This window comes from Scyliorhinus canicula, chromosome 9, assembly GCF_902713615.1.
Source record: "Scyliorhinus canicula chromosome 9, sScyCan1.1, whole genome shotgun sequence".
Classification (NCBI taxonomy): Eukaryota; Metazoa; Chordata; class Chondrichthyes; order Carcharhiniformes; family Scyliorhinidae; genus Scyliorhinus; species Scyliorhinus canicula.
The window spans coordinates 82,756,740-82,828,828 of NC_052154.1; the positions used below are offsets into that span (position 1 = coordinate 82,756,740).

The following is a 72,089-nucleotide window of genomic DNA, read 5'->3' on the forward strand; positions in this document are numbered from 1 at the left end:
CAAGACACACAACGGAGAGGCACCAGCACCTCATGGTATCACAGTTAGAAGTGGTGTAATGCAACACACTGCTCCCCTTATCACCAGCAGTGATTCACTGGCTCCAAGTACTCCAGATCGTAGTGCACTGACTGCTCCAGGGAATTGTCCACCTCCCTGTGACCTCAGTGCTCTCCGACTGCCCCACTGAAAAGCAGCACCATTAGAGACAATGAGTGTTAGAACAGTTCCTGCTCGAGACCTGCGCAAAGGTCAGAACTCGATGAGGGGGTCAGAGTTCGTCACGGACACTGCTGGATTCAACTTGAACCACACTGGCTGAAAGAACAATGCTTCAGAACTGGAAGTGGGGGCAGGGGCACATCCATGTCCGGCCAATCTATCGATGATCACTATGCAAGGAGAGGTCCCACAGGCCGGATGGGGAGAGAGAGCGCGAGAGCTGGGCCGTGGCAACTGTTACCAGGGTGAAGAAAACACATTGTGCACTGGCCACAATTTACCTGCCTGGGGTTTGCAATAACTCCAGGTCACAGGTACGAGCCCAGCTCAGCCAGAATATTATTCAGCCGGGATTCATTCAACTGTCTGGAACACCTGGTTGATGTAGAGTGAGTGAATCCCAGTACGAGGAACAGAGACCTATTGGGTGCATTCCTGCAAACCGGCAGCTTGGGATCTCCTCGCACATCCAAGTAACAGACTCTTGCCGACACTTAACTCCTGCTTCTGAGGGTGCATTTCCCCTTAAGGCAACAACTGTTATTTACAACGTGACTGGGGTTAACACCAAACATTCACTCTCTCCACCACCGACACACAGTGGCAGCTGTGTGTACCATCTACAAGATGCGCTGCAGGATTCACCAAGGCTCCTTTAGACAGCTCCTTCCAAACCCGCAGGACAACAGGACACTTGGGAGCACCACCTCCTGGAAGTTACCCTCCAAACAACACACCACCCGGAGTTGGAAATATATTGGCCTTTGGGTCAAAGTTGTGGAACTCCCTCCCTATTGGCACTGAGTGTACCCACACCACAGGGGCTGCAGTGGTCTGAAAGGCAACTTATTGCCACTCTCTTGGGGCAATTAAGAATGGGCAATAAAACTTGGCCTCACCAGCGATACCCACGTCCTGTGAACGAATAAAAAGTGGTTAACTGCAGGTCGATGAACACTTTCAACAAAACAGCACCTCAAGAAATGGAGGAAAGAAATATGTACAATTTAGGTAACGTGGGAAACAGCATCTTGCAGGCTGGGCAGTGACAAAGCTGTTAAATATCCCACTGTGTAACATTTCAGATACAATCAGCTATCACCCCTCCTCTGAACATGCGACCATCAGAACACGAGGCTCCGTTAAGTGTGCTATCTTTGTGGCGAGACGCATCCTAACAGTGTCAGCCAGTTGGGTTCAAACTGGCTCTCCGGCCACGTCATGAGGTAGGCCCCAAAAGCCTCCACCATCACCACCCCGACCTCCTCTTTTCTTTCTCAAAAAGCTCCTCGTCAGCCCTGATGCAAATCTCCAAGGGGCCACTAGCAACTCTGAGACAAATGCAATGGATCGTTCGGTGAGACATTCATAATATTTCGTTTTTTTTTTAAATGAAGAAAAGTTTGAACTTTAGCATTTGACTTATATGCGCGATGTGGGAAGCCAGTGTTTTATGTTTTAAGAGTCAGTTTGACCGCCACCCCGCCACCCCCTCCCCCCGCCACTTCCCTCACCAACGAGCAAATTGGATGACGTCAACTAGAGAAAGCAGATCATCATGACAACCAATCATGGGTGCAACCCTCGACTCTATGCCCTATCTTGTGCAATACGAGTATGATACAGCTAGAGTCATCCATCAGGAGAAATGACAATTAGCAAAAGGCGAGTGGGGAAGTTAGAAACACTTTAAAAACAGTGCCACAGACACATATTCAAGATGAGAAGAACACTCAAAAGGTCAGGGAAATGTTCTCTCATGGTTTGCAGTGAACTGTGAGAAAGCCTTCAAACAAAAGCAACTAGCAAACGAACTCTGGTGGAGATCGATTTTTACCGAGCGACAGTCAGAGGAAACAAATCACCAAATGGGTACCGGACAGAAGGAGGCCACTCGGCCCATCAGCCGTTCCAGGTTTGAGAGTTATTCTCATCATACTAGCAGTTTTCTACATACTGCTCAGGTGAGCAGAGCAGGATTTGTTTTGAAAATAAATTTAGAGTACCCAATTCATTTCTTCCAAGAAAGGGGCAATTTAACGTGACCAAACCACCTACCCTGCTTTGGGTTGTGGGGGCGAAACCCACACAAACATGTGGAGAATGTGCAAATTCCACACGGAGAGTGACCTGGGGCCAGGGTTGAACCTGGGGCCTCGGCCGCGAGGCAGCAGTGCTAACCACTGTGCCACCGTGCTGCCTAGGATTCGACTTTGAGCTGTTGTATCTACTGTGGGAGCAGTCTCCACAATCAATGTGGAAAGAGGAATGCACCCAGAAATGATCGAAGACGGCTATCAGCTTTTAGGAGGAAATCAGTTTTTAAAATAACCTGTTTGAGAGCAAGTGTTGAAATCTGGATTTTTAAAAGAAATTGAAAGCAGAAAGAAAAACCTCATCTCAACTTTAAAATTGACCAAGTTTCATAATGCCCACTGCCATGAAATGGACTGCTCCATTTGATGAGGTTGTATGTTGAATAGCCAATGGAAGGAGATATCGAGATGCAATTGCTGAGGTCAGTGGCACAATCCATTGAGAGCAGGGCTGGCAGGGGAAGGAACACAAGTCTCGACAACAAACGGAAGGCAGTCTTGGGTTTAAAAAAAAACTTGTGCATGTTAGCTTCTCGGATAAACTGTTCATCCAAAATGGCCGACTCCAACCCAGGCAACTGGAACAGCATCGCGGCGGCTGCCCTCTACCACCTTCAGGGAGTCCATTGAAGAAGATGGGCCCAGAGTTTTGCTTGGCCGGTGATTGAAGAGAACTCCCATCAACTGCTGTGAGCACGTAACGTTTTAAAAGAAAATAAAGAAAACCAATAGCAACTTGGAAACCGCCTGTCCTTCTGATTCCATCCATGGATAACCTTTGGCTCCCATTAGGTCTTCCGCATATCGTGGCCATGTCAAGAGTCCATCTCACTCCAGGGAGATTCATTTAGAAATTTGCAAAAGATGCCATTTCTTTTTTTTTATAATTTTCTTCTTTTGTGTTTTATTAAAAAAAAGTATTTAAAAGTTCTATACACAGCTGCCAGGCGGCAAAGTCCAGTGAGAGGTCAAAGGTTAAGTATTGGCACATCAAACAGATCGCAAACGCCTTCGCTGTCATCGAGGTTGAAGTAATAATCTTGGTCACCTGGTGGTGGAGACAGTCTTAGCAGAGGAGCGAAAACTGCAAGAGAAATAGGATAGAGACGGATGAGTACGGCAGGACATGGCAGCTAGTCTCAGTAATGGCGACCGTGTTTAAAAACCCATCTAGTTCACTGATGCCCTCGAGGTGACACCGAAGGTCAAACCTCACTGGTAATGACACTCAGCCAGGGAGGGGACACGCGTACGGGTCTGTCCAACTGCCTCACAGTGATCAAATCCAACCTTCCCTCCCAGGATTTTCCCCCGCCCCTTCACCCCCACTTCCGCAACAGCCCAAACCAACCTTCCTTCATTGGGTATTCCTCATAAGACGGTCCAATCCAGCTGCCCCTCAGGGTTCGACCTCCAAAGAGGAATCCAGGGAGACAGTGGCGTTGAGGGGTTCAAATCCCACTGTGACAGGAATTTCGATTAAATTACTAAAACTCTGGATTTAGAAGCTAGTCTCAGTAATGGCGACCGTGGTTAAAAACCCATCTAGTTCACTGATGCCGTCGAGGGAAGGAAATCTGCCATCCTTGCCCGGTCTGGCCTCCATGTGAATCCAGATCCCACAAGCAACGGGGGTTGGCTCTTAATTACCCCCTGAAATGGTCAAAGTAAGAAACCCAGGTCAATTAGTGTTGTGCAAAAGCCCCTGTCAGTGACACCCACATTCCCATGAATGATATAGAAAACAAATCTCCCCACCCTTTTCCCACCTCAGTCAGGAACTCTCACCTTCTGAAGACATCAGCTCCTCAATGAGGTCAGAATCCATACATTCTGAAAAACAGAAATAAGGAAAATGTGCAATGGCGTTGCAGGGGCTCCAATTCCATTCATTCCACCCAGCCTAGCAGCACCAAGGCCAATCACCCTCACCCCCATTAACCTCAAGTCTCAGAATGTGCTTATTCCAGAGCGCAAGCTGCTCCTACATCTACAGACCAGTGTGAGGTGGAGCTCATCATCAGGGGGAGACAGAGGCCCAGGCTAATGCGCTGGGAGAGGGTAACACAGCTTAGAAGCCCGCCACAGCAGCATTTAAATTAATTTTAAAAACAGTTGGAATTAAATGTTAGTCTCAGGGACCATGGAACCATTGTCGCAAAGACCCATCTGGTTTACTAGTGTCCTTCAGGAAAGCAAATCTACCATCCTTACCCGGTCTGGCCTACTTGCCACTCCAGACGCACAGCAATGTGGTTGACTCTTAAATGCCCTAGTAAGCCCCTCAGTTCAAGTGTGGGATGGTAAACAAATTTTGGTCTAGCCAGTGACGCCACACCCCACAAATAAAGGATGATTAAGGAGGAAAAGCTTCCAATCATTTCCATATCAAATTCTGGGTGCTGTAATAGCCAAGGCCAGCATCCCTTCCCTTCCCCCTTTGCTATCATATAGAGATTCTTCTCCTCTGCCAAAATACTTTACTGGATCCTTGCTGGAGTCTACTTATGGCATCGTTCCCTTGCTGTTATTTCACCCGTGAAGGGCAGCCTGGCCTTGGTTGCTCGCGCTCACGTCTCTGTGTAAGGAGGTTGTGGGTTCGAGTCCCATTCCAGAGACTTGTGCATATGTTCAGAACTGACACTTGTTGGCAGCATCGCTGGAATGCCACACTGTTGAATGAGGCAGTAAGATAAGGCCCCATTTTAAAGAAGGGCGGCACGGTAGCAGTGGCATCACAGTGGTTAGCACTGTTGCTTCACAGCCTCAGGATCCCAGGTTCGATTCCCGGCTTGGGTCACTGTCTGTGTGGAGTCTGCATATTCTTCCTGTGTCTGTGTGGGTTTTACTCCGGGTGTTCTGGTTTCCTGTCATAAGTCCCGAAAGACGTGTTAGGTAATTTGGACATTCTGAATCCTCCCTCTGTGTACCCGAACAGGTGCCGGAGTGTGGCGACGAGGGGATTTTCACAATTGCAGTGTTAAGGTAAGTCTCCTTGTGGCACTGATAAAGATTATTATTAAGGCCTGGTGAGTTCTCCACGGTATCCTGGCTAATATTATATTCCTGGTTGTGGGATCTTACTGTGCACAAATCGGTCATCAACCCCCCTCCCCCATTGCAACAGTGACTACGCTTCACAAGCCCTTCATTGACTGCAAAATATTTCCAGAGGTCCAAACGAAGACTAAGAGGTGTTTTAGGCGAATAAGGAGAGCTGTGATCCCACAGTGTGACCCCGGGCACCTCAAAAAGGTCTGAAGGTAACAGGCAAAGCCAAGGGAGAGTTGGGCGGAATTACAGATTTGAGAGCAGTGGAAGGGAATGAGGCCAGCTGGATATCGGGGCAGACACAGAGCCCCAGAGACTGAGCAACAGCAGGTTAAAGACAGGAAAGGAAAAGAAAAACACACAAAGTCAGTCTCAGTTTAGCTGCGGGGACTTTCCAGCTTTGACTTGGCAGTTAATAAATCCGGTGCATGCAAAGGCGGGTTATCAGACCAAGAAAGAAAGCCACGAGGCGAAACAGAACAGCTGGAGAGCGCATCTTCAAAAAAAAACAACAGCTAGGCGAACAGCCAAAGCTCTTTTGATTGGGGGTGGGGCTGGTTTATCCACAGAATCCCGACAGTGAGGTAGGCCATTTGGCCCATCGAAGTCTGTACCGACCCTACGTAATAGCACCCTGCCTATGCCCACATCCTCACCTATCCTTGGAACCCCACCCAACCTGCACACCTTTGGACCTTTCTGGTGACCTTTCACCTCTCCTTGCAGCCAACCAAAGCATATTTGGTGAAGGGCTCACTCCCTCCACCTCTTACTGACTGGGGAGTGGCTTTGCAGTTTGTATACAGTTATACATGAATCCCAGGCTATACATGATCCAATACTTCAAGAGACTGTGGAAATGGCTGGCTTAGCAAATAGGAGGGTCACAGTGGTGCAGGAGGCTTCGGCCACCTTCCACTCCAGATTATTATCTGGCATGGTAACACTCAATGGCAGCAAAGGATCCACTCAACCCATTGCTCCGGAAACCCAACACTGTGCCACAAAGTTACCCAACTATGTGGTGGGTACAAACAAAGCCACTCGGCTCAATCTTGAATCTGAGCAAGTTGTATTGTTGCCTTATTCGCCCGCACCTCCCACTCAATATTGTCTTGAAATGGGACTATTCCACTTGATGAGGTCATATATTGACGGCCAATGGAAGGAGATAGAGACTTCATTGGTACAAAACAATGAGTTTTTTGTTTTTGGGGGGGGGGGGGGGGGGGGGGGGGGGGGTTGGAGGAGAAGGAGAGAATGAATACAAGCTTTGACAATAGCCAGAAAGTAGTTGGGCTCTTATAACTTGTGAACAATGCTTCTCGGAAGAACTGTTAACCCAAGATGGCCGACTCCAAGCCAGGGAGCGGCAACCGACGGAGGAGATGGGCTCAGGGTTGTGTTCGACTGTCGATCAACGAGCAATCACATCAATCTCTCTGAGGGCATGTCGACGACAAAAATTTGTTCCCTTGGCTTCGAGGAGGTTTCCTCAAGTGGCAGTGGGGAAGTTCTGTCCTGCAAGCCACGAATTCATCAGGGTAATGGGGAGCTCTACATTGACATTGCATCTTCCACAACCTCAGAGCACCCCAACGCATTTCATCAGCCAATGGAAGTACCCTCGAAGCACAGTCCCTGCTGTAATGCAGGAGGCACAAGAGCCAGTGCACAGCAAGATCCCACAAACAGGGTTAACTGGGCAACCATCGTCAGGAAAGACGACATTGAAGGAACAAAGAGTAAAAGCCCTTGCTGGGAATGAGGTGTGTTCTGAAGTGTCCCAAACACTCCAAAAGGAAGACCAAGAATGTGTGACATGACTGTGCCCAGTTTATTCTTGACTTGGTCGCACCATAATGCACTGCGCCTGGTCACATGATTGCAGACGCACCCCTTCCCCCCCCCCTTGATGAAGCACAGTTCTTCCATGAGCCTTTATTTATATGGGTCATGCAGACACTATCCCTGGAACAGGAATACTGAATGGGATAGAATTCGATCCACAGTCCAGGCTTTCATATAGACATTGTCAGAGGGGCTGGGCCAATTCAGGAGGGGCCGAGGGCCTGGGCTGTTTCAAAATAGTGGCTCAGTAATACTCCTCCACAGAGCAAGAGGGAAGATCAGCTGAAGTGAGCGCGGTAGTACAGTGGTTAACACTGTTGCTTTACAGCTCTAAGGTCCCAGGTTCGATTCCTGGCTTGGGTCACTGTCTGTGCAGAGTCTGCACGTTCTCCCGTGTGTGCGTGGGTTTCTTCCGGGTGCTCCGGTTTCCTCCCACAATCCAAAGATGTGCAGGTTAGGTGGATTGGTCATGATAAATTGCCTTTAGTGTCCAAAAAGGTTAGGTGGGGTTACTGGGATAGGGTGGGCTAAGTAAGGTGCTCTCTCCAAGAGTCGGTGCAGACTCGATGGGCTGAATGGCCTCCTCCTGCACTGTAAATTGTATGATTCTATAACTGGCGTCGCTGAAGAGACAGCTAGGCGCTGGGATGATGGTGTTAATATTGAGGATGTATGACTTCGGAAGGGCTGCAAGATTTTTCCGTCATCAGAGCCAATGCTCAAGTTGCAGTTGTGTAGCTGCGCAGCAGAGGGCGACAACTCATTGCAATCTCTCAAAGCTGAGAGAGAGAGGGAGACACAAGACAGGAGGCAGGACAAAAGGGAGTTTTAAACCAGGGCTGTACAGCGTGGGACGCCCAGAGAACGACAGTGCCCAGTCTGTGTTGTGGTAGCTGTTCTCTGGGATTTAAGTGCCCTCGACATTCCAGGGCATGGGATGTTGGAAGTTAACCAGGGCCCCCACAATGAACCACAGTCCCTGCTGCATGTGACACTCACCAAACATGGTTCAATATTCCATATGCCCACCCAACTGACAATTACTCGGTGACAAACGGGCACTTGGGTGAGGCAGAGGGGGAGAACACCCTGTGCTTAGGAAACATCATCCCAGCCATGCGCGTCAGGAGAGCGAGGGAGGATTCCCGGAAGAGCAGCAAGGGCCCAGGAGCGGAGCGGACTGATTCCCGGTCAATAGCAGATGGAACAGCCTCACTCAGAGTGAAAGCTGGAATTCAGTCACACCTACCTTTAGTGGGGTCAAACATCTCTGTCAGCTCTTTAGGAAACTCCAAATCTGTGAATGAAAACCAGAACTGTTGAGTTTGAGTGAGAGGATAGAGTGAGAGAGCAATGGGGGAAAATATGGAGGGAGCAAAGACAAAGGGTTGGGATGAACGGGATAGAGGGGCCAGTGAGGGAGGACCTGGGGCCTCGGGCGTTTCCCCTGCAGCTTCGCTTGATCTGTGGGTATGATGGGTAGCGCACTTTGGTTGGGGGGGGGGGGGTGAGGAAAAACATCAACAATCAAACCAAACGATACCATTTTTTATTTTTTTCCCCTCCCCATCCTTCAATGTAGCAACTCCTTTTTGAGTGTGGCATGGTGGGCCATGCTGTACAGAGTTTAAGCCCAGCAGGGAGAGAGGGTCAGCACCCTGTGACCCCACTCGCACCAGTCCAGGCCAGGCAAAAGCAGCAGAAAGCTGGCATGGTTCAGGTCAATGCAGCTCGGTAATCTATCGATTCCTGGACAGTAACGTCTATCTCTCCTCCTCGCAGCTCTCGAGTGAGAGGCCCATCGGTGGCAGGTCAGCTGTACAGATGACTGGACATGCAATGTGATTTGAGGGTAAAATAGTTTGGCAACTCCAGTGATGCTCAAATCAGGGACGAATAACACATTCCTGCTTTTAAAACGTCTCCATCTACATTGGGGAGATGGTGACGCAGGGGGTAACATCACTGAAATAGTAACCCAGGCTCTGGGGACACAGGTTTAACTCTCATCACAGAAGCTCTCCTTGGCTCCTAGTAGAATTTAAATTCAATTAATAAAAATAAATTAATAAAAGAATCTGGAACTGTAAGTTAATCTCAGTAACGTTGTAACGATCATGTTTCTAATATTAACTATCATCCATTGTGGTAAAAACCCATCTGGTTCGCTAATGTCCTTTAGGGAAGGGAATCTGCCACCCTTACCTGGTCTGGCCTACATGTGACTCCAGACCCACAGCAATATGGTTGACTCTTAACAGCCCTCTGAAATGGCCTAGCAAGCCTGTCAGTTCAAGGGCAATTAGTGCGACAAATGCTGGCACTGCCAGTGACATCTACATCCTGAGAAGCAGTGATAAATAGTGTTGGTTACAGATCTCCTGGGAGCCCTCGATAATCACCGTTACTGAGAAATGAAGAGGCCTGCTTCCTCAGAAACCCAATCTGGGCCTCACTAAAGACCTGGACTGGCGGATGCTGTCAGGATATGATAAGCCTCAGCATCAAGGCCCGATCCACCCACTTGTAGCCCAGCAAACAGTCCAACTCAGGGATTGAGACAGACTGCATGGAACGCAATTAGCGAACCAACAGTTGCAACACAGTCAGAGGCCATTCAGCCTATCATGTCCACACTAGCCAAAAAGAGAGAAAAAAAACGCTCATTTTAACCCCGTTTTCCAGCACCTGGTCCGTAAGCCTTGTAGGTTACAGTACTTCAGATGCAGATCCAGGCAGCTTTTAAATGAGTTGAGTGTTTCCAACTCAACCACCAATATAGACAGTGAATTCCAAATTCCCACATCCCTCTGGGTGAAATCGATTTTCCTCATATCCCCTCTACCAATCACCTGAAATCTATGTCCCCTGGTAATTGACTCCTCCTCTAGGTGAATCAAGCCTTTTCTGTCTACTCTATCTAGGCCCCATATAACATTGCACATCTCGCTTGGCCTCTGATCTGAGAAAAACAGCCTGAGCCTATCCAGTCTCTCCTCATTGTTGCACTTTTCAAGCCCTGGCAACATTCTTGTAAATCTCCTCTGCACTCTCTCCAGAGCAATTATGTCCTTCCTGTGATGTGGTGGCCAGAACTGTACACAAAATTCCAGCTGTGGCCTCACCAGTGTTTTATACAGTTCCATCATTACTTCACTGCTTTTGTCTTCAATACCTCACCCGATAAAGTATTCCAAGGGGTTTTACTCCTCAACCCCTCTCTACACCTTCCCGTTCATTGCATTTTTCCTTTGTTTACCCTCCCTAAATGCTTTGCTGGATTGAATTCCACTCAACCAACCACACGGGAAACTAAGGACATTTGGCATGTCCATATTGACTGTTACCAATTTTTACTGATGCACCATAGAAAGTATCCTATCTGGCTGCATCACAGCCTGGTATGGCAACTGCTCGGCCCAAGACATCAAGAAACTTCAGAGAGTCGTGAACACAGCCCAGTCCATCACACGAACCGGCCTCCCATCCATTGACTGTCTACACCATTGACTGCTGCCTTGGGAAAGCGGGCAGCATAATCAAAGACCCCTCCCACCCTGGTTATTCTCTCTTCCAACCTCTTCCATTGGTCAGGAGATATAAAAATCTGAGAACACGCACTAAGAGCTTCAAAAACAGCTTCTTCCCCGCGCTTACCAAACTCCTGAATGACCCTCTTATGGACTTCACACATCTTCTCCACTGAGTGGTACTATACTCTGTATGCTTACCGATGTCTGTGACTATATATTTACATTGTGTATTTATCGTATGTCCTATATGGACATGTATGGAACGATCTGCCTGGACTGTACGCAGAACAATAATTTGCACTGTCCCTCTGTACACATGACAATAAATCAAAATCCAATCATTTCTGGATCACGATCAACTAGATGGCAATATTTTGTGACATCTACAAATTTCCCATTCATGCCTCCCACACTGAAGCCTAAATCAGCAATATATTCAACAACAGCAAGGGCCCCAACACTGAACCCCGTGGAACACCACTGCAAAGTCTTTGCAAAAACATCTATCCACCGTTACTCTTTGTTTCCTATCACAGCCAATTTAGTCAACCTGCTACCTTCCCCTCTAACCCATGAGATCTCACTTTTCTAACTAGTTTATCACGTGGGACCTTGTCAAATACCTTATTGAAATCTAGGTAGACAACATCCACTACACTACCCTCATCAATCCTCCTTGTTACTTCCTCAAACAATTCTAGAAAGTTAGGAAGACACCAGCGTCCCCTAACAAAACTATGCTGACTATTCCTGATCTATCCGTGCCTTTCTGAGTGACAGTCTATCCTGTGGGCACCTGGAATTCATGGCCGAAATGGTGGCTGAGGCTGAAACACTCAATTAATTTAAAAGGTATCTGGATCTAAAGTGCTGTAACCTGCAAGGCTACGGACTAGGTGCTGCAAAGTGGGATTGAATGAGCGGCTAATCTCTTTTTCAGTTTTTGGCCGGTGCGGGCATGATGGGCTGAATGGTCTCTTTCGGCACCGTCACTTTTCTACGGCTCATCACCTAGACATGCCCAGAACAAAAACAAACTCACCAACTGAAGGTTCGGATTTGATTGGTACAAAGGAGGTAGTGGGGTTGGACAAAGATGTGCTGCTATCCAATGAGGCCGAGGATTCCAGTGGCTGCGTTTCCATGGTTACCGACTGGCTGGCGGGTGTTGGCACAAGGTTGAGGGGCTCCAGGCTTAAGACATTGCTGGTGTTGCTGTGGGAGTCTTGCACTGGTGCACTTGGCACTGAGGGAAGAGGAAAGAGCAGAAATCAGCAGCGTTAGAAGGTGTGTCAAAACAATCTTGCCAAGCACAGCCAAAGAGTTAGCAGATCCTGCTAACTTAGCGTTTGCTGCCCTCCAGCAAGGCCTTCTGTACATGCAACCTCCCAAAGGAGGACAACTACCAGACAACCAAGTCAAAGCGAGGTCAAAGTGCACCCATCTGCATTTGACACACAACATTGACAGCTTGGCCTCCTATTTAGTTTATATCTTAATTATCTCCTCAAAACTTGCAGGAGTCAGTTTATGCCCTCTGCAGATGTTCGTGTGGGGGGTGGGGGAGAAGAGAGAGAGAGAGAGAGACAAGTGCATGAAAGCAAGCATGTGTGAGTGAGAGATAAGGAGGTCACAAATTAGATCAAGGACAACCCAGATTTCAACAGATTGAGGATAAGGAAGAACCGACTTTGGATAGTTTGCATGACAAGGAGGAAGCAAAGAGGGAAAACTGAATTCTTAAAGACAAATCCTCGGGGCTTGGGTGGAGGGAAGGATCCTTAATGGCGGTACAGGTCGGCACTAACAATATAGGTAGGACTAATAGTGAGGTCCTGTTGAGTATGAGCAACTGGGGGTTAAATTACAAAACAAAACCACAAAGGTTATAATCTGTGGATTACTACCCGAGCTAGGATGAAATTGGCATAGAGCAAATAGGATCCGAGCAGAATGCGCGGCTAAGATTGGTGATGGAGAAATTGGTATTGAATCATGAGGCACTGACACAAGGACAAGGGAAAGGAGTTATACTGGTGGGCTGTCCTCACTTGAACCATACCAGAACTTAAGTCTTTGCAAACTGTATAACTGGAGCTGTAGATAGGGGTTTAAACTAAATAAGGGGGGAGTGGGGAGGGGAGGGGGGTGTGTAGGTTTCACCGCAGCAGAGATTGAGAAAATTAACAAGTTAAGGCAAGAGGGCACAGTAATGATATAGGAAGTGATGTCAAATACAGCAGGTCTGACAATGTCAGCGGAGAGAGAAGGGAGCTAACATTTTGGGTCAAAGCTAGAGAGAACTGGAAATAGGGTCAGATTGACACTGTTATGGGCAGGGGTAGAGCAGTCGGGCTGGATAGAGGGCCAGCTATAGGCGGAGGCTAGGGAGAGATTGACAAAGCTGTCATGTACAAAAAGTAAGTCTTACAACACCAGGTTAAAGTTCAACAGGGGGCAGCAGGGTAGCATGGTGGTTAGCTTAAATGCTTCACAGCTCCAGGGTCCCAGGTTCGATTCCCGGCTGGGTCACTGTCTGTGTGGAGTCTGCACGTCCTCCCCGTGTGTGCGTGGGTTTCCTCCGGGTGCTCCGGTTTCCTCCCACAGTCCAAAGATGTGCGGGTTAGGTGGATTGGCCATGCTAAATTGCCCGTAGTGTCCTAATAAAAGTAAGGTTGGGGGGGGGGGGGGGGGTTGTTGGGTTACGGGTATAGGGTGGATACGTGGGTTTGAGTAGGGTGATCATGGCTCGGCACAACATTGAGGACCGAAGGGCCTGTTCTGTGCTGTTCTATGTTCTACTGTTCTATGTTTATTTGGAATCACTAGCTTTCGGAGCACAACTCCTTTATTAGGGACTCACCTGATGAAGGAGCTGTGCTCCAAAAGCTCGTGATTCCAAATAAACCTGTTGAACTTTAACCTGGTGTTGTAAGACTTCCTACGGTGCCCGCCCCTGTCCAACGCCTGCATCTCCACATCATGTACAAAAAGACAACGGGAATGTAAATGGTGGTGATCATGGCTAAGAAGTGTGCTGATGGTGGCACATTAAGAGATCAGAATGTGTTAATGGCAGAACAATGGCAAGCAGCGTGTCACAGGGCAACCTGGAACAGATAGCCTTAGCGGGGTAGGGTGGCGAGACACAGGTAAGGGAAAGTAAGGTGGAAAGAGGGTGATGGAAAAATGGATCGATGGAAGAAATGAAAATAAATTGACAGAAATAAAGATGGACATGAGAGGGGACAGTGAGTTGAAATGGTAAGTGACAGGAAGGTCTGGCTTCTGCTTGACGGACCAAAGGTGTTCTGCAAATCGGTCACCCAGTCTGCGGTTACCTTCTCCCAGGGCCTAAACACTTTTTCAAGTCAGGCAGCACTTCACATGCACCTCATTCAACTGGTCTATTGCATTCGCTGCTCCCAATTATACTGGAGAGATTTTAAAAACAAATGAATTTACAGGATGCAGGCGTCGCTGGTTAGGCCAGCAGTTATTGTCCACCCTAGTTGCCCTTCAGGAGGCGGTGTTGAGCTGCCATCTTGAACTGCTGCTGTCCCTGAAGTGTAGGTACACCCACGGTGCTGTTAGGGAGGGTGTTCCAGGATTTTGCCCCAACAACAGTGAAGGAACGGAAATATATTTCCAAGTCAGGGTGGTGAGTGACTTGGAGGGGAACCTCCAGGTGGTGGTGTTCCCAGGTATCTGCTGCTCGTCCTTCTAGAGCAGGGGTGGGCAAACTACGGCCCGCGGGCCGCATGCGGCCCGCCAAAGGTATTTCTGCGGCCCACCAAGTCATTAAAAAAAAAAATAAAAAATTTTTAAAAAAAATTTTTTTTTTTTTTTTTTAATTTTTTTTAAGGTTAATGGGGGGGGCTATTGGGTTACTTACTGGTATAGGGTGGATACGTTGACTTGAGTAGGGTGATCATTGCTCGGCACAACGTCGAGGGCCGAAGGGCCTGTTCTGTGCTGTACTGTTCTATGTTCTATATGAGGCGCCCAGAATCATAACCGGGTGAAGTAATTATTTTACTTAATATACTATGCGGCCCTTTGTGAATTGTGAATTTCTGAATGTGGCCCTTGCACGGAAAAGTTTGCCCACCCCTGTTCTAGAGGGTAGCGGTCATGGGTTTGGAAGATGCTGTATAAGGAAACTTGGCGAGTTACTATAGTGCATCTTGCAGATGGTACACACGGCTGCTACTGTTCATTGGTGGTGGTCACAAATATACACAAGGACTCAGGTGCCCCACAGCTCTCTATGGTACGGAGTTCCAAAGTCTCCCAAGCCTAAGAAATTCCTCCTCATCCCAGTCTTAAATTAGCACCCCTTTATTCTGAGACTATGCCCTCTGGTCCTACACTCTGTCATGAGGGGAAAGATTCTCTCAGCATTACCCTGTCAAGCTCCTTTCAATGAGATCACCTCTCATTTTTTCGAAATTGCAATGAGTAGAGTCCCAATCTGTTTAACCTTTGTTCATTAGGACAATGCCCCACCCCGAGGATCATCCAAGTGAACCTTCTCTGAACCGCCTCCAATGAAATAATATCTTTCATTAAATAAAAGGAGCGAAACTGCTCAGTAGTCCAGAATTTTAAAAACTGGCAAAGAATGACTAAGTTAAATATAAAGAGGCAGAAATTTGAATAAGAGAGTAAAGTAGCAAGAAAATAAAAGCAGACAGCAAGATCTTTTACAAGTATAGAAGGAAGACAGCAGCTGAAGTGAGTTTTGGCCCCAAGGGGATATGAATGCGGAATTCATAACGGGAAACAAGGAAACGGCAGAGGATTTGAACCAATTATTTTGCATCTGTCTTCACAACAGATGACACAAAGAGCATCCCAAGAATAGCAGAAATGGGGACTTGTAAGAATGGGATTGCAATAACCGTGGGAGATTTTAATCTTGAAAATGAAAATCGCTTATTGCCACGGGTAGGCTTCAATGAAGTTACTGTGAAAAGCCCCTAGTTGCTACATTCCGGCGCCTGTCCGGGAAGGCTGGTACGGGAATCGAACCGTGCTGCTGGCCTGCTTTCAAAGCCAGCGATTTAGCCCTGTGCTCAACAGCCCCGTGATTGGATGAATTAAATTATTATTTTTTTTAAAATTTAGAGTACCCAATTCATTTTTTCCAATTAAGGGGCAATTTAGTGTGGCCAATCCACCTACACTGCACATCTTTTGGTTGTGGGGGTGAAACCCACACAAACACGGGGAGAATGTGTAAACTCCACATGGACAGTGACCCAGAGCCGGGATCGAGCCTGGAACCTCGGCGCCGTGAGGCAGCAATGCTAACCACTGCGCCGCCGTGTTGCCCTGGATGAATGAAATTCAAGAGGTAGCCTTGAGAGCGAGTTCACAAAGCGTAGCTGAAACACATTCTGGAACCAAGCAGGGAACACATTATTTCATACCTGGTAGCGTGTAATAAAACAGGACTAATTAAAGATCTTGTAGTAAAGGATCCTGCAAAAGGGAAGGAGGAATTTAAGGGGGCAGGGTGTGGTGACGTAGTGGTATTGTCACTGGGCTATTTAGAGGCCCAGGGTAATGCTCTGGTTCCAATCCCACCATAGCAGATGGGAAATTTGAATTAAATAAAAATCTGGAATTAAAAGTCTAGTGATGACCACAAAACCATTGTCCATTGTCATAAAGACCCATCTGGTTCACTAATGTTCTTTAGGGAAGGAAATCTTTTGTTCTTGCCCGGTCTGGCCTACATGCGACTCCAGACCCACAGAAATGTGGTCAGCCCCTAGCTGCCACTCTGTTCAGGGCAATTAGGAATGGGCAACTAATACTGGCTTTTGCCTGCGACACATACATCCCATGAAAGAAAAAAAACCTTTCAACAATGAGTATCACGAGAGAAAGCGAATGGGAGTAGAGGCCGACAAGTCCCCTGGACCCTGATGAACTGCACCCTCGGGCCGGAGAAGTGGCTGCAGAAATGGTGGATGCATTTGTTGTGAAATGGGAACGGTGTTTGACAAGTTTACTGCAGCTTTCTTTAAGGATGTAACTAGCAGGGTAGATAAAGGGGAACCGGTAGATGTTGTCTATTTGAATTGCAAGACATTTACTGCAAGACATTTACTGCAGCTACTGTGAATTGTAAATTGCAAGACATTTACTACTGTGCCATCGTGCCGCCCAATTAAAACAGAGTGCACAAAATTTAAGGTCACTCGTGAGGCAGAAGAGGTTCCGAGGCAGAATTATTAAAAGTAGGTCAGAGGCTAGGATAAAAGGAAAATACTGTGGGTGCTGGAAACTGGAAATAAAAACAAGAAAATGCTGGCTGAACTCAGCAGGTCTGGCAGCAGCATCTGTGGAAAGAGAAACAGGGTTGACGTTTCGAGTCCCTCTGACTCTCCTTCAGGAGCGTCACCCGCCTCCTGACTTCCCCAAAGCCTGCCCGCCATCCACAAGGCACAATCTGGAGTGCGTCAGTACGAGCGCGGCTCCGACAACACTCGGGAAGCTCGACACCATCCAGGACAAACAGCCAGTTTGATCAGAGCCTCCGATGAAAAATCATTGATCAGATCAGTGATCAGAAACATTATCTCAGTTTGAAGAGCTGCCAGACCCGCTGCGGTTGTCTGTTCCTCCTTCAGATTTCCAGCATCCACTATATTTTGCGGCTGTTCACCAGCGAGACGCTCCTTTTCTTCCATTCAGAATAACTTTAAAACGTGCACTAAATGGGAACGTACATTTGCGACACACAAACGGACACAGCTCACACGATTCCCTGTCAGTCGTTTGATCTCTGACCCTGAAGTTGAAAGTTCACCGTTGAGCAGTGGGCAGCGCTCACCTGTGGGTGTTGCGGCTCTGGGCTGGGGCGGAGGTGTCTGTGAGGCAGTGGACGGAGAGGCACACCGGGCAGGTAACGTTGGCTCAGCCTCCGGGTGACTCGCCAACGCCGGCCGCTGTGGGGTAGTGGGCAATGCGGGTGGGCACTGGATCAGATCTTCGGGTGGGGGCACAGGCACCACCACCGGGGAGGAGGATGACGTGTCCTTGTTTACCAGTAAAACGTTGATGGGACCGGTTGTGCTTTTCAGGTGAATCTGATATTTCTTCTGTCCATTCAGTCCCTAGAACACAAAGAGTATCTGAGCAAACAGCCAGGAAAGGAGAGAGCGCAGAGATAGGACTTCATCCACAGTGGAGTGGGGAGCAACGGCGGGGGAACGTAGGATTTAGGAGCAGAAGAAGTCAATTCAGCCCTTTGGCCTGCTCTGCCATTCAATCAGATCATGGCTGATCTCTTCTTGATCTCAAATCCACCTCCCCACCTGTACCCAAAATCCCTTTAACCTTTTTCGTTAAAAATCAGAAATACATCTACCTCCTTCTTGAAACCATTTAATGACTCAGACTCCATCGTACAATGGGGCAGCAAGTTCTGCACATTCACCACCCTCGGCGAGAAGTAGTTCCTCCTCATTGCAGTTCTAAATCTACTGCCCCTCAACCTCTTTCTGTGACCTCTTGTTCTAGATTGCCCCAGGGGAACATTTGGTCAACATTTACTTTATCAATCCCATTTAGTATTTTATACACCTTGATCAGGGGTCTCATCCTTCTAAATTCCAGCGAGTTTAGCCCAAACTGTTTAATCTCTCCTCATACATCAATCCTTTCATCACTGGAACCAATCTGGTGAACCTCCTCTGAACTGCCTCCAATACCACCACATCCGTCCTCAAATAAGGAGACCCTAAATTGGATACAATACTCCAGATGTGGTCTCACCGACACCCCATACAATTGCAACAATGCTTCTTTACTTTTGAACTCCAGTCCTTTTGCTATAAACGCTAACATTCCATTTGCGTTTAAAAAAAAAAATTTAGAGTACCCAATTAATTTTTTCCAATTAAGGGGCAATTTAGCATGGGCAATCCACCTACCCTGCACATCTTTGTGTTGTGGGGACAAAACCCACGCAAACACGGGGAGAATGTGCAAACTCCGCACGGACAGTGATCCAACAGCTGGGATCGAACTTGGGACCTCGGCGCCATGAGGCAGCAGTGCTATCCACTGCGCCACCGTGCTGCCCCATTTGCCTTTTTAATTACATGCTGGACGTGCATACCGACTTCCTGCAATTCATGGACAAAGACACCCAGATCCCTCTGCCCAGACACATCTTGAATCCGCTTTCCATTTAGATAATAATTTGCCTTTCTATTTTTCCGGCCAAAATGGACAACCTCACACTTAATTAAACTCCATCTGCCAAATTTTGGCCCAATTTCATAGCCTAACTACATCTGTCTTTAAAATCTTTAACTCATCTTCACTGCCTGCGTTCCCACCTACTTTAGTATCAACCGCAGATTTTACTATATTACTCTCTGTCCCTACTTGCAGATCATTTATAAAAATTGTTAACAGTTGAGGTCGGAGAACTGATCCCTGCGGCACTCCGCTAGCTACAATTCACCAGCCAGAGAAAGACCCATTGCTTTCTGCCTGTCAGCCAATCCCCAATCCAATCTGGTACTTTACCCCCAATCCTCTGAGATCTCACCTTCTGAATCAGCCTTTTATGAGGCACCTTATGAAACTCCTTCTGGAAGTCTAGATGTACCACATCCACAGGTTCCCCATTATCCACCTTGCTGGTTATGTCCTCAATGAACTCAAGCAAGTTTGTCAAGAGTGACTTATCCTTCATGCACCATGCTGACAATGGTGGATTGAGCTTTTGTCTTTCCAAATGTTCAGTCATCTCCTCCTTAATGATCGATTCCGGCAACGTCCTCAGTACAGAGGTCAAGCTAACTGGTCTGTAGTTTCCTACTTTTTGCCCCTCTCCTTTTTTTGAATAGGGGCGTCACTTTAGCATGTTTCCAATCCACCAGGACACTTCCAGAATCCAGGGAATTCTGAAATATCAGAATCATGCATCCACTATCTTCACTGCTATCTCCCTTAATAGGCCATCAGGTCCCGGAGATTTATCTGCCCTTGATCCTATCAGTTTATTCAATACCGTCTCCCTAGTGACGGCTATTGCACCAAGTTCCTCTGCATTAACTTTAGCTTTTGGAAAATTTCTATTACCTCCATTGTGAAGACAGAGGCATAATATTGGTTCAGTGCCTCCGCCATCTCGGTGTTCCCCATTATTACCTCACCAGAATCGTCCTCTAAAGGGCCAACATTTACTTTCGCTACACTCTTCTTCTTGTATACTTAGAAGCTTTTGGCATTTGTGTTTATGTTTTCTGCTAGTTTCCTTTCATAGTTCATCTTAGCTCTTTTGATTTTATTTTAGTAGCCTTTTGCTGAACCTGGAAGTTCTCCCAATCCTTTTGCAGTGTGCTTTGCCTAGTTTTTTGCCGTTATATTTTCCTTGATTTCCTTGTTTAGCCATGGAACTTTTTCGCACTTTTACTATTCTTCTTCCGCTCAGGAATATACTTTAATTGGGAGGTATTTAATATATCCCTGAATATCTGCCATTGTTCCTCAACTGTCCTATCCTTAATTATCAGTGCCCAGTCTACTTGGGCCAAATCTTTCCTCAGGCCTGTATAATTACCTCTGCCCAACGCTAAAACTCTAGTATGGCACTGCGTCTTCTCTCGCTTAATCTGAATTTGAAATTCTAGCATGCTGTGATCACTCCTTTCAAGAGGATCCTTAACGAGAAGACTATTTATCAACCCTTCTTCATTATATAATACTAAATCTAAAATAGCCTGCTCCCTGGCCGGGCAGAGTGGGGGTGGGGGCGACGACGGTGGCCGGGCAGAGTGGGGGAAACGAGGAGGGTTGTGAAAATAGATTAAGTGAATTACTCACCCCTTCTGGAATGGGGACCTCCAACTGGGTGCCAGAGGGTGCCTGGATTGCTAACAACGTATCACCTGCAGATAAGGACAGAAGACAATACTGAGATAGAGAAAAGGAAGTTATTATTGAAAGAGAAAGAGAAAGAGAGGGCGAGAGAGAAAGGTACAAGGATCAACCAGCTGACACTGTGTTGAACATCAGGAGGACCCAGTGTCGAGGGGACACAACTATGGCATCCCTGTGAAGTGTGAAGCTGCAGATATAAACTGCAGGCACCACAGACCCCAGCTCCTCACATCACAATACAGAAAGGCAGCCCCCTGGGCAGTTTGGGGGGTGGGGGGGGTCTGACTTACTGGTGACACTGCAATTGGTCACCATTTGATCAGTCATGCCCCCCCTATTCATCCTCTCCCAAACCTTGTATCTGGTTATTACCCAGTTCCCTCCGTCTCCCAGGATTAACGTAATCCCCACCCCCGAAATCAGATCGTGGGAACTATTCCCCTTGGGACCTGGACAAGGATTTCTCACCTTTAAAACATCGACACATATCCTCGTGCGTCACATACGCTAACGTGAAGAACAGTTAAGGAGAGGCAACGCCAAGAGCTCATTCCCGGCTGGTCAGTGAAGCATGATGGGGAGGGGGCGCCACAGACATGGGGTTGGGGAGGGGGGCACGCGACGAGGCAGTGTGGCCACTCAGCGGCAATAGTCCAGCTGGGTGAACTTTATGAACGGATGGAATCTGCCCATACAACTAAACTAGACGTAACCAATAAACTTAGTCTCTCAGTCAATGAGTAACTCTGCTGACTGAAGGTCAACATGGTCAGTGCTTCCGGGTTAAAACTAAAAGCAAAGGTGGACTGGGAGGAGGAAGGCAGTGCCAAAGGATATCTGCTGTTCTCAATATCGTCTGTCACGTTCTGAATGCTCTGTTGTACCCAGACTCTCTGCTGGTCCAGCTCCTGCTCCCGCCGGTCCAGGTCCTCAATCTCCGCCTTTAGGTCAATCAGCTTGTCAGCAATCTCCCGCGTGTTGCATCCCGGCCCCACTCCTCTGTCACCCAAAAACAAAGACAAGAGAAAAAATGGTGTGAATTATTCCCTGTGCAAGGCTGCAAAGAGACCGGAACTCGCTCGCTCGCACACACGGATCAATGGAGGACCCCCCTCTTTGCTTGGCTTAACGGGAGATGGCACCATTGGCAGAGCCACAGCATTTCAACCTGGCAAGAGTTAGCCACTATCGGGGCATCTCGTCAGTCACCAGAGCTCAGGCATGTCAGATTTAGGACTGGGCAGAATCCAACTCGGTGGTGATGTCCGCTGAGGGCGAATAGTCAGCCAGCAACCATCTAATGGCACCAGAGGAGTGCAGTGACCAGGGCTAAGGTAGCAGCACCCTCTGGAGTGATGGGGATGGAGGGAAGACTGGGAATGTAGTATGTTGCAGCCAACAAAGAAACCATCTTAGAATGGGCCAATAGGGAGATTAGGGAGAGTGACCCCCCCCCCCCCTTCCTCACTGACCCATTAACTAGGGCAGCACGGCGGTCAGCACTGCTGCCTCACAGCGCGAGGGACCCGGGTTTAATTCCAACCTTGGGTGACTGTCCGTGCCGAGTTTGCACATTCGCCCTATGTTTGCGTGGATTTCCTCCGGATGCTCCGGTTTCCTCCCACAGTCCAAAGATGTGCAGGTTAGGTGGATTGGCCTTGATAAATTGCCCTTTGTGTCCAAAGGTGAGGTGGCGTTATGAGGTTACAGGGATCGGGTGGGGGGATTAGGCCTAGTTACAGTGCTCTCCCAGAGGGTTTGTGCAGATTCGATGAGCCGAGTGGCCTCCTTCTGCACCATAGAGATTCTATGAACAACCCCCCACCCCACCGCTCACTAAAACACCCCCTCCGCCGCCCGTCAATACCTCCAAAGGCAGCGTCGGCCATTGCTCCCTCGGGATAATGAATAGTCACTTTCCTTTGGAGAAGTAGTAAACTGGGCAGAATATTAAATAAATTCCGCCATTTTGAGAAACCTCACTTGGTATCAGAGCTGCACAAGAGTAAAACTATCTAAATAAAAATGTTTCGAAGGTCACGGTGACCCCGTTTATCTCCTGATTAAGCCCACCGTGGGGGAGCGGGAAAGTGTGAGAAACGGTTCATTCAACAATCGTGTCACACACTAGGATAGAGTGATTAATAGAGGGAGGTGCAGCCTACATCAAGCCGAACACTAACTGGACAGAAAGAGGAAGGTATGAGGTGGGATTAGTGCTTGGTATTCCCCCGATATTAACAAGCTTAACAAGCGGTTTGATTGAACTTTTCACAAACGATAAATGGAGAGTAATTATTTCCACTGGTTGGTGAGTCTACGACTATGGGACATGGTGTAAAATATTAGAAGCAGACCTGCTAGGAGTGAATTTCGGAGGTCGAATTTTGAAATTCTCTTCAGCAAATCATAATTAATGCTAGACTAGCTAATTTGAGATTGACAGATTGTTATTCATCTAAAATATCGAAGAATATTGGGGGAAGATGGTGGCATAACAGCAATTCCTCTGGACTAGTAATCCAGAGGCCCAAGCTCAGGAGACACGGGTTCAAATCCCACCCCAGCAGCTCTCATAGAAATTTAAATTCAATTAATAAAATCTGGAATTATAAAGCTAGTCATCAGTTATGGGGACCATGAAACTATTGTCGATTGACGTAGAAGCCCACCTGGTTCACTAATGTCCTTTAGGGAAGGAAATCTGCCGTCCTTACCTGGTCTGGCCTACACGTTACTCCTGACCCACGGCAATGTGGTTGACTCGTAATTGCCCTTTGAAAGGTTGACCAAGCCATTCAATTCAAGGGTAATTAGGGATGGGTAACAAATGCTGGTCTGGCCAGGGACCCTACATGCCACGAAAGGGCAAGTTTTTTTTAAAAAAGGGGGCAAAGCTGGTTATTTGGAGTTAGCGCACAGATTGGCCACGATCTCACGGAATGGTGCAACAGCCTCAGGGGACACAATAGCCTTCTCCTGTTCCGGTAACGGGATTATCCCTCCTATTTTCATATCCTGTTTAGTGACAAACTGGCAATTAAAATGGTGGCAGGCCAGCAAGACAAAATGGATGGTCATCTTTGACAGGGTCCCCGGGTCTCTCCCCCCCCCCCCCCCCCCCCCCCCCCCCCCCCCCCCGAGCGCGCCTGTCACTGCCTGAACAGCTGGAGGAATCAGCCAGCTGCTGGTGGGGGCGTCCTCCCCTGCTTCCCGGTCGACAACCAACGGAGCTGCGCGTTAAAGCACAGCGCCGGCCTCGGGGGGGGGGGGGGGGGGGGGGAGGAGGAGCGAGAGAGAGAGAGAGAGAGAGAGAAGGAATCACGTTCCAAATTCAGCAAGACACCCCAGGGAGCAGCAAGGCTGAGGATCAAAGGGAGGGGAGGCGATGCTGTCCCATAAAACCCAACATTCCACAGCTAATCCCGGAGGAAATCCACACTGAGCTGGCAAATTATTCTGAAGATTCGGATGTTGCCAGGAAGCGGTGCTCGGAAAGCCTGAAATTCCGGCTTGGTGAGGAAACTAGCCAATTGCGGGGATGTCACAGGGAAGAGGAGACGGGGGTGGTCTCAGAACCCACACCCGCGTGGGTGGCAGAGTCAGAGGTCAGGGATGAATGTGGAATCACCGTCCTGGGAAGACCCACTTATATGCTCGAACCCGGCAGCAGAGGCACCAGGCCAAGGGGTAAGTCGGATAGATCGAACAGAGGAATCATCACAGCAAATCTTGACAATCACAGCTCAATCCCAACGCCTTTGCCATCCCACTAATCTCAGCGCAACTTTTAAACTGCAAGATGTTAACTCATTGTTTATTTTACACAAGAACAAAGTCTACACATGCACTGCTGTAAACAGGACCTACACCAATGGCGGGTAATCTGGGTTCTGAGTGTGGCCCAAGAGACATTTTGATGACCGCCGCCCACGCGCAGGGTTGCCACATTTCCTTTGATTTCCATCCGTGTAGTTTTTTTCCCCTAGCAGTATGACTGAAGTGATAGGGATGTAAAACGAGGGTAAGTGAAGTGCGGTGCATGCTGAATGGTCACAACATTGACTGTGCTATCTGGGTGCTCCCTCTATTCAAAGTGTAAATATTTATTTTGTTTTTACCATTTGAAGTTGATGACAGTTCTCTATTAATACAAAAATGATGAAGCATTTTCTGTGACTCATTATGTACTATTTGACATGTATTAACTGTATTTAATCTTATTCATGGGGTCATGGTGAGTGAATTCAATCTTGCGGCCCACTGAGATGAAGGAGGACCACCCTTGCAGCCCACTCACTAGTCTAGATTGCCCATCACTAATATCAACTACTGCCCTCACTGCACCATCCCACTGTCTTCATTGCACTCACCCCACTGCCCACCATCCGCCACTACATGCCCCCCGCTTCCACTCCCCTCGGCGTGACCCCCACTTCCACTCCCTGCGCCCCCCCATTCCCACTCCCCTCGCCGTGCCCCCCGTTCCCACTCCTCTCAGTGCCCCCTCCGCTGCCACACCCCTCGCCGTGCCCCCCGCTCTCACTTCCCTTGCCATGGCCCCCCCGGCCATACCCTCCCCCACTCCCATTCACCTCGCTGTGTCCCCCCCACCTCCCACTGCTCCCCCCACACCCCTCGCCGTGCCTCCCCCGCCCCCACTCCCCTCGCTGTGTCCCCCCACCTCCCTCGCTCCCACTCCCAGTGCCCCCCCCGCCGTGCCTCCCCCGCCCCCACTCCCACCCCCCACACCTCTCGCCGTGCCTCCCCCGCCCCCACTCCGCTCGCTGTGTCCCCCCACCTCCCTCGCTCCCACTCCCAGTGCCCCCCCCCCCCCCCCCCCCCCACGCCGTGCCCCCTGCTTCCCTCGCCGTGCTCCTCCCTTGGCCATGCGCCTCCCCCCTCCCAGGATGACAGAAGGGCATTCAGAGGTCAGAGCGGGTGATTATCCTGCCTTTCCATCAATTGCCCCAGACCCAACAACTGCTCCGAGCCATCGGCCACAGCAGAAACAGCAAAGTTTTGACAGTGATAGTACCCCGAGGGCGGAGGGGGGAAGAGAGAGAGAAAGGGAGAGAGAGGAAAAGGGAGGAGGGGGAAAGCAGAGAGGGCCCCGAGGGCGGAGGGGCGCAGGTGAGAAGGAGAGCAAAAGGTTTGGGAGGGAGAGGGAGACTCGGAAATGGTCTGTTGTTAAACGCTTGCCCCGCCGCTCGGTTTTGCAGACGCACTCACTTCCACTGAATGCTGTTTTTCGATTTCTTCTCAATGAGCCCGATTCCCTCCAGAACGTTGGTGATGTCATAAATCCGTCGCTTCTGCCGCACAGCCAGAGTATCTGCTGCCTGAACAGAAAACAGAATTTACATTGAAAATGTAAGATAAAACATTTGGCCCAACTGCCCCATAATGGTGTTTAACTCCTTCCACCCACCTTTCCCTCTATTAACCTACCCTTCCATTCCTCTCTCCCTGGTGCACTGAGCTTCCCCACAAACCCTTCCAAACTATTTTCTTCAACAACATGTGGTAGCAGTTCCACAATCCAACCACTCTTTAAGCAAGGAAGTTTTTTTTTTCTCCAAATTCCCTAATGGCTTCTTCTTTCTCATTTCATGCGATGTGGGTGTCACTAGCAAGGGATACCCATCCCCAATTGCCCTTGAACTGAGTGGTTTGCTCGGCCATTTCAGAGGGCATTTAAGAGTCAAGCAAATCACTGTGGGGCTGGAGTAACATGTAGGCCAGATCAGGCAAGGACAGATTTCCTTCCCTAAAGGACATTTAATGAACCAGATAGGTTTTGACGACAGTGATGGTCATCATAGCCATCATTACTGGGACTAACGTAATATCCCAGATTTATTTATCAAATTTAAATTCCAACATGGCTGAGGTAGGATTTGAACCTATGTCCCCTGGGCCTCTGGATTATTGATCCAGTGACATTGCCACAAGTCCAGAATCTCCTCCTTATTAGAACATAGAATACTCTACAGTGCAGAAGGAGGCCTTTCGGCTTATGGATCTTCACCAACCCTCTGAAAGAGCACCCTAACTAGGTCCACCCTACTCCCGTCCTATCCCCGTAACCCCACCAAACCTACACATCTTTGGACATTAACGGGCAATTTATCATGGCCAATCCACCTAACCTGCACATCTTTGGACTGAGAGCGGAAACCGGAGCATCCGGAGGAAACCCACGCAGACACGGGGAGAAAGTGCGAACTCCACACAGACACCGGAGGTTGGGATTGAACCCGGGTCGCTGGCGCTGTGAGGCAGCAGTGCTAACCATTTACTATGACTATCTTATAGCTGTGGCACTTTACTCTGGTCTTCCCAGAATGCAAACATCTCCATATCCACCTTATCAAAGCTTTTCACTGCCTCTAAAAAGAGTTCAAATAGGCTCAGCCCTCAGTCTTCTCTATTCTAGAGAAGAGAGCCGGAAGTCAGTTCAATGTCTCCTGATCAGTATAACCTCTCCGAGCTGATGTTGTTCTGGTAAATCATTTTTTATACTTTCTTCTGTGCCTATGTATTTTCACAATGTTTAAGAAGTATTTAAATGAGCATTTGAAATGCCATAGCAAACAAGGCTACGGACCAAGTGCTGGGAAATGGGATTAGAACAGATAAGTGCTTGATGGCTAGTGCAGACATGAAGGCCGAAGGGCCTCTATCTGTGAATCCATTGAATCCCTACAGTGCAGGAGGCCATTTGGCCCATCGAGTCTGCACCGACTCTCTGAATGAATACCCTACCTAGCCCCACTCCCATTTTGTATTCCCGTAATTCCACCTAACCTTCTGTAAAACTCTATGACTCTAATCTGAAAACATCTTTCATAATAATGTCAGGTCACGTTAGAGTGTCCTGAACTGAACCATATGCTGGGGGATGGACAAAGAGCGAACAGGCAGTGAGTTCAGACAGAACAAAGTCACTCGAGTGAATTGGGGAACCTTTACCCGTCTCGATCTGCTTCATAGGGAGGTTTAACTGTGGACGGGGAATATCTGTCGTGTATTACCCCTCCGCACCTTCACTACAAGGCTCAAAGAAGGTGTCAAAAACTGATTAAAAAAACAAAACACTGAAATATAAAAAGGAGAAAGTCAACTCAGTTCAGTCAGCCCTGCCCCCGGACTGGGGAACTCCCACGCAGACACATCCGGGTCGCTGAAGGGTTGAAATGACTGCGAGGCGACTCACTGTCCAATGGGGTGCTGACACATTCACCGACTTCATCTGCCCATGAGCTCCTGCTGACTGGCAGACTGGCACCAAAGGGCAACATGTGGCAAAATGGCAGCAGACTGGCACAGCCAGCAGGCAGAGGGTGATGTATGCCAGTTCTATCAGCGTTCCCAGGTAGGCCTGACAATGAAGGTGGAAACACAGAGCAGGCTGGCCTCGATTGTTTGCATCCAACTGTCCTTCCCCCTCCCTCAAAACCCCAATGCCACCATGTTTTTAAAAAATTATTTCACAGAACGCGGTTATAGCCATAATTACCCTTGAACTGAGTGGCTGACTCAGCCATTTCAGAGGACAGCTAAAAATCAACCACATTCCTGTGGGTCTGGAGTCCCATGTAGGCCAGACCAGGTAAGGATGACAGATTTCCTTCCCTAACAAGCATTAGGGAATGAGGCGGTTTTTATGACAATTGACAACAGTTTCATGGTCACCGTTACTGTGACGAGTGTTCAATTCCAGATTTAATTAATTAATTGAATTTAAATTCCACCAGATGCCCTGACACATGGCCCCAGAGCACGAGAATACTAGTCCAGTAACATAACCACTCTGCCACCATCTCCCCTTTCTTCCTGACGTCATCAATTCTGTCTGCCATATGGTCCCACAGGCACCAGAGCCAGTTTTGAGTTTCAAGACCCCCAAACTATTTGGCCGCAGAGGGCGTCACAACTGCAGTCCAGATGGCAGCTAACAGTGCAGATCCTGGCTGCATCTCCTACAGCCAAGCCCCACCTGCCAGCTCACTGGGAACTTGCTGCCTCGCACAAAAGGGTGGCGCAAGCCTCTGACTTTAGATAGGCCGCCAGGAAGGAGTTCACAGAATTACTGCCACAGGATCAGGCCATTCAACCAGTCAAGGTAGATCCCACTTCCCCCACAGCCCTGCAAATATTTCCCTCTGGAAATATTGGAACGCATCCGACTCTGGCAGGACTGTACATATTTTCAGGTCAAGTTTGCAACGTATGACAAAGAGCACGATGACATGCCTTCACCACACTCCAACCACACTGTGTAAACAAGCTATTCCTCATGTCACCTTTACCAATCATCTTCCAGCTGTGCCCGCTGGTTCTTGACCTCGGCCAATGGAAAGTTTCCCTCCGTCTACTCTGTCCAGACCCCTCAAGATTGTGAATACCTCATATACAATCTCCTTCAACTTTCCCTGTGTGAACTTTGTACTGCACAGTACTGGGGAGGGCTCTACGCTGTCGGAGGAAGCAGCTTCTGGCGGAGGCTCGAAATGGAGACCACGCAGCCCCCTCAGTTTGGTAGGGAAGATCCTAAAGGGTTATTTTGAAGAGCGCAGGAGCTTTCCCCGATGTCCTCGCCAATATCAATCCCTCACCTAACACCTCAATTTCACCTGCTGTCTGTGGGAGCTTGCTGTGCACTAACTGGCTTTTCCTGCATTACACCTGCGACCACACCTAGTGTTAAATCGGTTGTAAAGTGCGCCGGGATATGCCCGAGATCGCAAAAGGACGCAATATAAATGTGAGGGGATTACAACCCCCCTTTTTAAAAATATTTTTTTTTCTTTTTTAAAATAAATTTAGAGTACCCAATTATTATTTTTTTTCCAATTAAGGGGCAATTTAGCGTGGTCAATCCACCTACCCTGCACATCTTTGTGTTGTGGGGGTGAAACCCACGCAGACACTTGGAGAATGTGCAAACTCCACACAGACAGTGACCCAGAGCCCGGATTTGAACCCGGGTTCTCAGTGCTGTAGTCCCAGTGCTAACCACTGCGCCACCCTGCTGCCCTGAAGTCCCTTTCTGAAAATTATGACTGAGACTGCCCCCGCCATATTGCCAGTCCGGACTCTCCTGCCAGTGGGAACAGTCTCTACATTAAAACCCCTGCTCATCTTCAGCATCGCCCTTAACTTTCCCGCCTCAAAGGGGAACAGCCTCGGTGCCTCGAGTCTCTCCATGGGACTAAAGTTTCTCTCTCTCCGGATATCATTCCTGTAAATCTCCTCCTCTGTACCCTTTCCAAGGCCCTGACATCCTTCCAAACATGTGGCACCCAGAACTGGCCACAATTCTCCAGCTGCAAAGATTGGGGGGGGGGGGGGGGGGTTCTCTTACCAATGTTCTATAAAGAGTTTGTTTAGCATCATTCCTTTTAAAATCCATTCTTTAATTTTTTTTTTTTAAATAATTTTATTGAAAGAGTTTTTCCATACAGACATTTACCCCTACTAAGTTTTAAATTATTTACAACACAATCCCTCTAGGCAAATGTCCCTCCCTCGCCCGCCCTCTCGCGCGCAACCAGTCCTCCCCCCCCCCCCCCCCCCCCCCAGGCAACCTTAACAAACAAGGCAGCCTACAGTTTCAGACATGAGCAGCGAGCAGACTTGCCCGCGTTACAGTCGTGCATGTCCCCCCACGATCCTTGCTGCCCCCCCTCCCCTCCCCCCCACCCCCCCTCCCCTCCCCCCCTCCCCCCCTCCCTCCCCCTCCCCCCCACCCCCCCTCCCCCCCCCCCTCCCCTCCCCCCCCCCCCTCCCCTCCCCCCACCCCCCCCTCCCCCCCCCCTCCCCCCCACCCCCCCCTCCCCCCCACCCCCCCTCCCCCCCCCCCTCCCCCCACCCCCCCTCCCCCCCACCCCCCTCCCTCCCCCCCCACCCCCCTCCCCCCCCCCTCCACCCCCCTCTCCCCCCCCCCCCCCCCACACCCCCCTCCCCCCCCTCCCCTCCACCCTCCCTCCACCCCCCTCCCCCCCCACCCACCCCACACCCCCCCACACCCCCCTCCCCCCCACACCCCCCTCCCCCCCCCTCCCCCCCCCCACCCCCCTCCCCCCCCACCCCCCTCCCCCCCACACCCCCCTCCCCCCTTCGTCGAGCCACTAGGGACGCAAAGGCCAGTATTCCGGCCTCCCTAGCCTCCTGTACCCCCGGTTCTACCCCGACCCCAAAGATCGCAAGCCCCCATCCTGGTTTGACCCTGGACCCCACCACCTTCGACAACCGTCCTTGCCACCCCCTTCCAGAACCCTTCCAGCACCGGACATGCCCAGAACATATGCACATGGTTCGCTGGGCTTCCCAGACATCTGACACACCTGTCCTCACCCCAAAGAACCGGCTCATCCTTGTCCCCGTCATGTGAGCTCTATGCAGCACCTTAAATTGAATGAGGCTCAGTCTCGCACACGAGGAGGAAGAGTTGACCTTCTCCAGTGCATCCGCCCACGTCCCGTCTTCTATCTGCTCTCCCAGCTCCCCTTCCCACTTGGCTTTCAGCTCCTCCCCTGATGCTGCTTCCGCCTCCTGCATTATCTTGTAGATGTCTGATATCTTCCCCCCTCCGACCCAGACCCCCGAGAGCACCCTATCACTCGCCCCCTTACTGGGGAGCAGGGGAAACCCCTCCACCTGCCGCCTAGCAAATGCCTTCACTTGTAAATATCTGAACATGTTTCCCGGGGGGAGCTCAAACTTCTCCTCCAGCCCTCCCAGGCTCGCAAACCTCCCCTCTATAAACAGGTCCTTCAGCTGCCGTATGCCCACCCTGTACCAGCTCTGAAATCCCCCGTCGATGTTCCCCGGGATGAATCTATGGTTCCCTCTTATTGGCGCCGCCAACAGACCTCCCATTTCCCCCCTATGTCGCCTCCACTGCCCCCATATCTTGAGGGTGGCCGCCACCACCGGGCTCGTGGTGTACCTCGTGGGGGGGAGCAGCCATGGTGCCGTTACTAGGGCCCCCAGGCTTGTGTTGCCACAGGACGCCCTCTCCATTCGTTTCCAAGCTGCCCCCTCCCCTTCCATCATCCACTTGCGCACCATTGACACATTTGCCGCCCAGTAGTACCCCGAGAGATTGGGCAGTGCCAGCCCTCCACTGTCCCTACTCCGCTCCAAAAAGACTCTCCTCACCCTTGGGGTGCCATGCGCCCACACGTAGCTCATGATGCTACTCGTCACCTTTTTGAAGAAGGCCCTAGGGAGGAAGATGGGCAAGCACTGAAATAAAAACAAGAACCTTGGGAGGACCGTCATTTTGATTGACTGCACCCTCCCCGCCAGCGACAACGGTACCATGTCCCACCTCTTAAATTCCTCCTCCATCTGTTCCACCAGCCTGGAAAAGTTCAACTTGTGGAGGGTCCCCCAGTTCCTTGCCACCTGCACCCCTAAGTACCTAAAGCTCTTTCCTGCTCGCTTGAAGGGGAGTCTCCCAATACCCTCTCCCTGGTCCCCCGGGTGTATCACAAAAACCTCGCTTTTGCCCAAATTTAGTTTGTACCCCGAAAAGTCCCCAAACTCTGCTAATAGTTCCATTATCTCCGGCATTCCCCCTTCTGGGTCTGCCACGTACAGCAGTAGATCATCCGCATACAGCGATACTCGATGTTCCTCCCCTCCCCTAGTCAGTCCTCTCCACCCCCCTGAACCCCTCAGTGCCATCGCCAACGGTTCAATCGCCAGTGCGAAAAGTAGGGGGATAGGGGACATCCCTGCCTGGTCCCTCGGTGGAGCCCGAAATACTCCGACCTCCTCCCGTTTGTCACTACACTCGCCGTCGGGGCCGAGTAGAGCAACTTCACCCACTTAATAAACCCTTCCCCAAACCCAAACCGTTCCAACGTCTCCCACAGGTACTCCCACTCCACCCTATCGAATGCCTTCTCCGCGTCCAGCGCTACCACTATCTCAGCCTCCCCCTCCACTGCCGGCATCATAATTACATTCAGCAATCTCCGCACGTTCGTGTTGAGCTGCCGCCCCTTCACGAACCCCGTCTGGTCCTCATGATTACCCCTGGCACACAATCCTCTATTCTAGCTGCCAGGATCTTTGCCAGCAACTTGGCATCCACGTTCAGAAGCGAGATAGGCCTGTAGGACCCGCACTGCACGGGGTCTTTATCCCGCTTCAATATTAGGGAGATCAGAGCCTGCGACATTGTCGGGGGCAGAACCCCCCCCTCTCGCGCCTCATTAAAGGCTCGTACCAGTACCGGTCCCACCAAGTCCACATTTTTCTTATAGAATTCCACCGGGAACCCATCTGGCCCCGGCGCCTTCCCCGCTTGCATCTGACCTATTCCCTTGACTAGCTCCTCTAGCCCTATTGGCGCCCCCAGCCCTTCTACCAGCCCCTCCTGGACCCTTGGGAACCTCAATTTGTTTAGGAAGTCCTCCATTCCCCCTCTCCTCGTCGGCGGCTCAGACCGATACAACTCCTTGTAAAAATCCCTGAAGACCCCGTTCACTTCTTGCCCCTTCTGCACTACCTTCCCGCCCCTCTCCTTCACTCCCCCAATCTCCCTAGCCGCATCTCGTTTGCGAAGCTGGTGTGCCAGCATCCTGCTCGCCTTTTCCCCATACTCATAGACCGCGCCCTGTGCCCTTCTCCACTGCGTCTCTGCCTTCCTGGTGGTCAGCAGGTCGAACTTGACCTGCAGGCTGCGCCGTTCTCCCAGCAGCCCCTCCTCTGGTGCCTCCGCATATCTCCTATCCACTTCCAATAGCTCCCCCACCAGCCTCTCCCTCTCCTGCCTCTCCTTTCTTTCTCTGTGCGCCCTTATGGAGATCAGCTCTCCCCTGATCACTGCCTTCAGGGCCTCCCAGACCATCCCCACCTGCACCTCACCCGTGTCATTCAAGTCCAGATAGCTCTCAATGCTCTTCCGGACCCTTTTACACACCTCGTCGTCTGCTAACAGCCCCACATCCAGCCGCCACAGCGGGCGCTGGTCCCGCGCCTCCCCCATTTCCACATCCACCCAATGCGGTGCATGATCAGAGATCGCAATGGCCGAGTACTCAGCTTCCCGTACCCTCGGGATCAGCCCCCTGCTCAACACGAAGAAATCGATTCTGGAGTACACTCTATGGACGTGGGAGAAAAATGAATACTCCCTCGCCCTCGGCCTACCAAACCTCCATGGGTCTACTCCTCCCATCTGCTCCATGTACCCCCTCAGCACTTCTGCCGCTGCCGGCCTCCTATTGGTCCTTGAGCTCGATCTGTCTAGCCCGGGGTCCAGCACTGTGTTAAAGTCCCCCCCCATGATCAAGCCCCCTGCCTCCAGTCCCGGAATGAGGCCCAATAGGCGCCTCATAAAACCCGCGTCATCCCAGTTCGGGGCATATACGTTGACCATCACCACTTTCTCCCCCTGCAGCTTACCCTTCACCATCACATACCTACCCTCCTTATCCGCCACCACCTCCTCCGCCACGAACGACACCCTCTTTCCCACCAGAATCGCCACCCCCCCGGTATCTTTGCGTCCAATCCAGAGTGGAACACCTGTCCCACCCACCCCCTTCTCAGGCGAACCTGGTCCACTACCTTCAAATGGGTCTCCTGTAACATTGCTACATCAGCCTTCAGTCCCTTCAGGTGTGAGAATACCCTTGATCTCTTGACCGGCCCATTCAACCCCCTCACGTTCCAAGTGATCAGCCGGGTCGCAGGACGACCCGCCCCCTTCCCCTGCCGATTAGCCATGTCCTGTTCCCTGCTCGCCCCGGGTCGACCCTCCCCTTCTGACCCGCTCCCCATGACGATGTCCCCCTCCCCCCACCTCTCCAGTCCTCCACTTCCCGTTTCTGGTCTTTTCAGCAGCAACCCGGTGTCCCTCCCTAACCCCCCTCCCCCCCCCCCCCCCCCCCCCCCCAGGCTAGGACCCCTCCTAGCCGCGATGTACCCTCCATCGTACTCCCGTAAGTCAGCTGGTTCACGCTGACCCGGCTGCTCCTGCCACACTCCGACTCCCCCCGGCTCGGGGGGGGGGGGGGGCCTCCCCCCCCTTGCCACTCCTCCCTGGCCCCGCTCCAGCGCGGGAAAGGTCGCCATTGCTAGCCACGCCCCGCACTCCTCCCCTCCCCCCTCCTCTGCCCCGCGCGCGGGAAAACAGAGGAAAGCCCGCGCTTTCGCCCTGCCACACCCCCCCCCGCCATCTTCAGTTCCACCCCCGTCCCCGTCCATGCCTGTAAAAGAACCCCCCCTAGGGGCCCATATCCCCGATCTGCTCTCCCCCCCCGTCCCACCTCCCCAACTTAACATCATAAATAACAGATAGACCACAAATAACAATGTACTTAACAGTCGCCCTCTACCAAACAGCATAAATAACCATAAATAACCATGAATAACCACAATAACAATAACTAAGGGAAGTTGGCCAAGGGGGAAAAAACATCAGAAGAAAAACCACAGCAAGAGTTCAAAATCCAAACAAAGAATTCAGCTGAAAGTACCCGAGCGGCTACGGCCGCCAAGTATCCCCTGGGTCTAATTCGAGTCCAGTTTCTCTTCCTGTACAAAGGCCCACGCCTCCTCTGGGGACTCAAAATAGTGGTGTTGGTTCCTGTAGGTGACCCACAAGCGCGCTGGCTGCAGCATTCCGAACCTGATCCGTTTTGCATGTAGCACCGCCTTCGTCCGGTTGTACCGGGCCCGCCGCTTTGCCACCTCCGCACTCCAGTCCTGGTAGACCCTCACCGTCGAATTCTCCCACTTGCTGCTCCTTTCCCTCTTGGCCCACTCCAGCACTCTCTCACGGTCGCTGAGTCGCTGGAACCGCACCAGCACCGCCCTCGGGGGCTCATTTGCTCTTGGCCTCCTAGCCATGACCCTGTAGGCCTCTTCCAGCTCCAGGGGCGAAGGGACGGCCCCTGCCCCCATCAGGGAGCTCAGCATTTCTGCTACATATCCCGGGAGGTCTGACCCCTCCAGGCCTTCTGCCAGGCCCAAGATCCTCAGATTCTTCCGCCTCATTCGGGTATCCAGCTCCTCAAAACGGCTCTGCCATTTCAGGTGGAGTGCCTCGTGCACCTCTACCTTTCCCACGAGGACCGTGGCCTCCTCCTCCCTCACAGTCATCTCCTGTTGCAGCTCCCGAATCGACGCCTCTTGGGTCGCCTGGGCTCCCATCAGCCTGGTGGTCATCGCATTCATTGACTCCAAGAGCTCCATTTTCAGCTCCGTAAAGAAGCGCAGGAGAGCGGCCTGCTGCTCCTCCGCCCATTTCCTCCATTCCTCGGGTGCGCCACCGGCCGCCATTTTGGTCTTCTTCCCCCGCTTTTTTTTGGGAGCTGCTGTTGCTTTCTTTACCACCCCACTCCGGGTACCGACCATAAAGTTGGTCTGGTTCTCTTCAGGGAGCCTTCCCCCACCGGGATTTGTCCTTACAGCGCCGTTGGGGCCCTCCAATCGGCCCGAAAACACCTTTGTAGCAGGAGCAGCCAAACGTGCGACTTAGCTGGTCATAGCCGCAACCGGAAGTCAAAATCCATTCTTTAATAAGACCTTTTATTCCATAATGTGTTTTTGCAAGTCTGTAACAGTGAGGCATATAGCTAAGCGCCAGAGACCCTGGTTCAATTCCGGCCTCGGGTGACGTGGAGTCTGCACTTTCTCCCCGTGTCTGCGTGGGTTTCCTCCAGGCGCTCCGGTTTCCTCCCACAAGTCCAAAGATGTGCAAATTAGATGGGGTTACAGGGTCTAGATAGGATACGCTTTCAGAAGGTCAGGGCAGACCCAATGGGCCAAATAGCCTCATTCTCCATGCTAGGGATTCTATGGATATGTTCCGTATAGCTGGGGTAGCAGGTACAGGTCAACGCTCAGGCTGGCATAGTGAAGGGTTGTGATGCCACCAGAAATGGATCTCTGGTGGCAGATGTTGAGTACGTGGGTGATGGTGCTATTTGAATGGTCCCAGTCACAATGCCAGCTGTTCCCTATTGGCCACATCTTCCCTGACCTGTCATTAAACGGTTGAGTGTGGCGCAGATTTTCTGTGGAAGGCCAAAGCCTGGGACTCTGGTGTATTATCAGGTTGCAGTCATACCACTGGAGCTGTGTTGGTCTCAACATTCTCGTTCAGTCAGCTGACTGCAACTCGAGGGAGTAGCGAGATCCTACCATTGACCTCAGTGCCAACAGCTCAATGCACTTCCTCAGCCAGGATCCCAGTCCTCACTGGATGCCTGGCAATGCCCACTGTAAATTCATGGATTTCAGGTGGGCAAATGTTTTATTTTGCTAGAACCAAGGTACAATCCTCAAACTGGCACACCTGCTTCTCCCACCCACAGCCCACAAAACAGCGCCAGGTCTACGGATGGTTCACATTGTGTGTGGGTGGGTGGGGGGGGGGGGGGGGGGGAAAGAGAGAAAGTCCACCCTCCAACTGTAACACAAGTGTCCGAACGGAGTGACACTCAAGGGACCTGCCCTGCACCATCCAAGCAAGTTGTCTGTGTCACCTCGTGTGTGGGAAACATTTCTACAAAACCCAGCACTGTGGGTGTTGGCCCTGCTTTCCCCGTCTCTACTCCTCAGCACTGGCTCCTGCCAGGGTAAATCTCTACCATGGGCCTAACGGCAATTCATGTGCGAACAAAGAGCAGCCAGGCTATGCAACCGCACAAGGCATCACCACCGTCTCAAATCCTCATGCAGGGCCGGGGAGGTGTCACTGATTGGCTAGTGCAAATGGGAATATCAAAATATTTTAAACCACCCTCGCCGGTCTTGGTGGGTGGGGGGGGGGGGGGGGGGGGGGGGGGGGGGGTACTGAGTTCAATGAAAGGGTCAGAATGGGGAATGGCCATCTTCTACGTCCTCAGTATCCCGCCCCATGACACACCTTCCACAAACTAGCTGCAACGTGTTTATCCAGCATCCATCAAGGATGGGCCGCGTGATTGTCCTGACCACTATCCCACCCACCCCCTCCTTGCGTGGTGGGCATTTGGCCAGAGTTGTCAAGGGGGATGCTCCAGATTGGAATACTGGGTGCCCGTGACTCACAGCAGGTCTCTGCCAGCAGTAATTAGCCAGTGGGCCCTGGGACTCGGTGCCACCTCCAGCGCTCATCTGGATAGCTGAGCCATGCAGACAGCCCTGTCCCTTGGGAAAGAAACAGAGATTCTGACAGGTATTCAATAATCACCGTGACGTGAAGTGGCTGGGGGGGGGGAGAGCTGGAGGGACAACATCACTCCACTCCTCCAACCCCCCCACCCCCGTGAACAACAGTCTGATAACAACACCCCCATCCCAGACAGAACCTGTAGTCGAAGCAGAGCAGAACAGAACCTGTCATTAGGGTATTGTGGTACTGGTTACCGCGGTGAATCGCTCTCATTCAGGTGAGGCATGATGGGATATTAGAAGACACTCCTCAGATATGCAATTCTATCGGCTCACTCACCCGACAGTTTTAGCTGAATAGAGTTGCTTCAATGTGGTCAACAGCACTCACCATTACTGGAAATCTAATATATGCCCACCACACACCCCCTCCTCCCCCATCCAAAATCAGAGACCCACCCCAAGCACACCCCTCCATCCAGGACACTGTCCTTTTACACGCTCCAAATAAGGCTCAGTCCACTCAAACTCGAATAAGCCCCAGTCCACTGAATTATCTCTCCCTTGGGCCAAGCCCCAATCCCTCCAGTCTGGGCCTGGCCATCAAGCCCCCCCCCCCCCCAAACCCCTTTCCCAGGACCGTACCCCTCCCCACGAGTCCTGTCTAACCACAGCCCGCCCCTCCCAGGAGTCCTGCCTATCAGACCAATTCCCCCACCCTACTTCCCAGGGGACCAGCCCATTAGACCGCCCCCCTCCCTCGGGGACCTGCCTATCAGATCTCCCCCTCCACTAGTCTCCACCACTCCCAGGCGACCTGCCTATCAGACCTGCCCCTCCACTAATCTCCACGCTCCCGAGGGGATCTGCCTATCAGACCCTCTCCCCTCCCTCCCCTCTGGTCTCAGCACATCGCTGTCACATTTCCCAAAGCACTGAGCAAGGCCCGTGTTTGTCCCATCATACCTAGCCCCTGGCACACAGTCATCGGGGTTTTGCATATTTGACAGTGGGCTGGCCACAGGCACTCTGCTGCTGATTCCCTGAGGCCCTGTTAGAACACGGTTTGCCAGAACACGGAGCTCGGTATAATGTGGGGTCACCTTCGACCCCCAAAAATAATTTCTACAAATGCCTAGGACAGAGACACCCGCTTTAAAATAAAAATAATGAACAACAGCCATTGAATTATTTGCTTGACTTTACACAGCACCTGCTTTATTCATTTATTTTGGAGGGCTGCACAAACTGTCTGGAAACGTACGCAGTATTTGATCTGGTGGGATTATGCCCAGACACCGGGGGCCAGCTATGAACAAACCTGGTTTCACCTATAATGCTGTCCCGAGGCAAGGACCCTCTTCACTGGGCTGTGTTATAGCGGGGGGACCTGATCTCAACACACAAAAACACAGTTAACTCCTTTGGATGGATTATTTTAGGTGTACAGTCAGAAGAAGCCGTTTTGAAGCCGTTTTGAAGTGATACCTGATGTCTGACGGTTCGACAGTGTGTTTTGGGCATATTGTTTGGGATGTGTGCGCAACAGCCATAATGTCTTAGCACTGCCTGTCCTGGACCCTGCCAGCAAGGTGCCCTTCAGCAGCGCACCGCTCTGCACCCCCTGCCTCAGTGGCACCCCGGCATTTGGTTCCTCGTCGGCTCCGTTGAGTCCCCTACACCCAGGGAATTCGAAAAGTTACTCCCTGACTGGTTTAAATGCACCAATCAGGGAGCTGCAAGATCCCACCAATCAGGGAGCTGCTTTCAGGAGCAGGCAGCCGAAAAGAGGCGGGCAGCACAGGGTTCCATCGACCACCTCAGTCATTCCTGGCAGTGGGAACAACATTGATCTGAAGCGCATTAAAACTGGACAGAGGCCTTGAAGGCCTTAGTTCAGACAGGAGCCCAAATATTACCAACAGGACCACCAAATTAGCACTCGGCTGGACCTGAATGCAGTTCCCCAAGCAGGCCCAAGGTCCCTAAGCTTGCTTTCGTCATGTGAATCTTTTGATAATTTTGCAGAACACAACACTAGGTAAATGGTTGCACAGGTCACCCCAGAACAGCCCCACCGTGGAGCATTGTTCAGGATAACTCCAAGCTCCTATGTCCTCTGCCATGCTTCCCTCTATCTGCTGAATCAGAAGGAATGCACATCCTATTTCAGATGACAGCAGTGGTTGTCTGGGCCAGACTCTTTCCAGGGGCGCCACGGTCACTATTTCTCAGAGCCAGAACAAGCCCCGTTGCTAACCACCGCAATCTAGCCAGCAAGCACATTGCCACCTGCCAACCGCGCCCATTAACCTGCAGTAGCTTCACCCAACCAGCGGCAGGAGGGCTTCACATCCGGGCTGAGGGCCCCAATTCTCCCCCTCCGCCATTTAAAAAGACATTTATATTAAACAGCAACTTGGAAAGTCTCTAGGGATAATCCTGAAGCGCGACACTCACACAAAATGGATTTTTGAGTGTAATGACTCGGAGAGGCACATATTGCTCAGTCAAGAACAGGAGGCAAGTGAGTTGTTGGGTTAATTTTTGGTGGGTCAGTATTTGTTGGTCAGGAGGAAAGCCAGGCAGGAAAGTCCACCTCTGAACTGTAAGCCGAGATCTCTCACTAAACGACAAGGACACGAGGCCTTGGGTTCAGTGCTTCATCCCAAAGTATGGCATTGCTGGTAATGTAGCAGTTCTCAGTACGGCACCAGAGTGTCTGGCAGCGTGCAGCGCAAACCTCTGGGATGCAGATTCAATAAAGCCGAAAAAAACCAGGACCATCGCCCCCACCCACTCCGAAGATCGTGCATAACAACTGTCCACTGCTCATTTGCAATAGGGCATGAATCAACGGGACAGGCAGAAACAATGATTCCCCCGGGCAGCAAGGTGGTGCAGTGGTTAGCACTGCTGTCTCACGGCGCCCAGGACCTGGGTTTGAACCCGGCCCCGTGTGCAGTTTGCACATGCTCCCCGTGTCTGTGTGGGTCTCACCCACACAACCCAAAACGATGTGCAAGATAGGTGGACTGGCCACGCTAAATTGCCTCATAATTGGAAAAAAAGAATTGGGCACTCCACAAGATGGTGGCTGTGCTTCACGCTCTCCCTCCAAATCCAATCCAGGGACCGACAGAAACAGTAACATGGTTTTTTGCTCAGCGGCCTGCCTGGGTGAAGTGTGACCAACAAGAGTGGGGGCTGGTGCAGAGCAGAAAGGCTGGCAGGACAGCGCCAACCACAACCCGAGGTTCACAATTCTGACGGCGGGCGAGGGGGAACATTGACCTGCAAGATGGCGAAACGCAGAAACAGCTGACGGCTCCTGAACCGCTCCCACAATGCCGTCTTACACTTTGCCTTTACCATGAGCTGGCTGCCCAATGCCAACATAGGCTGGACAATGTGCCACAGGCAATGACATGGCCCGGCAGAAACCAAATATTCCCTTGCCAACTGCTCGTCAATCCCTGGCTCATTCCTAGTTAAAGTAGGAGCCCAGAAATGCAGGGAAGGCTTATTCGGCCTGGGGGAGAGGCCAATTACCAGGGGGCACAGACTTAAGGTGATTGGTTGAAGGATTAGAGGGGACAGGAGAAACCTTTCCACCCGGGGAAGCTGGGCATCAGGGATTGGCTCCCTGTACCGGCAAGCAGCACAGTGGTTAGCACTGCTGCCTCACAGTGCCAGGGACCTGGTTCGATTCCGGCCCTGGGTGATTGTCTGTGTCGAGTTTGCATTTTCTCCCATCGTGTCTGCAAGGATTTCCTCCGGATGCTCCGATTTCCTCCCACAGTCCAAAGATGTGCAGATTAGGTTTGGGAGCTACAGGGATAGGGAGGGGGTTTGGGCCTAGGCGGGGTGCGCTTTCGGAGGGTCAGTGCAGACTCGATGGGCCGAATGGCATCCTTCTGCACTGTAGGGATTCTATGGCAGAAACCCTCAATTCACTTCAAAGATATCTGGATCGGCACCTGAAGTGCTGTAACCGGCAAGGGTATGGACCAGGTGCTGGAAGGTGGGAATAGAATGGGCAATTCATTTTTTCCCAGCCGGTGCAGACACGATGGGTTCAATGGCCTCTTTCTATTTCGTAACCATTCTACGGTTCATTTTCAGGGTGTGGTGTCATGGACAGGGTTAGCAATTATTGGCTGCCCAGCAGGTAGGGTGCTAAGCCACCATCATGAACTCATAGAATCATACAATTTATAGTGCAGAAGGAGGCCATTTGGCCCAATGAGTCTCCACTGTCCCTTGGAAAGAGCAACCTACTTAAGCCCACACATCACCCTATCCCAGTAACCCCACCTAACCTTTTTTTTGGACACTAAGGGGCAATTTAGCATGGTTAGAGAACTTAACCTGCACAAAGGGCAGCACGGTAGCATTGTGGATAGCACAATGGCTTCACAGCTCCAGGGTCCCAGGTTCGATTCCGGATTGGGTCACTGTCTGTGCGGAGTCTGCACATCCTCTCCGTGTGAGCGTGGGTTTCCTCCGGGTGCTCTGGTTTCCTCCCACAGTCCAAAGATGTGCAGGTTAGGTGGATTGGCCATGCTAAATTGCCCTTAGTGTCCAAAATTGCCCTTAGTGTTGGGTGGGGTTACTGGGATAGGGTGGAGGTGTTGAACTTGGGTAGGGTGCTCTTTCCAAGAGCCGGTGCAGACTCGATGGGGTGAATGGCCTCCTTCTACACTGCAAATTCTATGATCTATGATCTTTGGACTGTGGGAGGAAACCGGAACACCCGGAGGAAACCCACGCAGACACTGGGAGAACATGCAGACTCCACACAGACAGTGACCCAAGCTGGGAATCGAACCTGGAACCCTGAAGCCGTGAAGCAACAGTGCTAACTACTGTGCTACCGTGTTTCAGTCCTTTGACTCGGGGCTTTTCACAGTAACTTCATATGAAGCCTACCTGTGACAATAAGCGATTTTCATTTCATTCCCAGTGCCCTTAATCAGCCGTGGGGGGGGGGGGGTGGGGGCCTTACATCGCAAGGTTGTGCGGCTTTGTGGACCACTTCAGAGGGTAATTTGGCATGGGACTGCAGTCACATGCAGGCAAGAGGAGGAAAGCATGGCAGGTTTTCTTCCCTCGAGGGCATCAGTTAGCTTCATGGCATTTTTAAGTGACAAACAGCTTCACTGATCAGGAATGGGAAGGTGCCGCAGATGTAGTTGTGACCCTGGGCTGGGGAGTGGGAAGGCTGATCACATCAGCCCAGGCCCCTTCCCAGTGTCCAGCCACACTCACTCACCCAGTTGTTAGCATCCTCAACAAGGCCAGGAGCCTCACCTCCGGTCGAGTACATAACAAAGAGTCTGCACGAGACTCGTCGACAATTTGAGGTGGGAGGGATTCTGGAAGAATTGGACCGAATATCCCCAAGCAATCAACGCGCATTGTTCACATCAAGGAGCGGCTGCAAAATAGTGGCGGCTGGGGTGGAGGTTACCCCTGACCGTTGAACCTTAACCCAAGCATCAGTCGGAGCAGAACGGCCAATTCAGAAAAACACTGAAGGAAACATCAATCGCAGAACGGGCTGCCCTGGTATATGTCTGCGAAACAGGCCAGACCTCTGCTCCTGCACCCAGAGCATGGCCCAAGGCACAGAGAGCCACACAGGAGGGAAGTGATTATCGCAAGGGAGTTCGGCCATCAGTAAGCAGCTTACTCAAATAAATTCCACCCCTGAAAGGAGAAAATAAAAGCTGTGCTGAAGCAATTACGGAAATTCGAAACGGCAGATAATTCACCTTTAATTACGGGTGTTCACAACATTACCAGGAGTTACAATGGGTTCCGAGGGTCAAAGGTGAAGGAATGCTCCGGATGGCATGAATGGAGTTTGCTATTCCACTCCCCAGGAACCCATGACACCCCCTTAATACTTTGTCACCTTTGACCCGCCAGGGCCATTTTCACTTCCTGACGGAAGATCATGAATGGAACAGGGCCCCCTCGCTGGTGACAGTGAGGCAGGACTGCAGAGGGCTGGGGATGTGTCGCTGTGAATGTCCCTCTGCTCAGCAGAAAGCACGCAGAGAGGGGGAGCACGGTGGCACAGTGGTTAGCACTGCAGTCTCACGGCGCTGAGGCCCCAGGTTCGATCCTGGCTCTGGGTCACTGTCTGTGTGGAGTTTGCACATCCTCCCAGTGTTTGTGTGGGTTTTGCCCCCACAACCCAAAGATGTGCAGGGTAGGTGGACTGGCCATACTAAATTGCCCCAAAATTGGAAAAATGAATCGGGCACTGTAAATTTAAAAAAAAGACACAGGCACATCCAAAGGCACTGCCCCCGACAACCCCCCCCCCCCCCACTTCAAAGGTTGGCACACTGACAAAACACCCTCAAATAACAGCTAGAATCTCAGCAGTCTTAGTGTGGCTGGCCAAGTCTAAAACATTGAGATGCTGCGAGCAACTTGAGCTTCATCCCGGAAGGTCGAGAAGAGACCCCCATTGTTTCAGAGTTACTGCTGCCACCATCGTGTGAGCCAGTGGTAGGGAGGCAGGCGTGAGACTTGTGGCTTCAAATTTAGAGTCTCCGGACTCAACACTAAAACCGCAGCAAAGTCCCCCCCACCAAAAGTATAACAGGTATAGCCTTGTGTAACATCAATGCCAGTCACTGACAGTAGTGTGAGCTCCAAGAGTGATTGACGGACTCACTCAATCAGCTCCATTCCGGCTGTAAATTGCAGTCTCCCTCGATGTCACTCCGGCACGTAAAGAAACCCACCGCGATCCGCACCGACTTTCCCTTGGTTCTAACCACCGCGGGTTATTCACCCCAATGGGCAGGGAGCGCCGGCAGGCCATCAAACTGTGAAGAGAATCAGGGCATAGCTCAAAGCCGATACTGGAGCAGGGGAAAGCCTGGGTGATTCCAAATACTTCTCTCCCCCCCCCCCCCTGCTTTCAGCACCCTCGCCGCTGCCTCAGCTGGGGTCAGCAAGGTGCGGACTGAAGCTCTTCAAGTACCGCAGCACAGAGTGGTAATGCCTTGGAACAAGCAGAATAACCTACAAATTCCAGGCCCAAGGAGAGAACGACAGTTTCTACAGGTCATTGGACAGGCTCGGTCACAGTTTCTTAAACTGTGCAAGGGTGGAGATCAGAATGTCAATCTCAAAGATTAAATCAATTAAGGAACCTTAATGGGTTAACATCCCCCAGAATACAGCAAGAGTGTGTTGCGGGGTCGCTGACTGGTCCTCCCAGGATACAATTTCCACCTTCCTCCTGAACTCCGGCCAAGGGCCACTCTCTGAAACATTACACAAGGGAGCTGTCCTCACCTGCAGGCTATTGAACTGTATGAGCAGCGCTTCATGCATGAATGTCTTAACTGGACCCCCCCCCCACCCAACGTCCGCCCCCCCCACCCCACGTCCGCCCCCCCCACCCCACCCCACGTCCGCCCCCCCCACCCCACCCCACGTCCGCCCCCCCCCCCACCCCACCCCACGTCCGCCCCCCCCCACCCCACGTCCGCCCCCCCCACCCCACCCCACGTCCGCCCCCCCCTCCCCACCCCACGTCCGCCCCCCCACCCCACCCCACGTCCGCCCCCCCCAACCCCCCCCCCCCACGTCCGCCCCCCCCAAGTCCACCCCCCCACCCCACCACCCACCCCACATGTCTCCTTTCTCACAGGACACCCGGAATGGTGATGGAAGCGGAGACTGCACTGCTGTCTTGTCTGAGATGCAGTAGTTCAGCAGAGCTCGAGGACTGAACCGCTTGACCTCTGGGAAACTGTGTGTGGCACTGAACAATGCAACAAGCGGCCACACCGCCAGAGAAACAGTGTGTGCGAGAGTGTGTGTTTTGTTGAACAGACTCCAGCATTGTTTCAGGCTCCGCCAAACCATGCAGCAAAGCGAAGATCTACCTGCCTAGCCCGAGTTCAGTAACGGTTCTGACCTCGTGGATTTCAGCAATGTCTCCGTCAGACAGAACACAGCACCGGAGCCAGCAACAAGCACTATGTCCTGACTGACACGGACAGGTCGGGTTCCTCTCTCCTTCAGTTTACAAGCACGTACAAGATAACATGCACTCGTGCCCCTCCCTGCAAATAAGTAGAGAGAAAGACACCACTGCAAATAGACATTTCAACTTTCCCCAATTCCCTCGCCTGATAATTCGACCTCCAGAATTCTCCTTCCCCGCGATGCCTTAAAAATCAACAGATGCCACAAACGTTTATCAAATGCTGAATGAAACACCAAGAGGAGGGAGGAGGTGGATATTTAATTTGGGCTCTTTTGGGAGAGATGGGGTATAGAAGAGAACAAGGGACCCTTAAAGCTTGAGAAAGCAAACGTAATAACTCGTATTTGTTAAACATACAAATTTGGAGTGAGCCACACGAAACTGTGCTTCCATTCAATAGGATTGTGGCTAATCTGACTAACCTCAACTCCACATTCCTGCCTACCCCCAATATCTTTCACCCACCCACAGATAATCAATAATCTATCTGCCTCAAAAAAGTATTCAAAGACTCTGCTTCCACCCCCTTTTGGAGAAATAGCTCATCTCTATCCTAAATGGGCGGCCCCTTATTTTTAAACAGTGACCCCGAGGTCCAGATTCTCCCACAAGAGGATACATCCTCTCCACATCCACGCTGTTAATACCCTTATACGGGTGACTAAATGCTCAAATGGACTGGTATGGGTCCTGCTGATTGGGGGGGGGGGGGGGTTACGGGAAACAAGCTGCACCCCCTCCCAAACATTGGGCTGTCACAGCCACTCCATCAGCTAGATCATATAGAGCAGGCAGAAAATAAATGGAGGTCGCTCGAATGCATGTGCGTCCCTCAAAACACAGGCAGGACACATGCTGACTGCTGGGGGTGGGGGGAAATCAGAAGGCCAGCTCATCTGGGTCAACTAAGGGCTGTATTTTATTTTTTTGCGGGGGGGTATGGGCAGCAGGAGGTGCAGCACGTGTTCACCCCCCCCCCCCCCCCCCCCGGGCTGGCGTTTGGAACGCGAAGACACTTTGGAACGCGGCGACTGTATCTTTTTGTGTCTCCGCGTTCCATCGCCTCCCTCGTGTTTCCTGTAACTCCGCGCCGGCCTGTGTCACTCTCCCTCCAGCCACCTTTCCGCTTCCTCTTGCCTCCCGGCTTCATTACACGCATATCCCCTTTCCCAATTCCGATCGGATCTCTCTCCTCCATCCTCTGACACCCCCTACCCTCTCCCCCCCCTCCTCTGACACCCCCTACCCTCTCCCCCCCCTCCTCTGACACCCCCTACCCTCTCCCCCCCCTCCTCTGACACCCCCTACCCTCTCCCTTCCTTTGCCTCTCATCTTCCCCCTTACCCTCTTCCCTCCCTCCTTTGCCCCTCACCCACCTCTCCCTTTGCCCCTCGCCCACCTCTCCCTTTGCCCCTCGCCCACCTCTCCCTTTGCCCCTCGCCCACCTCTCCCTTTGCCCCCACTCTCTCCCCCTCTATTTCTCACCACTTTCAGGTCGAGCACGCCGTCCTTGGCCTCCTGCAGCAGGGACACGAACTTGGTGGTGAGGAGCCCCAGGCTTTTCTCGTGTCTGCTTGGAGTCTGCGGTAGAGACTCTGCCATCTTTTCCTGCTCCTCTCTCTCTCTTTCGGGGTATTTTCTCTCTCTATCTGTATATATTTTCTCTCTCTCTGTCTGTAGCCGTTAGCAGCGCGCAGCACGCCGGGACTGATTTGAAACTGGGAGCAAACAGCAGCCCCGGCTCCGGCCAAGGGGGTGTCTGCAAAGGGCAGCGCTCCGCACAAGACGCAAAATGTAAATCTTGTATGTGCAGCTGCTCGCTGCGGCCTTAGGGAGCGTCTGCAAAAGGAAGAGGAAAAAACCCAAATCACCCCGCAGCCAACCGGAAACTTGCCTGGCCGATTTAGGGAGCATCTGTTAAAACTTGCCTGCAGAAGCGCAAGGGAGCGTCTCCAAGAGGCAACTCTGTAAAAGAGGGTGAGAGGTGGAAATTATGTTCCTGGTAAGGCTCACCAAACCCACCACAAATAATGGGACAGAAATGATGGGTTGGGATGCCGAAGTGCCCCAAACCTCATGTAGCAGATTTCTAGTCCCACAGGTGGTTATGGTTCAGGGAGCGTCCACAAACAGGAAAGCTCCAGGAACTGCAGCATGTGTTAGGGAGCGTTTGCAAAAGTTGGCATTCAGAGCAAACCGTTGGAAGCATTTGTAAGTGAGGACACATACATGGAGTACTGAGCATGGGCAGGAACATAGGTTAGGAACCATCCAGAAAGGACAGGACTTTTTTTGGTGGGGGTGACCGGGAGGGTATACAACAAAAATTGTACTTATATAACACCTTTTAAAATAGTGAAACACCCTTCACATGAGCGTTACCAGACAACAGTACACAAGATTACAAATGGAGGGGACCTGACAAACAGCCTGGAATCCAATCGATATCTTGAGAGATGAAAGCAAATTACTGTGGATGCTGGAATCTGAAACAAAAGAAAAGACTGGACAATCTCAGCAGGTCTGACAGCATCTGTGGAGAGAGAAGGGAGCTAACATTTTGAGTCAGGATGACTCTTTGTCAAAGCTGGTGCGATGCCTTGAGAGCTGGCAGGGTAATTCGCAAATAATGGCATCAAGGTTATAGTCACCACACAGGAGTTCATGGTGGACTGGCTTTCTCCACTCTGCCCCATCATGCTGCCTCCTCAGAGGCTAATTAGAGCCATGAGAATTCAGTCAACGTTTCATTGGAATTTAAGGGCACAGGTTGTGAAAACATGCTGATTCATTTTCACACTGACATCTGACACAGCCTGTGTCTGTGTGAGTGAAGTATGGCGCTTGGGGTCATGGAAGGTCAGCACGAGACAGCCAGCATTTGAAAGTTGCCAAAGCCACCTCCAGGTCTTTTTCAGAGCATCACTGAATATTTTGCACATTCTCTGTTTGCCCAGGGACTCTCTCCAACTTCTTCAATATGACCCATGGGTCTTTCTTTTGGAGAACTATGCAGGATCAATGGAGGGCCATTCACCATAGCCCTGCAAATTTGTTCTTCTCAAGTATTTATCCAATTCGCTTTTGATAGTCATTACTAAATCTGCTTCCATCCCAACTTTCAGTCAGCACTTTCCAGATCCCAACAACTCACCGTGTATAAGGAAATATCTGCAGATCTTCTCCACCTTCCATCTTCTGCCAAACACCTTAAATCTGTCCCCTCTGCTTCCCAACCCTCCTGCTATTGCAAACAGTTTCTCCTTATTTCTTCTATTGAAACACTTTACCATTTTGAATGCCTCTATTAAGTCTCCGCTTAACCTTTTCCGTACTAACAGTAAAATGCCTCCCCCCGACCCCAGTTCTCCACCTTCTCCCCTCTTTTTGAACCATTTTACAAATTTGCCCCTGCTTGTTCCTCCCACAGCCACTGACACTTGTTGGGGAATGAGCTCCAACCTCTTGAACAACTGACTGCTGCTCAGGTGTGGGACCCACCAAGTGCCTTACATTTTATGAAGTACCTTTGGAGGCATAGCTGGTGTTGCAATTCCGAAGATGCGGCAGTCAGTTTTCAAAGCAACCTTCGACAAACAGCAAGGTGACAATGAATGGATAATCTGTTCTTAAATTATAACTGACGGATATACATTGAGGAGCGTGCCCCTGTTCACCATCGATAGTACTTTCAGCTATGTTATTACCACCTGAGAGGGGAGACGGCCTGAGTTTGATATCTCCTGTAACAATGCAGCACCCTCTCACTGAAGATTAGTGAATTGGGTGTCTCATTGTCTCTCTTGGTCTGTTTCACAATGAGCCAAATGAATCTTCAGGAAAGTCCAAAACAGTCGAGTATCTACTGCCGATTGCTCATCAAGGTGAAGGATATCAGTATCAATTGGGTCTATCCTCTATGTTTAACACACAATGTCTGCAAGTGCCATTATAGAATGAGTTGTATGTTGGGTAAACCTCTTGGCTATTGCAGCATTCTTTCCTGCTACCTCTCTTCTGTGGTGTAACTCGTTGGCACTTGGCCTCTCACGGGCCACGAGTTCTGCTCATCCTGACTTAGCCAACGTATTTCCTGCAATGGCATGCTAGCTTCACCCTCGGATGATCAAAATGCTCCAGGGTTCCATCTTATTCCTCATCTAGATGCTGTCTCTTGTCCACATTATTCATCATCATATCTAAGCTGATGAAACCTGCTCCGTTGCCACTCTTGGTTCCACCTCTTGTTGCCCTTGATGTCCAAATATCTGTCCACCATCAAATCATGGTTGAGTCTGAAATTCTGGAGGTTAGTATTGGAAAATCAAGAACCATCATCTTCTACCACCACCTCCAAATCCTTGATCCTATTTTCTATGAGATTGTTGGTTTAAGCTCAACCCAATGATATTCTTGGTGTCCTTGGCTGATCCCAACTGAGCTACGAATTCCACATCTTATCTAAACTTGCTTACTTCCACTTTCAAAATATTGTTCTTTTCTGGCCCTGACTCAGCTCCAAAACTTTAGAATCATAGAATCCCTACAGTGCAAAAGGAGGCCATTCGGCCCATCAAATCTTCACCAAGCTGCCGAAAGAGTACCCTACCTAAGCCCACTGCCGTACCCTATCCCCGTAACCACCCCATCTAACCTGAACATTTTTGGACCCTAAGAGGTAATTTAACATAGCCAAACCACCCAATCCGCACATCTTTGGACATTTTCATATCTTTCTCACCTCCATCTCCAATGTCTCCGGGACCCTCTCTTCACACTTTCCAAAGTTCCTAGCTCCATAAACACTTAACTCATCCACAATCTGCCACCAGCAACTTAACTTGCAAAAGGAAAACCTCACTCACCTACCTTCCTTTTCCCACCTCTTGGTTTCCCAACTCTCAGTTTATCAACTATAAATGTTTTATTTCCAACTTTATATCCCACCATGACTTTGTTCCTCGCTACCTCTGCAATCCCCTCTAACCCAACATCACCCACTGCCCCTGTGCTGGTCAACTGTGAGTTCATCTCCCCCTCTCGCCCCTTCCACAATAAGCTTTTTGGACATGGAAATGACTGGTACTAGTCCAAACTGGAATTCCATTTTAAGGTATATTAAACCAGTTTGGACTAGTATCAGTCATTTCCCCATTTTCTATCGGATTTTCCATCTCCATAATCCCTTCTGCCTCATTGAACCTCTTCCCCATCTTCAAAGTCTCCTTGAAACTTGACTCCTCAAAACAATTTTCAGCTATATTTCCCAAGCCATCTTTCCTCTTTGGAATTTTTTCACACGAGTTATTCGGGTCTGGAATGCACTGCTTGACAGTGTGGCGGAGGCGGGTTCAATCGTGGCGTTCAAGAGGGCATTGTATGATAGGTTAGGTGGATTGACCATGGTCAATGCACATGGTTACGGGAATAGAGCGTGGGATTGGGACTGGCAGGAGTGCTCTTTCGGAGGCAGGAGGTTTAGGAGGGATGTAGAGAAAAACCTTTTATCCAGAAGGTGGGACGGTGTGGAATGCACTACCTGAGAGGGTGGTAGAGGTGGGTTGCCTAACATCCTTTAAAAAGTACCTGGATGAGAACTTGGCACGTCATTTGGGCAGCACGGTAGAATGTGGATAGCACAATTGCTTCACAGCGCCAGGGTCCCAGGTTCGATTCCCGGCTTGGGTCACTGTCTGTGCGGAGTCTGCACATCTTCCCCGTGTGTGCGTGGGTTTCCTCCGGGTGCTCCGGTTTCCTCCCACAGTCCAAAGATGTGCAGGTTAGGTGGATTGGCCATGATAAATTGCCCTTCGTGTCCAAAATTGCCCTTAGTGTTGGTTGGGTTACTGGGTTATGGAGATAGGGAGGAGGTGTTGACCTCGGGTAGGGTGCGCTTTCAAAGAGCCGGAGCAGACTCGATGGGCCGAATGGCCTCCTTCTGCACCGTAAATTCTATGATAATGATAACAATCAAGGGTATGAGCCAAGTGCTCTAAATGGGATCGGATACGTCCGGTGTTTTTCACGTGCTGGTGCAGGCAGGATGGGCCGAAGGGCCTCTTCTCCATTGTGCGATTCTGTGATGGGCCAAATAGTCTCCTTCTGCACTGTAGCAATTCAATGATTACTTGAATAGAAACAATATGCAGGGATATGGGTAAAAGGCAAGGGATTGGCACTGAGTCATGATGCTTGTTTGAGGAGCCTATGTTAACACAATGGGCTGAATGGTGTCCTTCGGCGCCAGAACAGTTCTGTGATTCAGGAACTGACCCACCAATGTTGAAGAACCTGCCACATTAATGCTGACGTACAATGTAACTGTTAAACTCTGTCCTGACCATTTGAGCCGATTGAGCCCATGTGCCACTTCTCCAATTGCCCACCACCTTTGCCGGATTGTCAGGTTGTGCCAAGCAAGTACTGTAGTAAATTGAGGATGGATCAGTGGAACTACACTCAATGGGAAGTCGATGGAAGGGGGCAATATATTTGCCTATCTCATCAATGATCGTTGCAGCACTCATTCCGGACTCAAATGGGGAGTGCAAATGTGAAATCCAGAAAAGCCAGTTTGCCCAGGATTTATCAGCATGGTCTGTGGTTTCTGTAAACTGCTTAGGAACATCCACCAAAGTCAACATTTACTCCGAGCCTCACTCCGGGCCTCTCTCAACCATAGATCAAAGGGATTTACTGCATTTCCATGTGCAGATAACCAACACCCCCAAATTCCAGCCAAATGTAGCACCCCCCCCTCCTCCTAGGAAAATCCACGACTCATTGCCAGGAGAAGAAATAAAACGTTAAAAAAGCTATTCAATGGGTCAAGTTCTCATGCTGATACGTGTAAATGATCAAGCCAGACTTGTCACTCCACTGATTTATCAACTGATCAGGAATGGCACAGGGCTACAATTGCTTGATGGCACAGACTTCCATGTCCCAGTTGGGCAGAACTGGCAGCCTACAATGTGCCCACCCCACACACAATGGCAATCACGCATGACTTTAATGTATCATGGCTAATCGACACCTCAAGTGATGCGACCATGAAACTACTGGAGTGTTGTTAAGAAAAATCTGGTTCACTAATGTCCTTCAGGGAAGGAAATCGGCCCCTTTCCCTGTCTGGCCTACATGTGACTCCAGACCCACAATAATGTGGTTGACTCTGAACTGCCCTCTGAAATGGAATAACAAGGCAAGGAATATCAAAACTATTCTGAAAAAGTGGGATAAGTAATAAAACTAGAGTGACCACCTGGTGTTGATCTGAGCACCAGACGTAAAGCACACCCTGTCCGGTTTGTTCATCTCAAATGTTCGTATATAGTGGCGGAATAATACAGCAGCTTGTCTTTACCTTCAGCAAGTTTGTTTTACATACAACTCAGGAGAGATATTAACTCCTCATGGGCCCCCCACAGCAACTGTTCTGACTGTGTCCATTTATACACTTTGAGGTTGAGCCAATAACCATTACCTGTCTTTAATAAAGCTTAACAATGTAATCATCAAAGCATGAACTGCTGATACATTGACACCGTTAATCCCGCAACGTCCTCCTTCCGAACATCTGGATTGGATTGGATTTGGTTATTTTGTCACGTGAGCTGAGTGAAAAGTATTGTTCTGTGTACAGTCCTGATGTTTCGTTCCATACATTAAAAAAAACATAGGGCATACAGTAAATACATATACATTGGGTGAAGCATAAGGAGTGTAGTGCTACACAGTAGAGAAGGTGTGTGGAGAGTTCAGTTCAGCCTATAATAGGGTCATTCAGGAGCCTGGTAACAGCAGGGAAGAAGCTGTTTTTGAATCTGTTAGTGCGTGTTCTCAGACATTTGGCGTGCTCTCAGACATCAGGTGAATGAGGCTCCGGGAATTCTTCCACAGACCCCAAGAGGCCGACAGCGAATCCAAGGAGACGACCAATGAACCGGAACAGCAGACCGCGAGATCTGCGGTGCAGCAAACGAAAAGGAAAGTGTTGAATTGGACCCCTCCGGAAGGCCGCTGCCCTAGACTCAACATGTATGCTGAAGCCGTCAGAAGTCGTGTCAATGCCAGATTCATCAGTCGCATTCACAAGGCAGCCCCGAACGTCACCCAAGCACAACGCAACGCCATCCGCGCTCTTAAACCCAACCGCAACATCGTCATCAAACCAGCAGACAAAGGAGGGGCCACCGTCATACTGAATAGAATGGACTACGCAAAGAAGTATGCCGACAACTCAACAACCAGGAACACTACAGACAGTTACCCACAGACCCAACCAAGGAACACATCCGCCAACTCAACAGACTGATCAGGACCTTGGATCCAGACCTTCAGAGCACCCTACGTGCTCTCATCCCACGTAATCCCCGCATTGGAGATCTCTACTGCCTCCTGAAAATACACAAGGCCAACACACCAGGCCGTCCTATCGTTTCAGGCAATGGGACCCTGTGTGAGAACCTCTCTGGCTACATCGAGGGCATCTTGAAACCCATCGTACAAGGAACATCCAGCTTCTATCGCGACACGACGGACATCCTACAGAAACTCAGCACCCATGGACCAGTTGAACCAGGAACATTCCTCGTAACAATGGATGTCTCGGCACTCTATACCAGCATCCCCCATGACGACGGCATTGCTGCAACAGCCTCAGTACTCAATACCGACAACTGCCAGTCTCCAGACGCAATTCTGCAACTCATCTGCTTCATTCTAGATCACAACGTCTTCACCTTTGACAACAAATTCTTCACCCAGATGCATGGAACAGCCATGGGGACCAAATGCGCACCTCAATATGCCAACATCTTCATGCACAAGTTTGAACAAGACCTCCTCACCACACAGGACCTGCAACTGATGTTATACACCAGATACATCGATGACATTTTTTTCCTTTGGACCCACAGCGAAGAATCACTGAAACGACTACACGATGAGATCAATAAATTCCATCCCACCATCAGACTCACCATGGACTATTCTCCAAATTCTGTTGCATTCTTGGACACACTCGTCTCCATCAAGGACGGTCACCTCAGCACTTCGCTTTACCGCAAGCCCACAGACAACCTCACGATGCTCCACTTCTCCAGCTTCCACCCTAAACACATTAAGAAGCCATCCCCTATGGCAAGCCCTCCGTATACACAGGACCTGCTCAGACAAGGAGGAGCGTAACAGACACCTACAGATGCTGAAAGATGCTCTCGTATGAACGGGATATGGCGCTCGACTCATCGATCGACAGTTCCAACGCGCCACAGCAAAAAACCGCACCGACCTCCTCAGAAGACACACACGGGACACCACTGACAGAGTACCCTTCGTCGTCCAGTACTTTCCTGGGGCGGAGAAACTACGACATCTTCTTCGCAGCCTTCAACGCATCATCAATGAAGATGAACATCTTGCCAAGGTCATCCCCACACCCCCACTACTGGCCTTCAAACAACCGCGCAACCTCAAACAAACCATTGTTTGCAGCAAATTACCCAGCCTTCAGAACAGCAACCACGACACCACACAACCCTGCCAGGGCAATCTCTGCAAGACATGCCAGATCATCGACATGGATACCACCATTACACATGGTAACACCACCCACCAGGTACGCGGCACATACTCGTGCAACTCGACCAATGTAGTCTACCTCTTACGCTGCAGAAATGGATGTCCCGAAGCGTGGTACATTGGCGAGACCATGCAGACACTGCGACAACGAATGAACGGGCATCGTGCAACAATCACCAGGCAGGAATGTTCCCTTCCAGTCGGGGAACACTTCAGCAGTCAAGGGCATTCAGCCTCTAATCTCCGGGTAAGCGTTCTCCAAGGCGGTCTTCAGGACACGCGACAACGCAGAATTGCCGAGCAAAAACTTATAGCTATGTTCCGCACGCATGAGTGCGGCCTCAACAGGGATCTTGGATTCATGTTGCATTACATTCACCCCCCACCATCAGGCCTGGACTTGCAAAATCCCACCAACTGTTCGGGCTTGAGACAATTTACACCTCTTCAACCTGTGATTATCCCTCTCCCTGGATCTGTAATGATTTGATTACCTGCAAATGCCTGCATTCCAAGCATTGTCCGGCATCTCTGACTTTCTCTATATAAATGTTTCTGGAATATACCTCGCCATTCACCTGAGGAAGGAGCTGCGCTCCGAAAGCTCGTGTTTGAAACAAACCTGTTGGACTTTAACCTGGTGTTGTAAGACTTCTTACTGTGCTCAGACATTTGTATCACCTGCCCGATGGAAGCGGTTGGAAGAGAGAATAACCCGGGTGGGAGGGCTCTTTGATTATGCTGCCCGCTTTCCCAAAGCAGTGGGAGGTGTAGACAGAGTCATGGATGGGAGGCGGGTTTACATGATGGACTGGGCTGTGTTCATAAATCTCTGTAATTTCCTACGGTCTTGGGCCGAGCAGTTGCCATACCTGGCTATGATGCAGCCAGATAGGATGCTTTCTATGGTTGTGAAAATTTCTAAAATTGGAAAGAATCAACATGGACCTCCTGAATTTCCTTAGTTTCCTTAGGACGTGTAGGCACTGTCGTGCTTCCTTGGTCGTAGCTTAAACGTAGGTGGACCAATACAGATTGTTGGTGATGTGCACACTGAAGAATTTGAAGCTGTCAGCCATCTTACTCTTAATTAATAGGGGGATCAGGTGTTATGGGGCGAAGGCAGGAGAATGGGGATGAGAAAAATATCAGCCATTATTGAGTGGCGGAGCAGACTCGATGAGTGGTCCATGTCCTATGGTCTTATCTCCACTTCGGCACCATTAATGCAGACAGGGATGTGTAGGATGCTTCACTGCCTGAAGTCAATGGCCAGCTCCTTAGTTTTGCTGACATTGAGGGAGAGATTATTGTTGTTAGATCACACCACTAGGTTCTCTATCTCCCTCCTGTACTCGAGATTCGACCCACCACTGTCGTGTCATCAGCAAACTTGTAGATGGAGTTGGAGCTAAATTTTGCCACACAGTCATGTGTGTGTTGGGAGTAGAGTAGGGGGCTAAGTATACAGCATTGCGGGGCCCCGGTATTGAGGACTATCGTGGAGATGGTGTTGTTTATCCTTATTGATTGTAGTCTTAGGATCAGGAAGTCGAGGTTCCAGATGCAGAGGGAGGAGCCAAGTCCTAGGTTTTGGAGTTTTAATATGAGCCTGGCTGGGATTATGATGTTGAAGGCGGAGCTGTAGTCAATGAATAGGAGTCTGATGTAGGAACCCTTATTGCTGAGATGCTCCAGGGATGAATGTAGGGCCTGGGAGATGGCGTCTGCTGTAGACCAGTTATGACAGTATGCGAATTGCAGTGAACCAAGGCATTTTGGGTGTATGGAGTTGATACGCTTCATGACCAACCTCTCGAAGCACTTCATTATGGTCAACATCAAGGCCACCGGACGGTAGTATTTGAGACATGTTGCCTGGTTCTTCTTTGGCACTGGTATGATGGTAGTCTTCTTGAAGCAGGTAGGTACATTAGAACAGAGTAGGGAGAGGTTGAAGATATCTGCGAACACACCCGCCATTTGTCCCGTACAGGATCTGAGTGTAGGACCAGGGACTCCGTCAGGACCCATTGCAATCTGAGGGTTCGCTGCCCATCCTTCCCCTCTCCTGTATCCTCCTTGTCGGATGAGAACTGGCATTCCTCCTCCTCCTCCAGCACATCGCCCCCTGCTGCGCGATGTTGTGGAGTATGCAGCAGGCCGCCACAATGTGGGCGACCCTCTCAGTATCATACTGGAGAGCCCCACCAGAGCCGCCCAAGCACCTGAACCGCATCTTCAGGAGGCCGAAGCACTGTTCGATCATGCTCCTAATTGCTGTATGGGAGTTGTTGGAGTGGATCTCCGTGTCGGTCTGTGGCCTCCAGATAGGTGTCATCAGCCACGACCACAGCGGATAACCCCTGTCGCCCAGGACCCAGCCGCCCAGCTGGTGGGGGGGGGGGGGGGGGGGGGGGGGGGGGGGTAGGGGGGGGGGGGGCATTTTGAACATGTCAGGAATCGTCAAGTGTGTCAGGATGAAGGCGATGTGCACACTGCCTGGGTAGTGGCCGAAGACATGCTTGATGCGCAGCTGATGGTCACATAGCGTCACAGCGCCAGGGATCCGGGTTCGAATCCCGGCTTGGGTCACGGTCTGTGTGGAGTCTGCATGTTCTCCCCATGTCTGCGTGGGTTTCCTCCGGGTGCACCAGTTTCCTCCCACAAATCCCGAAAGACGTGCTGTTAGGTGATTTGAACATTCTGAATTCTCCTTCTGTGTACCCGAACAGGTGCTGGAGTGTGATGATTAGGGGATTTCCACAGTAACTTCATTGCAGTGTTAATGTAAGATTACTTGTGACGCTATTAAAGATTATTATTATCAGCTGCACGTTGATCGAGTGGAACCCTTTACGGGTTGTGTAGAGCAGCCAGTCAGCTGCAGGTGCTCGTAGAGGTACATACATCCCGTCGATCACCTCCTGGATCCCGGGATCCCGTCAATGGCAGCGAACCCCGCTGTCCGGGCATCCTGGTGGGCTTGGTCCACTAGTTGTATTGAGCCGCCTGGGCATATAGGGACTCCGTGGTGGCACCGTGACCTGTGCACCGAGGTCTGCGAGATCCCGGATAGCTCCCCACTCGGCGCCTGGAAAGATCCCATGGCATAAAGGTTTAGACGACATTTCACCTTGATGGGTACCAGAAGCGGGTGTCCTCCCCCATACCCACATGGTGCCAGGTGTGCTATGATCTGGCGCATATCTCTCTGCTCAGCTGGAGTCTTCGAGGGCATGCCAGGTCCGGCGCTGCTGGTATACACGACGCCTCATGCAGCGCCTCTTTGGCACCTCCTTGGCCTGTTGGGTAGCCGGCTCTCCGTCTGGGACGTAGCCTCCTGTCCCTCTGTGGCATGCTCTGCTTTTGCAGGCTCCGCAGCTTCCTCCTCCTCGAGCAGCTCCTGCTTGTGCAGCTGCAGGACATCCCCCAGGGCTGTGGCGGCCAGCAGGGAGGTCAACATTACTGGTTGAATCCAATATCCATTGTCTGCAGGGGGTGATAGGCCAACATTTTATCATGGTACATACCCCTGTGCCCAACCAGGTCTGTGGTGGCCCCGGTTGGCACTGTGGACTCTGCCCCCAATGCCCCCCGGCCCATTCATGTACCCATGGCCCGTCGGTGGCCACCACCGCAGGGGTGTCTGGTCCTGGCGCAGTCTCTGATGCCAGTGGTACTGTCAGCTGGCCCTTGTCAGTAGTATGCTCCACGGGCCCCGCCTGGCACCCCCGTATGGGCTACAGTGGGCATTGTCCTGGGTGGACCGCCATCAGGTGGCGGCTGGGTGGGGGGTGTTATGGTGGGGTGCAGGGGTGGGGGCACCCATAAAGCCGGTGCCACTCTGCAGCACCAAGAGCCAAGGTGGATGGTCAGTGGGGTGCGCAGCAAGATGGCTGCCTTGCAGGCAGTGGCAATGGCGGTCCATGACTGGGCACCACCCCAGTCCCGTAGGTAGTCAACATGGCCACTCAGGCTGTTCCCCTGTCACCCCCCCCCCTCCCCCGGCCCTGGCAGGGCCTCCCCCAGCCAGCCTGGCCAGTGTCCGGCCGGGCAGTCCACAGTCACGCCTCTCTGTGTCCGACCTCCTCCCTCTCCCTCATCAGCCACCATGCCGGTTTCATTAATTTTAAAAACACAAGTGAGAACTCGACCCATCGGAGGTGGAGCATCGCTGAGGCCCCGGAGAATACTTGGTCAGGCCGCTAATGACATGCAAATAGTGTTTACTGTCCGTGCGTTCTGGAAAGCATTGACGCCACTGCTAGGTGATGGAGAAATGCGATTTGGCATCAAATCAGCGTCCACCACGATTTTGGCATCGGAACCTATTCTCCGCCCATTCGCGTTTCGCGATTTTGGCATTAGCCAACAGAGAATCCGTCCTGTATGTTTTCAAGAAGCAGCTAGATTTAGCACCTGGGGTGAAGAGCAGCATAGGATATGGGGGAAGGCGGGATTAGGCTATTGAGTTGGATGATCAGCCATGATCATAATGAATGCCGGAGCAGGCTCGAAGGGCTGAATGGACTCCTCCTGCTCCTAATTTTCTATGTTCCCTCTCTCCAGGTAATTCTCTTAATCCCTTTCAAATGCCTCAATTGGATCTTGTAATGCTCTTGTTGAATGGCCTGATTTACATTACAAGAGCACTTGTAGCTAAAGCTATAAATGATTTATTAACATTAACTGTGGGTCAAATATATGCAAAACAACAGATGAATAACAGTATGAACATGCACAAGCAACCTCTCTCTTCAGCTCCCTACTCAGTCTGAGATCACCTGACTCTAACATTCATTTATATACTAATGAGACTCCCAGTGGTGAGTTGGTGAATTACAACACAACCATGATATCACTACATCCCCTTTCCTTTGAAGGAATAAATTGATACATTATCATCGGTCTATTTAAATGTGATATCCTTAGCCTGTGAGTCTAACAGTATTAATTTTTTTCTTTAAAATGTTTAAAACTGGTTAAGCAAACGTATATAATAACAGCAAATTACTGTGGATGCTAAGAGAAAATGCTGGAAAATCTCAGCAGGTCTGGCAGCATCTGTAGGGAGAGAAAAGAGCTAATGTTTCGAGTCCAAAGAGTCATCGGACTCGAAACGTTAGCTCTTTTCTCTCCCTACAGATGCTGCTAGACCTGCTGAGATTTTCCAGCATTTTCGCTTTCTTAACAAACATATATATAGATACAAGAACAGCAAGCATAGTATGTACAAATAGTCCAAATCTACAAATTGAGTCAATCAGGTTTTCTTCTGACTCTCGTTGATTTACTCAAAGTTTGACCTTGCTGCTCAGAACTTGTAGCTTCAATGTTCTCCATGACATTCCCATGCTCAGGAACTGCTGAACTATCTGACACTGCAGTTTGCGTTGATTCTGATGTAGATTCGTCATCCATCACGTCGTTGCGAACATCTCTGGTTTTCAAGAACACGCACCGATTTATTTTTAAAACCAACCCTTCCTCTGTTTGTACATTGTAGGAATGAGGTGCTACGTCTTCAAGTACAATGGCTTTTCTCGACTAATTGCCTGAATCTTCTATCCTCACAATGTCATCACTACTCAAAGTGGTAAAGTTCGAGACACACTATCATATAGCTGCTTTTGTGTTGCTTTAATGGTTTGCATTTCCTGCAGTATCACTGCATTCTCCTCCTTCTTTTCCAAGTATGGAAGTGTGGTACGTAACTTTCTATTCATGCACGCAGTTTCATATCTGATACTGGTAGTAGTGTGGAAATAAAATTGACACGCAGATCTACATCTTCAGCAATTTCACTACTAATATTTTGTATTGGTGCTCTCGATAATACTGCTAAATACTCTACCTTGTGACGATGGTAATGCTCTGTAACTCAATAGTGTGAGAAATGAATCAGCTGTCCGTTGCTTTCTTCAACAATTGCTTGACAATATGTACACCTTTTCAGCATTGCCACACTTCACAGCTAAAACAAGGACCATTGTCACTCACGACAACTTGAGAAATTCCGTGTCTAGCAAAAATTGACTTGGTATGCAGTATTACAGTGCTTGCCATTATGCTTGACAGTTGAGCCATTTCGGGATAGTTTGAAAAATAGTCTATGATAATTAAATAATCTTTCCCTCGTAGGTGAAAGAGATCCATAGCCACTTTCTGCCAAGGTGCCGTAGGCAAATCAGATATTTGCATAGGTTCTCTTGTTTGCTTGCAACGATGTGCTTGGCATGTGTCACAACAACTGACCACCCTGTCAAAATCCTGGTTTATACCTGACTAGTAAACAGAGTCACCAGCTCTCCGTTTACACTTCTCAATCCCGAGATGTCCGTCGTGTATCTTCTTAAGTACATCCTTGCGCAGAGATTGAGGTATAACTAGTGTTCAAATGAAGTACCACTCCATTAATGATACTGAGTTCAGATCTTATATTGTAGAACTTCATACATTGGCCTCTGGGCCAGTGTGAGTTGATGTTCTTCATCACCTCTTGAAGAGTTTGATCCTTCATGGTCTCTTCTTGGACCGCACGCAGTTTCATATCTGATACTGGTAGTAGTGTGGAAATAAAATTGACATGCAGATCTACATCTTCAGCAATTTCACTACTAATATTTTATATTGGTGCTCTCGATAATACTGCTAAAAACAAATACGTGCCTGGCGCGTAGATGAAATTGTAACTTCATCATGAACCTCTGAATGCATGGAGACTTTTGGTTGAAATTCGTCTTGATGATATTAACCAAAGGACGATGATGTGTCTCAACTGTGAAAGTTTGAAACCCATACACATAGCCACAGAATTTCTCCAAGCCTACAACTAAACCCAGGCATTCTTTATAAAAGCAAATTACTGCGGATGCTGGAATCTGAAACGAAAGAGAAAACGCTGGAAAATCTCAGCAGGTCTGGCAGCATCTGTATGGAGAGAAAAGAGCTAACATTTCGTGTCCAATGACTCTTTGTCAAAGGCATTCTTTTTCGATTTCAGTGTACCTCTGCTCTGTTGTCGTCATGGATCATGATGCATATGCAACTGGTTTCCAATCGTCTTGCTCGAGTTGCAGAAGAACTGCTCCGAACATCATTCGACTCGTCCGTTGACACTTTAATCTGCCTAGATGGGTCAAAAAATGTGAGAACTGGCTTGGTGGTTTGTGTAGTCTTGAGCTTCTTCCACTCTTGCTCATGTTTCTCAGTCCAAGTGAAATCCGTTGTCTTGTGCAGGAGATCACGTAGATATGTTGTTTTTTGCTGTCAGGTTTGGAATGAATTTTCCTCTAAAATTAATCGAACCCAGGGCGGCACGGTGGCATTGTGGTTAGCACTGCTGCCTACGGCGCTGAGGATCCAGGTTCAATCCCGGCCCCGGATCACTGTGCGTGTGGTGTTTGCACATTCTCCCCGTGTCTGCGTAGGTTTCACTCCCACAACCCAAAGATGTGCAAGTTAGGTGGATTGGCCACCTTAAATTGCCACTTAATTAGAGTAAATAATTAGATACTCTAAATTTATTTTAAAAAATTGATCAGACCCATCTCTGTTAAGATGGCTGTCTTGTCGTGTTGTTTAGGCATGTTGAGAATTGCTTGGATTTTGACCTTGTCAGGTTCAATGCCATGCAATGAGAGCTTGTCACCCAGGAATGTGACCTCAGTTACTCCAAATTGGCACTTTTGCTTGTTGAGCTTCAGCCCATTTCTCCTGATGCTCATTCGAACTTTAAGCAACCTCGTATTGTGCTCTTCTATGGTTGAGCCCCAAACGATGATATCATCCATGCACACACGTACACCTATGATGCCTTCGATTATGTGCTCCATGGCATGGTGAAAAATATCTGATGCCAAAATTGTGCCAAACGGCATTCTCAGAAAGCAGTACCATCCAAATAGTGCATTAAAAGTACTTTGCACTTTGTTCCTCCATGTTTAGCTGCCAGAAACTTTGAGATGCATCATGTTTCTTAAAGAATTGTGCATCAGCCATCTCAGATGTGATTTCCTCACGCTTTGGTATTTGATAATGTTCTCTTTTGATATTCTCGTTAAGATCTTTAGAATCCATACATATGCGAATATCGCCATTCTTTTTCTTTACACATTCCATGGAGTTTATCCAATCGTTAGGTTCTTCTACTTTTCTGATTACTTTTAATTTAGTCATTCTGCCTATGTTCTTTTTGAGGAAATCCCAAAGAGGCGCAGGTACTTTTCTTGGTGCCTGTATCAGAAGTTTTGCATCCTATTTGAGTTGTATCTTGTAGGTGAATGGTAGCATACCAAACCTGTGAACACATCGCTGCATTTTCTAATACTTTTCTCAGAATTGTTTGAGTGTTGATCCAATCCTTTGTGGATGCTATATACCAACTGCACTAGACCTAATTATACACAGGACTGATCACCTAATAATAAATCCAAATCCTCAGATGCAATTTAGACTGAGACAGAATAAACTGTGTTCTTCACCACCACACTCAGGTCACAAGCTTGATAATGGTTCAATACTTGAACCATTCTAATCTCTCAGAGATATTTTGTGATTTCTTCTAATTGGCTGAATGTTTAGATTTTTAAAATCAGTCATACTGATTAAATTGGCTTTGGCACCAGTGTCGAACTTCAATCGGACCACTGTACCGTTCATTTCAAGTGGTAGCAGTGATTTGTCCTCAGCAACCGCAGTTATTTTAAATGGGGTATAATTTTGAATTTTATAAGAGCTGGAGAATTTTTTGATGTCTCCACAAAATTCTTCTTCTCTGTTATTACTACACCAGCAATGGCACTGGAGACTGTGCCTTCCATTGTGCTGACTGATCTGGGGTTGAGGTTAGAGTAACACTTCTGAGCAAAGTGATTTTTTTCCTTTGCATCTGGAACAAAACTTGCCAAACACTGGACACTGCCTTAATTTGTGCCTTTGATCACATCTTTTACACAGAAATACTTTTTCCTGATCTTTAACCCGTTTGTTGGTGTGTGAGGAGCTGCAGGAACTTTTCTGCTTTTTTGGAAGTTCCCCACCTTTTTGGAAAAAGGGCGGCAACCGGAATGCTTTCCTCTTCGAAGATGCCGCCATTACTGAGAACCATTTTAGAATGCTGTGCTGCTAACTCATGAGCCTGACAAACCTTAACTGTTTGTTCCAAAGACAGCTCCGATTCCCTCAGCGACCATTCCCTCAGCAACCGTTCCCTCAGCAACCGTTCCCTCAGCTTATTTTCATTCACACCAAACGCAATGTGGTCCCGAATCATGGAAGATTCCACCGCAGAAAAATTACAGCTTTTAGCTTTTAACTTTAAATCTTTACTTTAAATTAAATGATCTTTGGACTCTTCAGTCTTCTGTAAACGTGATCTAAAAACATAGCGTTCATAAATTTTACTATCTTTATTGTTTGCAAATTTAAATGTATTAAACACAGCAAGTGCTTCAGGCCCTGTTGCTGTTAGGAGCATCGCTACCTTATGCGAATCTGATTGATCTCCTAAATTCACTGTGGTAAGAAACAGATTAAATTGTTGTTTAAACAACGTCAGTTGCTGTCCACATTACCATGAAATCTGAGACTCATTGGTGGCTTCAACGACTCGATGCTGTTAATTCTGGCAGTTTGCAAAATCTTCAAATCTCGATGCAACTCGTGGCAGGCTTGTTTTTTCTGAATATTCAATAGCATCCAACCCTGGTACCATGTAATGTTCTTGTTGGATGGCCTGATTTATATTACAAGAACACTTAGAACATAGAACATAGAACAGTACAGCACAGAACAGGCCCTTCGGCCCTCAATGTTGTGCCGAGCCATGATCACCCTACTCAAACCCACGTATCCACCCTATACCTGTAACCCAACAACCCCCCCTTAACCTTACTTTTATTAGGACACTACGGGCAATTTAGCATGGCCAATCCACCTAACCCGCACATCTTTGGACTGTGGGAGGAAACCGGAGCACCCGGAGGAAACCCACGCACACAGGGGGAGGACGTGCAGACTCCACACAGACAGTGACCCAGCCGGGAATCGAACCTGGGACCCTGGAGCTGTGAAGCATTTATGCTAACCACCATGCTACCCTGCTACCCCTAGCTACTTGTCGCTAAAGTATATACGATTTATTAACATTAACTTGTAGGTGAAATATATACAAAACAACAGATGAATAACAGTATGAACATGCACAAGCAACCTCTCTCTTCATCTCCCGACTCAGTCTGAGGCAATCTGACTCTAACATTTATTTATATACTAATGAGAGTCCTAGTGGCCAGTCAGTGAATTACAACCCAACCATTATATCACTACAGATCTGATCCACCAGACAGTGTTATTCACACCCCAACCACTCAATTCTTTAAAAAGCTTTTTCTCATGTTGTCTGTCACTCTTTTACCAATCGCCTTTGATCAACATCACTTTGGTTCTTAACTCTCTGCCAATGGGGACAGCTTATCCCTGTCTATCAGAGCCCGCATGAAAAACTGCGACCCATCTCAAACGAGTCCTATTCATCCGCCATGCACAAGCTTGCTGACCTACACTGTTTCTGGTTAAGCAACATCTTCGAACCTATAGAATACACAGAATTACTACAGTGCAAAAGGAGGCCATTCAGCACCATCGAGTCTGCGCACCCAGGAAACCCATGCAGACATGAGGAGAATGTATTTTAGAATTCTCATCAATGTTTTTAAATCCCTCCATGACCACATCCTTCCTCGCCATCTTACTTCTGTAATCTCCTCCTGCCACAGAAACCTCAAAGGGTATCTATGCTCCACTAATTCTGCCTTCCTGATCATTCCTGATAATTGCTCCACTATTGACCTTGACATTAACATTGACATTCCGTCGCTGGCTAGGGCAGTATTTATTGCCCATCCATGGTTGCCCTTGAGAAGGTGGTGGTGAACTGCCTCCTTGAACCGCTGCAATCGATATGGCGTAAGTGCACCCTTAGTGCTCTCAACACAGACAGTCACCCACGGCTGGAATTGAACGCAAGTCCCTGGTGCTGTGAGTGAGCAGTGCTAACCACTGTGCCATTGTGTCACTGGCTCGGCCAGCATATATTGCCCATCCCTAATTTCCCCTTGAAAAGCCGGTGGTGAGCTGCACTCTTGAACCACTGCAGTCCCTGTGATGTAGATTAGGGAGGGAGTTCCAGGATTTTGCCCAGCAACAGTGAAGGAACGGCGATATATTTCCAAATCAGGATGGTGAGTGGCTTGGAGGGGAACCTCCAGATGGTGGTGTTCCTCGGTATCTTCTGGATGTCCTTCGAGATGGTAGGGATTGAGTGCTTGAAGGGTTCTGTCTAAGGAGCCTTGGTGAGTTTGTGCAGTGCATTTTGGACATGGTACACATGGCTGCCACTGTTTGTTGGTGGTAATGGGAGTGAGTGTTTGTGGATGAGGTGACAATCAGGTGGGCTGCTTTGTCCTGGATGTTGTTGAGCTTCTTGAATGTTGTTGGAGCTCATTCATTCAGGAAAGTGGAGAATATTCCATTACACTCCAGACTTGTTCCTTGTAGATGGTGGAAAGGCTTTTGGGAGCAAGGAGGTGAGTAACTCATTGCCTGGCACTTGTGTGGCATGAATGTAACTTGCCACTTGTCAGCCCAGATCTGGATATTACCCAGGTATTGCTGCACTTGCAAGTGGACTGTTGCAGAATCAGAGGAGTTGCGAACGGTGCTGAACATTGTGCAGTCATCAACTAACATCCCCACCAGAATGTCATTGATGAAGCAGGTGAAGATGGTCGGACTGAGGACGCTACCCTTGAAGTGTGAATGGCACTACCATCACTGAATCGCCCACTATCAACAACCTGGGAGTTACCATTGACCAGAATCTTAACTAAACTAGTTAAATACTGTGACTGCATGAGCAAGTCAGAGGTTGGGAATTCTGCAATGAGCAACTCATCCACTGACTCCGCAAAGTCTTCCCACCATCTACAAGGCACAAGTCAGGGGTGTGATGGAATACTGTCTACTTGCCTGGATAAGTGCAGCTCCAACAACACTCAAGAAGCTCAACACCATCCAGGCAACCCCATTCAGCACCTTAAACATTCACTTCCTCCACCTTCAATACACCCAAGCAGCCTTTTATACTATCTATAAGATACCTGATGTGTTGGGTAAGCTGGGTCTGCGAGGACTGCGTTTACTGCAGCAGTGAGAGAGACAGGCTTCCAACACTTGAAGAAATGCAACTCAATTTTATTGAACTCTTAACTATCATACATACTTTAACTGTGGGTTGACACTATGCTGAGTTGACTGGAGACCTGAGGCTAACCTGACCAGACTATCTTCCTACCACATGGTGTTTGTTCTAGTTGTAGCTCACGGGCTCTGACTGTCTCAGAGGCTGGATCCCAAGAGAGCAGGGAAACTAGTGCCCTCTGGCTTTATAGTGGTCGTGTCCTGTCTGGTGATTGGCTGCTGTGTTCTGTGTGTTCATTGGTCATTCTGTGTGTCAATCAATGTCTGTCTGTGCACCATCATATACTTGTGTGTATATTATGACACTATCTTCATGAACTCACCAAGTTTCCTGCGACAGCACTTTCCAAACCCGCAACCTCGACCACCTAGAAGGACACGGCAGCAGAGACACGGGAACACCACTACCTGCCAGTTCTCCTTCAAGCCACTCAGCATCCTGACTTGGATCTACATTGTCGTTCCTCCACTGTCGCTGGCTCAAAGTCCTGGAACTCTCTCCGTAACAGCACTGTGGGTGCACCTACACCACTGGGTCTGCAGCGGTTCAAGAGGGCACAGTAAGAAGTCTTACAACACCAGGTTAAAGTCCAACAGGTTTGTTTCAAACACGAGCTTTCGGAGCACGGCTCCTTCTTCAGGTGAATGGAAAGGCTTGTTCCAGAAATGTTTATATAGACACAGTCAGAGATGCCCCGGAATGCGAGCACCTGCAGGCAATCAAATCATCAAAGATGCAGAGAGAGAGGTAACTCCAGGTTAAAGAGGTGTGAATTGTCCCAAGCCAGTTCAGTCGGTAGGCCTCTGCAAGTCCAGGCTTGTTGGTGGGGGCCGAATGTAATGCGACATGAATCCCAGATCCCGGTTGAGTCCGCATTCATGCGTGCGGAACTTAGCTATAAGTTTTTGCTCAGCAATTTGCGTTGTCGCGTCTCCTGAAGGCCTCCTTGTAGAATGCTGACCCGGAGATCAGAGGCTGAATGTCCTTGACTGCTGAAGTGTTCCCCAACTGGAAGGGAACAGTCCTGCCTGTTGATAGTCGCACGATGCCCGTTTATTCGTTGTCGCAGTGTCTGCATGGTCTCGCCAATGTACCACGCTTCGGGACATCCTTTCCTGCAGCGTATGAGGTAGACTACATTGGTCGAGTCGCACGAGTATGCGCCGCGTACCTGGTGGGTGGTGTTTCCACGTGTAATGGTGGTGTCCATGTCGATGATCTGGCATGTCTTGCAGAGATTACCCTGGCAGGGTTTTGTGGTGTTGTGGTTGCTGTTCTGAAGGCTGGGTAATTTGCTGCAAACAATGGTTTGTTTGAGGTTGCGCGGTTGTTTGAAGGCCAGTAGTGGGGGTGTGGGGATGACCTTGGCAAGATGTCCATCCTCGCTGATGATGTGTTGGAGGCTGCGAAGAAGATGTCGTAGTTTCTCCGCCCCAGGAAAGTACTGGACGACGAAGGGTACTCTGTCAGTGGTGTCCCGTGTTTGTCTTCTGAGGAGGTCGGTGCGGTTTTTTGCTGTGGCGCGGTGGAACTGTCGATCAATGAGTCGAGCGCCATATCCCGTTCGTACGAGGGCATCTTTCAGCATCTGTAGGTGTCTGTTGCGCTCCTCCTTGTCTGAGCAGATCCTGTGTATACGGAGGGCTTGTCCATAGGGGATGGCTTCTTTAATGTGTTTCGGGTGAAAGCTGGAGAAGTGGAGCATCGTGAGATTATCTGTGGGCTTGCGGTAAAGCGAGGTGCTGAGGTGACCGTCCTTGATGGAGACGAGTGTGTCCAAGAATGGAACTGAATTTGGAGAATAGTCCATGGTGAGTTTGATGGTGGGATGGAACTTATTGATGTCATCGTGTAGTCGTTTCAGTGATGTCTCGCCGTGGGTCCAAAGGAAAAAAATGTCATCGATGTATCTGGTGTATAGCAGCGGTTCAAGAGGGCACAGTAAGAAGTCTTACAACACCAGGTTAAAGTCCAACAGGTTTGTTTCAAACACGAGCTTTCGGAGCACGGCTCCTTCTTCAGGTGAATGGAAAGGCTTGTTCCAGAAATGTTTATATAGACACAGTCAGAGATGCCCCGGAATGCGAGCACCTGCAGGCAATCAAATCATCAAAGATGCAGAGAGAGAGGTAACTCCAGATTCCCTAAGGGGAAATTAGGGATGGGCAATATATGCTGGCCGAGCCAGTGACGCAATGGCACAGTGGTTAGCGCTGCTCACTCACAGCGCCAGGGAGTTGTGTTCATTTCCAGCCGTGGGTGACTGTCTGTGTTGAGGTTACACGTTCTCTCCGTTTCTGCGTGGGTTTTCTCCGGGTGCTCCGGTTTCCTCCCACAGATGTGCAGGTTAGGTGGATTGGCCATGCTAAATTGCCCCTTAGTGTCCAAAGATGTGCAGGTTGGATGGGGTTGTGGGGGATAGGACTGCACTCTGGGGATTCTATGATTTACCCACATCTTGTGAAAGAATGGAAGTAATCAACTTGTCCAGGTATTTTCAGCTGCCTCGAATTTCCTCCCCAAACCTTTTTCCTCTTTTACGATTCACCTTAAAATCTATCTCTTTGATGAAGCTCTCAGACATCTGCTTGAATATCCCCTTGTGTAGCTCAGTGTCAGAGTTTGAATTATAGTGATCCGGTGAAGCATGTTAGGATGTTTTATTATGTTAAAGGCACCTTATAAATTCACATTGTTGTTGCTGATTCATTCAGTACAAATCGAGCAACTCAATACTTGGCAACCATGAGGCGCTGTGGTCCATCAGCAGCAGCAGAATTGTATTCAACCACAATCTGCAACCTCATGGCCTGGCCTATCCCCCACTCTACCATTATCACCAAGCCAGGGGGTCAGCCCTGGTTTAATGAAAAGTGCAGGAGAGCATGCCAGGAGCAACATCAGGCATACTGAAAAATGAGGTGTCAACCTGGTGAAGCTACAACACAGGACTTCCTGCATGTCAAACAGAAGACACAGCATTCCTTAGACAGAACAAAGTGATTCCACAACCAACGGATTAGATAATAGCTCTGCAGTCCTGTCGCAACTAGTCATGAGTAGTGGTGGAAGATTAATTAACCACAGGAGGAGGTTCTGCCAAGATCGCCCATGGTGTCAATGTAAAATACAAGGCATTTGCAAACGTCTTCAACCAGACATGTCGAGTGGGTGATCCAACACCGCTCCCCCGGAGGCCCCCAACATTACAGATGTCAGTCTTCAGCCAATTCGATTCACTTCATGCGATATCAAAAAACAGCTGAAGGCACTGGATGTTGCAAAGGTTATGGGCCTCAACAACATCCTGGGCTGTAGTACTGAAGACTTGCGCTCCAGAATCAGTCATGCCCCTAGCCAAGCTGTTCCAGTACAGCTGCAACACTGGCTTCTACCCAATGATGTAGAACATTGCCCAGGTTTGTCCTGCTCGGGGCAGCACGGTGATGCAATGGTTAGCATTGCTGCCCCACAGTGCCGAGGACCCAGGTTCGATCCCAGCCCCGGGTCACTGTCCGTGTGGAGTTTGCATATTCTCCCCGTGTCTGCATGGGTCTCGCACTCAAAACCCAAAGATGTGCAGGGTGGGTGGATTGGCCACGCTAAAGTGCCCCTTAATTGGAAAAAAAAGTAGGAGAGGGGGGGGGTACCGGCGTTGAGAGAGAGGGGGGGGTACTGGCGTTGAGAGAGAGGGGGGGGGGGGTACCGGCGTTGAGAGGAGAGGAGAGGAGAGGGGGGGGGTTTACCGGCGTTGAGAGAGAGGGGGGGTACCTGGCTTGAGAGAGAGGGGGGGGCGGCGTTGGAGGGGGGTAGGGGTGGTGGGGAGGGGGGTAGGGGTGGTGGGGAGGGGGGTAGGGGTGTTGAAGGGGGGTAGGGGTATTGAGGGGGTAGGGGTCGTGAGGGGGGTAGGGGCGTTGGAGGGGGGTAGGGGTGGTGAGGGGGGGTAGGGGTGGTGAGGGGGGTAGGGGCGTTGGAGGGGGTAGGGGTGGTGAGGGGGTAGGGGCGTTGGAGGGGGTATGGGTGGTGGGGGGGGTTGGGGTAGGGGGCAGCGGTGTGCAGAGGGGTGGGGTGATGGATGCCCGGGGCCAACGCACCGTCGCCCCCCCTCTGCACACCGCTGCCCCCTACCCCACACCCCCCCTCACCACCCCTACCCCCTCCAACGCCGCTACCCCCCTCCAATGGCCCTACCCCCCTCACCACCCCTACTTTCCCTCCAACGCCCCTACCACCCTCCAACGCCCCTACCCCCCTCCAACGCCCCTACCCCCCTCCAACGCCCCTACCCCCCTCACCACCCCGACCCCCCTCCAACGCCCCTACCCTCCTCACCACCCCTACCCCCCTCCCCACCATCCCTACCCCACTCCAACGCCCGCCACCCCCCTCGCGCTCCCCGTACCCCCTCTCCTCTCACACCGTTA

General features: G+C 50.1%; 1 protein-coding gene across 2 annotated transcripts; it reads right to left on the reverse strand.

The window, feature by feature from the left end:
* Positions 1-2,571: 2,571 nt before the first annotated feature.
* Positions 2,572-47,641, reverse strand: e2f4 (E2F transcription factor 4). Of its 2 annotated transcripts, XM_038807074.1 has the most exons (10): positions 47,301-47,632; positions 25,898-26,007; positions 21,503-21,664; positions 21,134-21,177; positions 20,609-20,673; positions 17,601-17,883; positions 11,796-11,999; positions 8,470-8,517; positions 4,107-4,151; positions 2,572-3,402 (listed from the first exon to the last, which is right to left on the reverse strand). In XM_038807074.1, exons 1-10 carry the CDS (start codon positions 47,415-47,417, stop codon positions 3,287-3,289), a joined length of 1,194 nt encoding a protein of 397 aa, XP_038663002.1. In that variant the 5' UTR covers positions 47,418-47,632; the 3' UTR covers positions 2,572-3,286. The 2 variants fall into 2 exon arrangements, 1 of the variants encoding a protein (XP_038663002.1); XR_005461847.1 differs by lacking the exons at positions 2,572-3,402; positions 4,107-4,151; positions 8,470-8,517; positions 11,796-11,999 and having other exon boundaries at positions 17,661-17,883; positions 20,609-20,675; positions 21,137-21,177; positions 47,301-47,641.
* Positions 47,642-72,089: the final 24,448 nt, after the last annotated feature.

What these genes read in the sequence shown, in the direction of transcription:
- e2f4 (XM_038807074.1), bottom strand. Translation starts at nt 47,417, where the DNA reads ATGGCAGAGTCTCTACCGCAGACTCCAAGCAGACACGAGAAAAGCCTG. An exon ending in GACGATATTGAGAACAGCAG is followed by an intron (nt 21,178 to 21,502) that starts ATATCCTTTGGC and finishes ACTGTTCTTCAC; the next exon opens with GTTAGCGTATGTGACGCACG. An exon ending in CAAATCCGAACCTTCAGTTG is followed by an intron (nt 8,518 to 11,795) that starts GTGAGTTTGTTT and finishes TTTCATTCACAG; the next exon opens with ATTTGGAGTTTCCTAAAGAG.